This window comes from Zea mays, chromosome 3 (genome assembly GCF_902167145.1).
Source record: "Zea mays cultivar B73 chromosome 3, Zm-B73-REFERENCE-NAM-5.0, whole genome shotgun sequence".
In the NCBI taxonomy this organism is placed as follows: Eukaryota; Viridiplantae; Streptophyta; class Magnoliopsida; order Poales; family Poaceae; genus Zea; species Zea mays.
This window is the reverse complement of record NC_050098.1, coordinates 135,532,661-135,604,749: the sequence shown is the minus strand read 5'-3', so window position 1 is coordinate 135,604,749 and position 72,089 is coordinate 135,532,661. Positions and strand designations below refer to the sequence as shown.

Sequence of the window (72,089 nt, the reverse complement as noted above, 5' to 3'; positions counted from 1 at the left end):
GATTGGGCCCACGGTGTCACATGACCGAGGATCCAGGAGTGCGGTGCGCCCAGAGGAGAAGTCACAACGGGAGGAAGAAGACACTACTGACAGATGGGGCCCACATGGTAGCCACTAGGGACGCGCGGCAGGAAGGGGATGTGGGCTGCATGGGTGCACGGTAATGGGCCTGGTGAGAGGATTCAGCCCAAACGCCTAGGAGTAGTCCTCTTACTTCCTTTTTTTTAAAAAAATATTTTCTGTTTTCTTTTGTGTTTTAGTTTTCAACTTGCTATCAAACTTCACACTTAAATGCACGAACAGAGGTCCGACATGGGAAGCTAATATTTTAAATGTATTTATTAATTACTTTATTAATTTATTAGGCAATGTTTTACGTATGAACTATATATTACTCTTTATAGGAAATAGTATTTTGACTGTGTGATAGAAGTGTAAGTTTCTTCAAAAGTGATTATCCATCAATCATTTAGTTTGAAGGAACTTAACACATACCTTTCACCAAGGTTTAATTTAGTTCACGCCACACACAAATAATTTATATTAAGATAATACTCTTTCAAATGTATGGTCCAACTAAAGGCACATTCGAAAATTCATTGTTTTACTACTTATTTTTTTTATCTTGCTATTTTTCTCTTACACCGATTTTTTGGGCTTTACAAATCCTACCCCCCTTAACAGAAATCTCGTCCTCGAGATTTGTTAGAAGAAGGGATACAAATGAATTGGTTTGTGATTTTAGCTTTTAATTTTTTTATTAGATCAAGAATGAAGGGTATTTTCTTTCATAATCATTGGTGGGTAATTAGGAGAGCATGGGTATACGTAGGTACAATAATATATTATGTAGGATAAAATGTGGGTAGGTCAGGGCAAGAATAGCTCGGGGCAAGACAGTTTATGGTGAGAAAGGACTCCTTGTTGGGTGGTAATGCACCTGAAGATCGAGTTCGACTTCCTCTCCTTCCTTGATGAGGTTGATCTTTTCCTTCTTGAGCTTTGGTGTCTCCTTCCGAGTTTGGGACAAGAGGTTTAGTAGATGGCTATGAGATTTAGTCAGAATCTGGTTTGGTTGTTTTTCCTTCTGAATGATTTGGATAGGTTAAGTAATCTATTATGTAGGTCAAGTTGTTGGATATAGTCGAGTTGATCTAAGTCACCAATTTAGGCGAAGGTGAATTAGGAGTATGGCCTTATCTTTTGTACCAGTATTGACTAACTTGTTTAGGTAACTCCCTTAAGATTGGATCATATTAGATTAGATCACATTAGATTAGATGGGATCAAGATTAAATTGATATCACTAGTTTAGACTACATAAGATCTATTTAATTTATTTTGGATTAGATCCTGGTTGTTACTTTAGGATGAGATAAGTACAGTGGTTAGGGTAAGATGATTCCTTCAAGATAAGATGAATCTATTAAGATAAGAGAGAATCTTTTAAGATAAGATGGATCTATGAGTGTAGGGTAGAATCTTTTTAAGATGAGATGGATCTATTTGATATATTCTAGTGGGGAATATTCTTAGTTGATCTAGTTTATCTTATAAATATATCTAGTTTAATAGATCCATTTTAATAGGAATTATTCTGTGTTGTCTATTTTGTAAATATTTTTCCCTTATGTCTAGGTGTATATGTAGATGTAATTGTGTACATTACTCCACAAACCATCACACTCAATCAAAGATCCAAATCAGACAAGTATCATAAGAACAAGTATTCAAGCATATAGATACAAAAAATAGTTTTGTTTTTGTTCCTGATATTAGGTCTCCTAGTCCTAAAAATGACTTACGGGATTTCAAAGTGTGAAATCCACATTTGTCTTTAGAAGTGAAAAGGTAAGAACAATCAGAGTAAAGCGGAAATAGATAAGAAAAGATTAAGAAAAGTTTAGAAAAGAATCAGAGTAGCGAAGGTAAGTAGACAATGGTTGTCCAGTTCTATCTAGGTTACGTCCTACAGTCAACATTCCTCTGATACCACTTCTATCACACCCGGGTTTTGGGACACCAAGACCCGAGTGCGAACATAATCACCAGGTGTGCTGGGACCAAGTCTCACACATATGATGAATCATGGCACAGGATCGAATGTCACAACTTTACTATATAATAGGAGTTCTATACAAAATACATAAATAATTACATTATAAGGAGACAACGGTCCAGCAACCCAAAGTTGACTAGGAGACGATGGCCTAGACCTCTCACAAACTCGTCATAGCATCCTCCAAGCGCCTCATCCTGTGGTACCTGTTCTTGACCTGTGGGGGGGTGACATAGCAAAAGTGAGCTCACATACGTTCATAGCTCAACAAGTTGTGGGGTATAATGTGCATGAACTCGCCAAAGGTCGGAGCTCACGTGAAGTGTAAGGCTTACCAAAGAGGATGGTTGAAGCTGAGCATTGCTTTTAAAGTTGGTCAAAATTTTATTAGCAATTACTAAGTATAAGTAAATACCAACCCAATTAAGTAGTAGAACAAAAGTAACAACCTCACCTGCGATGCAATGCATATGACAAATTAAATTTAAGTTCCATAATTTAATCATGTGAGTGTCCGAGCTGCTCATGACCGTGAACACGGCTAGTATACCAGTTTTACACTCTGCAGAGGTTGCACATCTTTACCCACAAGTCATGTTACCCATCTGCCAAGAGATGGCCAATCCCATACACCTCTACCGAGGAGGCGAGGCAGGGTAACACTACGAGGCCTTTACAAAGTTCCACTAGCTTCAGAAAACCCGCTACAGTTTATAGGAAGCTCCAGTGCAGGAATCCCTCGCCTGACCGCCATCGCAGCAAAATCAACCGAGGAACTCCCTACACTGACCACTCCCCTACTGCCCTTGCCCCTTTCGGGTAAGGTAGTCTTCCACTAGCTTTCCTAGTTAGTTAGCCAAGGGCGTCCATTAAACCCTTGTGGTAGCACTATTTTCCCGGGTGGTTCTCCATGTTCCCATTAACATAATGATCTTAACATGAACAGTAAATAATAAACAGATAATAAAAATATAATTGTGAACAATGTGTATCTTCATACCCAAAACCACATAAAGCAATAGCATGTACTACCCAAAAAGTTCAGTGGTAATCAAGGTATAAAGATAGTCAAATCTAGGGTAACCTATTGGGTCCCATCAAAATTAATCTATGCAGATCATTATGATTAATAAGAACATGACTGGGTAAAAAGAAGTGATAAAGGGCACAACTTGCCTGGCACTTGAGATTCCAGGTACCAACTTGCTTCATCAGATGACACGTGTCCTCACTGCTAAACGTAGCAATACAGGCAAACATGATATAGGCAAAATTAACATCACACCAAACATAAGAATAAACTGCGTAATAATATTCTACACGTCGCTATGAGATCGTAGGAACTAGAATCAATAAATTTGGTTCTACGGTTATCAAAATATGAATTTCCAAAGTTATTGCGTACCTACAATAGCATAACTCATGTGAATAATTTTAGTTCATGTTTCATGGCCAAACAAATTTACTAAGTGGTAAACAATATTAAAACAAAATTAATGTCTCCGGAATGGCCAAACAAAAAATCATTTTCTGAATTGTTTTATTGCCTTTATTCTCTGATTGGACTGGGGACACTATTCTACAAAAGACCAGGGGCTGATCCGCTCTAATCTTCCTATACCCGGGGATGGCGAGCTGATTCATAGGAAGTCGAAGGGCTCTTTAGCAAAGTTGACGAGGCCAAAAGGGTATTAAGGGATATCGACCGCCAGATCAGAACCAACGGCCAAGATCAAATCGCCATGACTCCGAACGGGTACGCGATAACAATCGTCCGATCAGATCAAACGGTTAGGAGCGCCCCACGCCTTGATCTAATCTGCGATCGCATATCATGCCATCGACGGTCCAGAACGAATCAGGCCGACGCGATACCTTATTTCTAATCTCATCTGTTCAAATGGGATCGAACGACCAGGGTGTTTTCTCCCTTCCTTGCACAACGACGCGCGGCGGCGCCGCCCAGAACCATGGCGGAGCTTCGTCGGTGAAGCAGGCACCCCACGTTCTGGTGTTCTACATCTCAAGCAGACAGGCGCTAGACGAAGTGCAGAGGGAAGCAAATCAACGACATATGAGCAGAACAGCGATGGTGGCGTAGGGAGTCCTTACTGCGGCAAAGCGCGGCGGCTTTCTTCCTCAACGACGAGGAATTCACGATACCACGGTCGATGAAGCCACACAGAAAAACCAGGATTATGTGCAGGAGGCCCAGTAGAATAGCCCTGACCGCATGCCAATCCTAGAGCCGCGCCGCTGGTGAGATGCCCATGCGGCGGCCAGGATCTTCTCTCGCCCCGCTCCGCTCTGTACTGGTGTCCCCATCAAATCCCGGCACGGCATGGGGGGTCCAAGGGGGCGGCTCGGCCTTTATAGCACGGCGATGGATCGGATTCCGAAATCAGCGCCGATTTAGGGGGGGGTCGGTTGGAGGAGCACGAGGTGCGCGCGACCCGCGGAATCCGTGCTGCCGGTCTGGTGTCCGGAGGTTGAAGGGAGCACTGACGCGGGGGACCTACATGTCAGCGCAATAGCGACCGAGTTGGAGGGGAGGCGCGATTGGGCCCATGGTGTCACATGACCGAGGATCCAGGAGTGCGGTGCGCCCAGAGGAGAAGTCACAACAGGAGGAAGAAGACACTACTGACAGATGGGGCCCACATGGTTGAGAGCACCTAGAGGGGGGGGGGGGGTGAATTGGTGATCCTGTAACACTTGAAACTTAAGCCACAAAAACTTGATTAAATGTTAGCACAATAATCGCCAAGTGGCTAGAGAGGAGTATCAACAAAACACAATAACCACAAGAGATCAATTACAGAGATGGCACAGTGGTTTATCCCGTGGTTCGGCCAAGACCAACGCTTGCCTACTCCACGTTGTGGCGTCCCAACGGACGAGGGTTGCAATCAACCCCTCTCAAGCGGTCCAAAGACCCACTTGAATACCACGGTGTTTTGCTTGCTTTACTATATCTCGTTTGCGAGGAATCTCCACACTTTGGAGCCTCTCGCCCTTACAAAGATGTTCACAGAGAAGCACGGAGTAAGGGAGGAATTAGCAACTCACACAAGACACAAAGATGACAGCAAATACGCACACACAAGACCCAGACTTAAGCTCAAAAGACTAGCACACTAGAACGGAGCTCAAATCACTAGAATGTCGAACAAGTGCGCAAGAATGGAGTGTGAGTGATCAAGAGTGCTCAAGGAATGCTTGGTATTCTTCTCCATGCACCTAGGGGTCCCTTTTATAGCCCCAAGGTAGCTAGGAGCCGTTGAGAGCAATCCGGGAAGGCAATTCTTGCCTTCTGTCGCCTGGCGCACCGGACAGTCCGGTGCACCACCGGACACTGTCCGGTGCGGATTTCCTTCCTTATTTGGCGAAGCCGACCGTTGACAGCCTTGGAGCCGTTGGTGCACCGGACACTGTCCGGTGCACACCGGACAGTCCGGTGCCCCCTCCCGACCGTTGGCTCGGCCACATGTCTCGCGCAGATCGCGCAGCCGACCGTTGGCCCGGCCGACCGTTGGCTCACCGGACAGTCCGGTGCACACCGGACAGTCCGGTGAATTATAGCCGTACGCCGTTAATTCATTCCCGAGAGCGGCAAGTTCGCCTGAGCCAGCCTAGCGCACCGGACACTGTCCGGTGCATCACCGGACAGTCCGGTGCACCCAGACTGCGCTGACCTTGGCTGAGCTTAGCCATTTCTGCTCCAATTCAATCTTTCCTGTTTCGAGCACTTAGACACAATACATTAGTCCATAAAACAATGTACTAAGTCTAGAAACATACCTTTTGACATGATTTGCACTTTGTCCACCACTTTGCATAGATTAACACAAAAGCACTTGTGTTGGCACTCAATCACCAAAATACTTAGAAATGGCCCAAGGGCACATTTCCCTTTCAATCTCCCCCTTTTTGGTGATTTATGCCAACACAACATAAAGCAACTAGACCAAGTGCAATATCACTGCAAATGAGAACTCAAAATTGTTTTGATTCATATTTGGCATATATGGATCACTCTTTGCCACCACTTGGTTTGTTTTTGCAAATCAAACTCAAATTTCTATCTCTAAGTCAAACACACATGTTAAGACCTGACGAGAGTCATTCCAAGAGAAATTGATTCAAGATTTCAAAAACTCCCCTTTTTCCCATAATCAACACTTCTCCCCACAAGAAACCAACTTTTGAGAAGAACAAGAGAGACAATAAAAGAGTTTTGACGAACCAAAGGCTCTATTCTACTATTTTCAAAATCTCTCAAGTGGTAGCTGATCCATTTGTTTGTTGCTTTGGCCTTTATTTTCTCCCCCTTTGGCATCAAGCACCAAAACGGGATCAATCTTGGCCCTTTAACCCCATTGCCTCGCCAAAATCTTCAACTAAGAGTAAAAGGCAATAAGATCATAAAGATGAACTTGGAATAAGTTACCCTCTCATCGGAGTGCAGTGGAAGTCTTGCATGGTCCAAATCCACCTTTTCCCTTTCAATCTTCCTTCAAGACTAAATCAAGCAAACTCAAGCACATGGTTAGTCTCAAAGGGTCAAGTTGTAACACATCTCCCCCTAAATATGTGCATCACTTTGCAACGGACTTGTGAGGTCCGGAGAGTGCTTGTACAACTTGAGCACCATAAGTAAGCAACAAAATGCATAAGGAACATGATCAAAGGCATAAACACATGCATGCTATAAATCAATCCAAGTTCCGCGAATCTAAGACATTTAGCTCACTACGCAACTTGCAAAAGGTCTGCTCATCTAAAGGCTTGGTAAAGATATTGGCTAGCTGGTTCTCGGAGCTAACATGAAACACTTTGATATCTCCCTTTTGCTGGTGGTCTCTCAAAAAGTGATGCCGGATGTCTATGTGCTTTGTGCGGCTGTGCTCAACAGGATTATCCGTCATGCGGATAGCACTCTCATTATCACATAGGGGTGGGACTTTGCTCAAATTGTAGCCAAAGTCCCTGAGGGTTTGCCTCATCCAAAGTAGTTGCGCGCAACACTGTCCTGTGGCAACGTACTCGGCCTCAGCGGTGGATAGGGCAACGGAGGTTTGTTTCTTAGAACTCCATGACACCAGGGACCTTCCTAAGAATTGGCACGTCCCCGATGTACTCTTCCTATCGACCTTACATCCAGCATAGTCGAAATCCGAATATCCAATCAAGTCAAAGGTAGACCCCTTTGGATACCAGATCCCGAAGCAAGGCGTAGCGACTAAATATCTAAGAATTCGCTTCACAGCCACTAAGTGACACTCCCTTGGATCGGATTGAAATCTAGCACACATGCATACGCTAAGCATAATATCCGGTCTACTAGCATGTAAATAAAGCAAAGAACCTATCATTGACCGGTATGCCTTTTGATCAACGGACTTACCTCCTTTGTTGAGGTCGGTGTGTCCGTTGGTTCCCATCGGCGTCTTTGCGGGCTTGGCGTCCTTCATCCCAAACCGCTTTAGCAAGTCTTGCGTGTACTTCGTTTGGGAGATGAAGGTGCCATCCTTGAGTTGCTTCACTTGGAACCCATGGAAGTAGTTCAACTCGCCCATCATCGACATCTCGAATTTCTGCGTCATCACCCTGCTAAACTCTTCACAAGACTTTTGATTAGTAGAACCAAATATTATATCATCGACATAAATTTGGCACACAAAAAGATCACCATCGCAAGTCTTAGTGAAAAGAGTTGGATCGACTTTTCCAACCTTGAAAGCATTAGCAATTAAAAAGTCTCTAAGGCATTCATACCATGCTCTTGGGGTTTGCTTAAGTCCATAGAGCGCCTTAGAGAGCTTACACACGTGGTTGAGGTACCGTTCATCCTCGAAGCCAGGGGGTTGCTCCACGTACACCTCCTCCTTGATTGGCCCGTTGAGGAAAGCGCTCTTCACATCCATTTGGAACAACCTGAAAGAATGGTGAGCGGCATATGCTAGCAAAATACGAATGGACTCTAGCCTAGCCACAGGAGCAAAAGTCTCCTCAAAGTCCAAACCTGCGACTTAGGCATGACCTTTTGCCACAAGTCGTGCCTTGTTCCTTGTCACCACCCCGTGCTCGTCTTGTTTGTTGCGGAACACTCACTTGGTTCCCACAACATTTTGCTTGGGACGAGGCACCAGTGTCCAAACTTCATTTCTTTTGAAGTTGTTGAGCTCCTCCTGCATGGCCAACACCCAGTCCGGATCTAGCAAGGCCTCTTCTACCCTGAAAGGCTCAATAGAAGAGACAAAGGAGTAATGCTCACAAAAATTAACTAATCGAGATCGAGTAGTTACTCCCTTGCTAATATCACCCAAAATTTGGTCGACGGGATGATCCCTTTGAATCATTGCTCGAACTTGGGTTGGAGGTGCCTGAGGTGCTTCTTCCTCTTCAACTTGAACATCCTATGCTCCCTCTTGATCATGCGCCTCTACTTGAGGTACCTGTTTGTCATCTTGGGTTGGGGGATGCACCATTGTTGAGGAAGAAGGTTGATCTTGCTCCAAATGTTCCTGTGGTCGCACATCGCCAATTGCCATGGTGCGCATAGCGGCCGTTGGAACGTCTTCTTCATCTACATCATCAAGATCAACAACTTGCTCTCTTGGAGAGCCATTAGTCTCATAAAATACAACGTCGCTAGAGACTTCAACCAAACCCGATGATTTGTTGAAGACCCTATACGCCTTTGTATTTGAGTCATAACCTAATAAAAACCCTTCTACAGCTTTGGGAGCAAATTTAGAAGTTCTACCTTTCTTCACAAGGATATAACACTTGCTCCCAAATACACGAAAATAAGACACATTGGGTTTGTTACCAGTTAGCAGCTCATATGACGTCTTCTTGAGGAGGCGGTGAAGGTAGACCCTGTTGATGGCGTGGCAAGCCGTGTTCACGGCTTCCGACCAAAATCGCTCGGGGGTCTTGACCTCTCCAAGCATCGTCCTTGCCATATCTATGAGCGTCCTGTTCTTCCTCTCTACCACACCATTTTGTTGTGGTGTGTAGGGAGCGGAGAACTCGTGCTTGATCCCTTCCTCCTCAAGGAACTCCTCCACTTGAAGGTTCTTAAACTCGGACCCGTTGTCGCTCCTTATCTTTTTCACCTTGAGCTCAAACTCATTTTGAGCTCTTGAGAAAGCGCTTGAGGGTCCTGTCACACCCGGGTTTTAGGGGTCCAAAACCCGGGCGCAAACATAATCACCAGGTGTGCTGGGACCAAGTCTCACACATATGATGAATCATGGCACAGGATCGAATGTCACATCTTTACTACATAACAGGAGTTCTATACAAAATAAATAAGTAATTACATTATAAGGAGACAACGGTCCAGCAACCCAAAGTTGACTGGGAGACGACGACCTAGATCTCTCACGAACTCATCGCAGCATCCTCCAAGCGCTTCATCCTGTGGTACCTGTTCTTGACCTGTGGGGGGGTGTGAGACAGCAAGAGTGAGCTCACATACGTTCATCGCTCAACAAGTTGTGGGGAATAATGTGCATGAACTCGCCAAAGGTGGGAGCTCACGTGAAGTGTAAGGCTTACCAAAGAGGATGGTTAGAGCTGAGCATTGCTTTTAAAGTTGGTCAAAATTTTATTAGCAATTACTAAGTATAAGTAAATACCAACCCAATTAAGTAGTAGACACAAAAGTAACAACCTCACCTGCGATGCAATGCATATGACAAATTGAGTTTAAGTTCCATAATTTAATCATGTGAGTGTCCGAGCTGCTCATGACCGTGAGCACGGCTAGTATACCAGTTTTACACTCTGCAGAGGTTGCGCATCTTTACCCACAAGTCATGTTACCCATCTGCCAAGGGATCGTGACTTCCCATACACCTCTACCGAGGAGGCGAGGCAGGGTAACACTACGAGGCCTTTACAAAGTTCCACTAGCTTCAGAAAACCCGCTACAGTTTATAGGAAGCTCCAATGCAGGAATCCCTTGCAGGACCGCCATCGCAGCAAAATCCTCCCGAGGGCCTCCCTACACTGACCACTCCCCTACTGCCCTTGCCCCTTTCGGGTAAGGTAGTCTTCCACTAGCTTTCCTAATTAATCGGCCAAGGGCGTCCCATTAAACCCTTGTGGTAGCACTGTTTTCCCGGGTGGTTCTCCATGTTCCAATTAACATAATGATCTTATCATGAACAGTACATAACAATTGATAATAAAAGTGTAATCATGAATAATGTATCTCCATACCCAAAACCACATATAGCACTAGCAAGTACTACCCAGAAAGTTTAGTGGTAAACAAGGTATAAAGATAAACAAACTAGGGTATCCTATTGGGACCCATCAAAATTAACCTATGCAGATCATTATGATTAATTAGAACATGTGTGGGTAAAAAGAAGTGATCAAGGGCACAACTTGCCTGGCACTTGAGATTCCAGGTACCAACTTGCTCTTCAGATAACACGTGTCCTCGCTCTAGTCGTAGCAATACAAACAAACATTGTATAGGCAAAATTAACATTACACCAAGCATGTAAATAAAATACACAGTAATAATCTAGACATTAAAATAAGATCACAGGAACTGGAATCATTAAATTTGGGGTTATAGATTTTAAGTTATGGATTTTCTAATGTTTTATGTGCTTAATACAAGATTAAGTGAAAGAAAAATTTTAATGTGTTTGTCATGTCAGAACAGAGGCACTAATGGGTAGACAATATTATTACAAAAATTTAGGAACTGGAATGAGTTAATTCTGAGTTAGAATGAATTAAATATGAATTAAACAAGTTTATGAATTTATTTTTGTACTAAAAATCAATTTCCCTATTTATTTCTCTGGTTTTATAATTCCCTGGAGTGGGCGTCAATTTCTGGTAAGCGCAGGGGCCAACGTGCAAGTATTCTTAAGACTCTGAGCGCCACTGGTGAGGACGGCGGGTTAATTTCAATTAACTACAGGGTCTCTTATGCAAAATGGCCTGCCCGAAGGGGTATCGTTGCTTTTCGGCCGTCCGATCAGAAACGAACGGCCCAGATTTGCTCTGATAAAAATCCGAACCGGTACGTAATCTTAACCGTTGGATCATAGATCCACGGATCAAAACCCCACACGCCCACATCTAATCCCAACCGCTTACTAGAGGATCGACGGTCCGGATCGGATCTCCGAGCCGCCATCTACCGCATCTATCTTTGGCCCACGATCGAGATCCCACGGTCAAGATCGCCCCCACCCTTCGTCATGGATCCGATGGCTCACGAGCTTCTTCTCCACGCGAATACCAGGTCCGGCAGCACCGTTCCCCCCCTACGGCGGACGCCATAGCCAGACCACCCATTCACCGCTCCCGGGCATGAAATTCTAATCTGAGGTACGCTACGCGCAGATAAGATGTAGGAGAATAGGATGAAGGCTCCATACCGGGGTTCGCAGGCAACGGAGGAGGCGGTCCACGACAGCGTGCGGATCCAGGCCGAGCACCACACCGGTGAGGAATCGCCAAGCGTCGGAGACCCCATCTCACCCCAGTTGACCACGATCTTCTTCGCGGGAACCAGACGGGGCTCCCAGACCCGTTCCCGGATCCAAACGGTGGCACACCACGGCCCCACCCGTGGCGGCAGTGTTTTTATCTTATGCGGCTCCATCAATGGCTACGGGAGCGCTGGTTCTTATATGCCCAAGAGCCCCGACCGAGTTATGGACTCCGATGAAGCTCGCCCGGAGATCCCGCGAGACCGGTTGGATATGCCCAAGGGAAAGGGCAAGGCGTCTGCACTAATCCTGCGTTGAACGCATGCGCTCCCGAGATCTCCTCGGTTTGTTGCGGTGGAGACCAGGTCGACGAAGGAGGCGGGTCTGCCAACACGGTCCCACACGACGGTGAAACAACAGTCGTGGCCGAGCAGGGGAAGGAAACAGCGGTTGGTGGGCTAGCTGCGTGGAGTTTGGAGATGGGCCGAGCAGAGAAGAAGCGGCCCAGGCGCTATCCTTCTCCTTTTTTTTATTTTCTGATTTTCCCCTTTTTTTTTCCTATTTCAAACCTCAATTTGATTTCAATTCTTGTGGCGAATTTGTACTCGAATTTTGAATGTATGGTTTGAACATATTATTTGGATTATATTCATTTTGTTTACAAATTTATTTTATATTCTATGGTCTTTTCTCCCTTCCTTCCCTATTTTCAACCCAAGTCTAAATTTAGGTTTTACTTCAAATCCTCTTCTCATTATTATTATATTTTAATTCATATTATTGCTATTCCTATTATCATTACCACTGTAGACAAATGCACAAACCAATAAACACCAGCATGATGCATGATTTAATTGTATTTATATTCTTATTAATCATTTATTTTCAAATGAAGTGTTCACATGTGATGATAAATGGGAAAAAAACACATATAAAGGAAAGGAAATTCTCCTTTTATTTCTTTTACAAAATGGGTATTACAAATCCTACCCCCTTAAAAATAATCTCGTCCTCGAGATTTGTAAGAGGATGTAGTAGAAATTGTTTGTAGGTTATGGGTTAGTTTCTAATTGATTTTAATACCAAAATTCTTCTTTTTTTTGTATATATCGCAAATTATCAGGTGATTTGGAAAGCATGGGTATATATGGGTATAGCCACTTTATTATGCAGGATAAAAGATATCTTTAAAGCATTTATAGGTTTGGGTAAGAAAGAGTAGGATAAGAAAAGACTCCATCCAAGATTGTGGCTCTTGATTCTGCTGGCGATTCAACTTGATCTTTGAAGACTTGAGTTGGTGCTTATCCTTTCTTGATGACATTGATCCTCTTCGGTCTTCGTTCTTGAAGTTGTTATCCGAATTAGGGATATGTGGTTAAGGCAGTTTCGTAGGTAAACAAAATAGGTTAGTAGGTGGTTATGAGTTAAATAAGTTTAAGCACATTTTGCTTCTAGGTCGGGTTAGGTAGGTTAGAATCTCCTGCTAGTTTAAAATCGAGGGGTTTTGCAACTATCGAATGGTTAAGGTAGTTGCATATGGCCAAGTTGGTCTGTCGTTCTTAATTTAGTGCAGGGTGAACTAAGTTAAGACATGTTCTATAGGAGTAAAGTCTAATCTATTTCATCAGTATTGTCTAACATGTTTGATAAGTCACCTTAGATTAGATCAGATCTAGGTTAGATTGGTGTGACTAGCTTGAACTAGATAAGATCTAATTAATTTGGATTGGATCATGATTGTTACTCCGAGGTGAGATAAGCAAAGTGGTTAGGATAAGATAAGATAGATTCTTTTAAGATGAGATGAATCTATTAAGGTAAGAGAATATCTTTTATGAATCTAGATATATTTTAATGGAGGATATTCTTAGTTGTCTAGTTATTTTATAAATATATTTTTTTATACCTATGTGTATATGCAGATGCAATTGTGGATATTACTCCACAACTCATCACACTCAATCAAAGATCCAAATCAAACAAGTATCATAAGAACAAACATTCAAGTTCATAGATATCTATAAAAATAGTTTTTTTTGTTCCTAAGATTAGGTCTCCTATTCTTAAAAGTCACTTTAGGCACCGGATTTCAAAGTGTGAAATCCACATTTGTCTTTAGAAAGAAAAGGTAAGAATAATCAGAGTAAAGCGGAAATAGATGAGAAAAGATTAAGAAAAGTTTAGAAAAGAATCAGAGTAGCAAAGGTAAGTAAATATTGGTTGTCCAGTTCTATCTAGGTTTCGTCCTACAGTCAACATTCCTCTGATACCACTTCTGTCACACCCGGGTTTTAGGGGTCCAAAACCCGGGCGCAAACATAATCACCAGGTGTGCTGGGACCAAGTCTCACACATATGATGAATCATGGCACAGGATCGAATGTCACATCTTTACTACATAACAGGAGTTCTATACAAAATAAATAAGTAATTACATTATAAGGAGACAACGGTCCAGCAACCCAAAGTTGACTGGGAGACGACGGCCTAGATCTCTCACGAACTCATCGCAGCATCCTCCAAGCGCTTCATCCTGTGGTACCTGTTCATGACCTGTGGGGGGGTGTGAGACAGCAAGAGTGAGCTCACATACGTTCATCGCTCAACAAGTTGTGGGGAATAATGTGCATGAACTCGCCAAAGGTGGGAGCTCACGTGAAGTGTAAGGCTTACCAAAGAGGATGGTTAGAGCTGAGCATTGCTTTTAAAGTTGGTCAAAATTTTATTAGCAATTACTAAGTATAAGTAAATACCAACCCAATTAAGTAGTAGACACAAAAGTAACAACCTCACCTGCGATGCAATGCATATGACAAATTGAGTTTAAGTTCCATAATTTAATCATGTGAGTGTCCGAGCTGCTCATGACCGTGAGCACGGCTAGTATACCAGTTTTACACTCTGCAGAGGTTGCACATCTTTACCCACAAGTCATGTTACCCATCTGCCAAGGGATCGCGACTTCCCATACACCTCTACCGAGGAGGCGAGGCAGGGTAACACTACGAGGCCTTTACAAAGTTCCACTAGCTTCAGAAAACCCGCTACAGTTTATAGGAAGCTCCAATGCAGGAATCCCTTGCAGGACCGCCATCGCAGCAAAATCCTCCCGAGGGCCTCCCTACACTGACCACTCCCCTACTGCCCTTGCCCCTTTCGGGTAAGGTAGTCTTCCACTAGCTTTCCTAATTAATCGGCCAAGGGCGTCCCATTAAACCCTTGTGGTAGCACTGTTTTCCCGGGTGGTTCTCCATGTTCCAATTAACATAATGATCTTATCATGAACAGTACATAACAATTGATAATAAAAGTGTAATCATGAATAATGTATCTCCATACCCAAAACCACATATAGCACTAGCAAGTACTACCCAGAAAGTTTAGTGGTAAACAAGGTATAAAGATAAACAAACTAGGGTATCCTATTGGGACCCATCAAAATTAACCTATGCAGATCATTATGATTAATTAGAACATGAGTGGGTAAAAAGAAGTGATCAAGGGCACAACTTGCCTGGCACTTGAGATTCCAGGTACCAACTTGCTCTTCAGATAACACGTGTCCTCGCTCTAGTCGTAGCAATACAAACAAACATTGTATAGGCAAAATTAACATTACACCAAGCATGTAAATAAAATACACAGTAATAATCTAGACATTAAAATAAGATCACAGGAACTGGAATCATTAAATTTGGGGTTATAGATTTTAAGTTATGGATTTTCTAATGTTTTATGTGCTTAATACAAGATTAAGTGAAAGAAAAATTTTAATGTGTTTGTCATGTCAGAACAGAGGCACTAATGGGTAGACAATATTATTACAAAAATTTAGGAACTGGAATGAGTTAATTCTGAGTTAGAATGAATTAAATATGAATTAAACAAGTTTATGAATTTATTTTTGTACTAAAAATCAATTTCCCTATTTATTTCTCTGGTTTTATAATTCCCTGGAGTGGGCGTCAATTTCTGGTAAGCGCAGGGGCCAACGTGCAAGTATTCTTAAGACTCTGAGCGCCACTGGTGAGGACGGCGGGTTAATTTCAATTAACTACAGGGTCTCTTATGCAAAATGGCCTGCCCGAAGGGGTATCGTTGCTTTTCGGCCGTCCGATCAGAAACGAACGGCCCAGATTTGCTCTGATAAAAATCCGAACCGGTACGTAATCTTAACCGTTGGATCATAGATCCACGGATCAAAACCCCACACGCCCACATCTAATCCCAACCGCTTACTAGAGGATCGACGGTCCGGATCGGATCTCCGAGCCGCCATCTACCGCATCTATCTTTGGCCCACGATCGAGATCCCACGGTCAAGATCGCCCCCACCCTTCGTCATGGATCCGATGGCTCACGAGCTTCTTCTCCACGCGAATACCAGGTCCGGCAGCACCGTTCCCCCCCTACGGCGGACGCCATAGCCAGACCACCCATTCACCGCTCCCGGGCACGAAATTCTAATCTGAGGTACGCTACGCGCAGATAAGATGTAGGAGAATAGGATGAAGGCTCCATACCGGGGTTCGCAGGCAACGGAGGAGGCGGTCCACGACAGCGTGCGGATCCAGGCCGAGCACCACACCGGTGAGGAATCGCCAAGCGTCGGAGACCCCATCTCACCCCAGTTGACCACGATCTTCTTCGCGGGAACCAGACGGGGCTCCCAGACCCGTTCCCGGATCCAAACGGTGGCACACCACGGCCCCACCCGTGGCGGCAGTGTTTTTATCTTATGCGGCTCCATCAATGGCTACGGGAGCGCTGGTTCTTATATGCCCAAGAGCCCCGACCGAGTTATGGACTCCGATGAAGCTCGCCCGGAGATCCCGCGAGACCGGTTGGATATGCCCAAGGGAAAGGGCAAGGCGTCTGCACTAATCCCGCGTTGAACGCATGCGCTCCTGAGATCTCCTCGGTTTGTTGCGGTGGAGACCAGGTCGACGAAGGAGGCGGGTCTGCCAACACGGTCCCACACGGCGGTGAAACAACAGTCGTGGCCGAGCAGGGGAAGGAAACAGCGGTTGGTGGGCTAGCTGCGTGGAGTTTGGAGATGGGCCGAGCAGAGAAGAAGCGGCCCAGGCGCTATCCTTCTCCTTTTTTTATTTTCTGATTTTTCCCCCTTTTTTTTCCTATTTCAAACCTCAATTTGATTTCAATTCTTGTGGCGAATTTGTACTCGAATTTTGAATGTATGGTTTGAACATATTATTTGGATTAAATTCATTTTGTTTACAAATTTATTTTATATTCTATGGTCTTTTCTCCCTTCCTTCCCTATTTTCAACCCAAGTCTAAATTTAGGTTTTACTTCAAATCCTCTTCTCATTATTATTATATTTTAATTCATATTATTGCTATTCCTATTATCATTACCACTGTAGACAAATGCACAAACCAATAAACACCAGCATGATGCATGATTTAATTGTATTTATATTCTTATTAATCATTTATTTTCAAATGAAGTGTTCACATGTGATGATAAATGGGAAAAAAACACATATAAAGGAAAGGAAATTCTCCTTTTATTTCTTTTACAAAATGGGTATTACAGGTCCCTTGGGTTTCAGATTTATCCTGCAAAAAGAATACCCAAGTGAAGCGGGAAAAATCATCAACTATAACAAGACCATACTTACTTCCTCCTATACTTAGATAGGCGACGGGTCCGAAGAGGTCCATATGAAGCATCTCCAAAGGTCTTGATGTGGTCATCACATTTTTGGTGTGATGAGAGCCTCCCACTTGTTTCCCTGCTTGACAAGCTGCACAAGGTCTATCTTTTTCGAAATGTACGTTATTTAGACCTATCACGTGTTCTCCCTTTAGAAGTTTGTGAAGGTTCTTCATCCCCACATGTGCTAAGCGACGATGCCACAGCCAGCCCATGCAAGTCTTAGCAATTAAGCATGCATCTAGACCGGCCTCTTCTTTTGCAAAATCAACCAAATAAAGTTTGCCGTCTAGTACACCCTTAAAAGCTAGTGAACCATCACACCTTCTAAAGACAGACACATCTACATTTGTGAATAGACAATTATATCCCATATTGCATAATTGACTAACAGATAACAAATTATATCCAAGCGACTCAACTAAAAACACATTGGAAATAGAGTGCTCGGATGAAATAGCAATTTTACCTAACCCTTTTACCTTGCCTTGGTTCCCATCACCGAATATTATTGAATCTTGGGAATCCTTGTTCTTGACATAGGAAGAGAACATCCTCTTTTCCCCCGTCATGTGGTTTGTGCATCCGCTGTCGATAATCCAGCTTGTACCCCCGGATGCATAAACTTGCAAGGCAAATTTAGGCTTGGGTCTTAGGTACCCAACTCTTGTTGGGTCCTACAAGGTTAGTCACAATTGTCTTAGGGACCCAAATGCAAGTTTTATCTCCCTTGCATCTTGCCCCTAACTTCCTAGCAATCACCTTCCTATCCTTTCTACAAATAGCAAATGAAGCATTGCAAGCATGATATATTGTAGAAGATTCATTAACTTTCCTAGGAGCATGAGCAATATTCTTTCTAGGCACATGATGAATAACATTTCTTCTAGACATATTTCTACTATGCATATAGGAAGAACTAGAAGCAAACATGGCATGAGAATCAAAAGCATCATAAGCATTACAACTCCTATAAGAATTTCTAGATTGTCTCCTATCATGGTATATAAAAGCATGGTTCTTTTTAGCACTACTAGTCATAGGGGCCTTCCCTTTCTCCTTGGCAGAGATGAGAGCCTTATGGCTTGTTAAGTTCTTGGCTTCCCTCTTGAAGCCAAGTCCATCCTTAATTGAGGGGTGTCTACCTATCGTGTAGGCATCCCTTGCAAATTTTAATTTATCAAATTCACTTTTGCTAGTCTTAAGTTGGGCATTAAGACTAGCTACTTCATCATTTAATTTAGAAATGCAATCTAGGTGTTCACTACAAGCATCGACATTAAAATCTTTACACCTAGTGCAAATTACAACATGTTCTATACAAGAGTTAGATTTATTTGCTACTTCTAGTTTAGCATTTAAATCATTGTTAATTTTCTTTAAGCTAGAGATAGCGTCATGACAGGTAGACAATTCACTAGAAAGCATTTCATTTCTTTTGACTTCTAGAGCAAGTGAATTTTGTGCACTAACAAATTTATCATGCTCTTCATATAAAAGGTCTTCTTGTTTCTCTAAGAGTCTATCCTTTTCATTAAAGGCATCAATCAATTCATTGATCTTATCTATTTTAGTTCTATCCAATCCCTTGAACAAACTAGAGTAATCTATTTCTTCATCACTAGACTCATCATCACTAGAAGAATCATAAGTAGTACTGTCTCGAGTACATACCTTCTTCTCCTTCGCCATGAGGCATGTGTGATGCTCGTTGGGGAAGAGAGATGACTTGTTGAAGGCAGTGGCGGCGAGTCCTTCATTTTCGGAGTCGGATGACGAACAATCCGAGTCCCACTCCTTGCCAAGGTGTGCCTCGCCCTTAGCCTTCTTGTATGCCTTCTTCTTCTCCCTCTTGAGCCCTTGTTCCTGGTCACTTTCATTATCAGGACAGTTAGCAATAAAATGACCAATCTTACCGCATTTGAAGCATGAACGCTTCCCCTTTGTCTTGGTCTTGCTTGGCTGTCCCTTGCGACCCTTTAGCGCCGTCTTGAAGCGCTTGATGATGAGGGTCATCTCTTCATCATTGAGCCCGGCCGCCTCAACTTGCGCCACCTTGCTAGGTAGTGCCTCCTTGCTCCTTGTTGCCTTGAGAGCAATGGGTTGAGTCTCCTGGATTGGACCGTTCAACGCGTCGTCCACGTATCTCGCCTCCTTGATCATCATTCGCCCACTCACGAATTTCCCAAGGACTTCTTCGGGCGACATCTTGGTGTACCTAGAATTTTCACGAATATTGTTCACCAAGTGTGGATCAAGTACAGTAAAGGACCTTAGCATTAGGCGGACGACGTCGTGATCCGTCCATCGTGTGCTTCCGTAGCTCCTTATTTTGTTGATAAGGGTCTTAAGCCGGTTGTATGTTTGGGTTGGCTCCTCGCCCCTTATCATCGCGAATCTTCCAAGCTCGCCCTCCACCAACTCCATCTTGGTGAGTAAGGTGACGTCGTTCCCCTCATGAGAGATCTTGAGGGTGTCCCAGATCTGCTTGGCATTGTCCAAGCCGCTCACATTATGGTACTCGTCCCTGCACAGAGAGGCTAACAACACAGTAGTAGCTTGTGCATTTCTATGAATCTGTTCATTGATAAACATAGGACTATCCGAGCTATCAAATTTCATTCCACTTTCCACAATCTCCCATATGCTTGGATGGAGAGAGAACAGGTAACTACGCATTTTGTGGCTCCAAAATCCGTAGTCCTCTCCATCAAAGTGAGGAGGTTTGCCAAGTGGAATGGAGAGCAAATGAGCATTTGTACTTTGCGAAATACAAGAGTAGTCAAAAGAAAAGTTCGAATTAACCGTCTTTCTTTTGTCGTAATCGTTGTCGTCGTTGTCCTTTTGGGAAGAAGTGGATTCATCACTGTCGTCATAGTAGACGATCTCCTTGATGCGCCTTGTCTTCTTCTTCTTCCCATCTTTGCGTTTGTGGCCCGAGCCTAAGTCAGTAGGCTTGTCATCCTTGGGCTCGTTGACGAAGGACTCCTTCTCCTTATCATTGATCACGATTCCTTTCCCCTTAGGATCCATCTCTTCGGGCGGTTAGTCCCTTTCTTGAAGAGAACGACTCTGATACCAATTGAGAGCACCTAGAGGGGGGGTGAATATGTGATCCTGTAAAACTTGAAACTTAAGCCACAAAAACTTGATTAAATGTTAGCACAATAATCGCCAAGTGGCTAGAGAGGAGTATCAACAAAACACAATAACCACAAGAGATCAATTACAGAGATGGCACAGTGGTTTATCCCGTGGTTCGGCCAAGACCAACCTTGCCTACTCCACGTTGTGGCGTCCCAACGGACGAGGGTTGCAATCAACCCCTCTCAAGTGGTCCAAAGACCCACTTGAATACCACGGTGTTTTGCTTGCTTTACTATATCCCGTTTGCGAGGAATCTCCACACTTTGGAGCCTCTCGCCCTTACAAAGATGTTCACAGAGAAGCACGGAGTAAGGGAGGAATTAGCAACTCACACAAGACACAAAGATCACAGCAAATACGCACACACAAGACCCAGACTTAAGCTCAAAAGACTAGCACACTAGAACGGAGCTCAAATCACTAGAATGTCGAACAAGTGCGCAAGAATGGAGTGTGAGTGATCAAGAGTGCTCAAGGAATGCTTGGTATTCTTCTCCATGCGCCTAGGGGTCCCTTTTATAGCCCCAAGGTAGCTAGGAGCCGTTGAGAGCAATCCGGGAAGGCAATTCTTGCCTTCTGTCGCCTGGCGCACCGGACAGTCCGCTGCACCACCGGACACTGTCCGGTGCGGATTTCCTTCCTTATTTGGCGAAGCCGACCGTTGACAGCCTTGGAGCCGTTGGCGCACCGGACACTGTCCGGTGCACACCGGACAGTCCGGTGCCCCCTCCCGACCGTTGGCTCGGCCACGTGTCTCGCGCAGATCGCGCAGCCGACCGTTGGCCCGGCCGACCGTTGGCTCACCGGACAGTCCGGTGCACACCGGACAGTCCGGTGAATTATAGCCGTACGCCGTTAATTCATTCCCGAGAGCGGCAAGCTCGCCTGAGCCAGCCTGGCGCACCGGACACTGTCCGGTGCACCACTGGACACTGTCCGGTGCACCACCGGACAGTCTGGTGCACCTAGACTGCGCTGACCTTGGCTGAGCTTAGCCATTTCTGCTCCAATTCAATCTTTCCTGTTTCCAGCACTTAGACACAATACATTAGTCCATAAAACAATGTACTAAGTCTAGAAACATACCTTTTGACATGATTTGCACTTTGTCCACCACTTTGCATAGATTAACACAAAAGCACTTGCGTTGGCACTCAATCACCAAAATACTTAGAAATGGCCCAAGGGCACATTTCCCTTTCAATGGTAGCCACTAGGGACACGCGACAGGAAGGGGATGTGGGCTGCATGGGTGCACGGTAATGGGCCTGGTGAGAGGATTCAGCCCAAACGCCTAGGAGTAGTCCTCTTACTTTATTTTTTTTTAAAAATATTTTCTGTTTTCTTTTGTGTTTTAGTTTTCAACTTGCTATCAAACTTCACACTTAAATGCACGAACAGAGGTCCGGCATGGGAAGCTAATATTTTAAATGTATTTGCTAATTACTTTATTAATTTATTAGGCAATGTTTTACGTATGAACTATATATTACTCTTTATAGGAAATAGTATTTTGACTATGTGATAGAAGTGTAAGTTTCTTCAAAAGTGATTATCCATCAAACATTTAGTTTGAAGGAACTTAACACATACCTTTCACCGAGGTTTAATTTAGTTCACGCCACACACAAAAATTTATATTAAGATAATACTCTTTCAAATGTATGGTCCAACTAAAGGCACATTCGAAAATTCATTGTTTTACTACTTATTTTTTTATCTTGCTATTTTTCTCTTACATCGATTTTTTGGGCTTTACAACGGCCCAGCCAGGCGCGCGGCCCAGCCGGCCAGCCCCCTCCCCTCGCGGCCCAGCCAGGCGTGCGGCTCGGCCAGGCGTGCGGCCCAGCCGACCAGCTCCCTCCCCCGCGGCCCAGCCGACGCGTGTGGCCCACCTAGCGTGCAGCCCAGCTCGCCCCCGCGGCACGCTCACCCGGCGGCCCAGCCGCCTTCCCCGCCCCCCACGCGCGGCGGTTAAGCCGCCGCCGCCACCCCCCCGTGGGACACACCCGTCAACCGCCTCCCCCCAAAACCCCTTTCTCTCTCTCCTCTAACCCCCCCCGCGCGACTCGTCTCCCCCACCCAACTCGCCCGGCGCTCAGAACCGCCGCCCGCCTGCGCCGTTGTTGCCCCCACGCGGTGAGCCCCGACTCCCTCCCCTTCCCCGTCTAACCCCCCTTCTTCTTCCCTGGCCCCTGCTCGTTGCGTCCGTGGCCCGGCGCGCCCCGGCCCCGGCGACCCCGCCCCGTCCCGGCGCGGCCGGCCATGGCGCGGCTTCGGTGCGGCCGTGGCGCTCGCGCCCGCCCCGGTGTCTCCCTGCCGTGCGCGGCGGCGCTCGGTCCGGCGCTGCCCGCGACCCCGGCGTCCCGCCCCGCCCCAGCGCGCGGCCCCGTCCCGGCACGCTCCCCTACCCTGGCGCGCTCGCCCCGCCCTGTCCCGGCGTGGCGCAGCGGCCCTGGCCGGCCCGCCCCTACCCGCGACGACCTCCCCTGGCTCGCTTGCCCCTCCCCGCGAGCGTCCGCGGCGACGCGGCCCCGCTGCTCGCACGGTCCGGCACGTCCCCGGCTTGGCAAGGTCGGCCCCCAGCGTGGCCCCGCTGCCTGCTCACGACGCGTAGCGCGGCGCGTGCGCGGCTCGGCCCCGCCATGTGCGCGGCTCGTTCGCGACGCATCAGCACGGCCTTGAGCGCGCGCGTGCTCGCGTGGTGCGCGCGGTGCTTTGGTGCGGCTCATCGTGTCCTCGGCGCGACGCGTAGCGTCCTGTCGCGGGTGATGTGCTCGTGTACCCCTAAACGTGCCTGTCTACCCCTAGCCACCTGTCTACCCCTCCCCGTGTATTTTATGCGCATTGGTCACGTTGTTCATATTAATGAAATGGAAACTCAACTCAGAAATTGATTACGTTAGTTACCTCATGTAGTTAATCATTAACTTTGTTTAATGTCGACCAATTGGACATGGCTATAACTCTAGTAGTGTATGTGATTAATACTTGTTAGTATAACTAGATAGAACTAGATGAAGTAATGATTAATTATACACCTACCCGTAATACGCTTCGATTATAGCTTTAACCACTGCGAGACCTTCCTTCTTCTCTTTCTAGCAGTTGCGAATGCAAAACCGTATGTCATATCTTATGCATATTCAGTTTATCTGCTCTCTTGTATGCTGTATTGTTTATTTCCTAATTCAAATGGATGGATGTATGTTTGCGCTCGCATAGAGAACGGTCTGGTTGAGGAGTCCGAAGAACTCGCAGGAGAAGCCCTTGAGTAGCAGCTGGTTGGTGGAGGCAAGTGTCCGTTGACCCATCTATGTCCTACTAATTCCTATAATTCACTTCCCGCATTTACACAGTTTATACTTAAGGATTGACTAGCTTTTATTATCTATGTCCTTGCTTACCTATTTGGGTTGGATTATTCTGGTATAGCTTCATGCTAGTGCTTAACACTAATCAACGAACATGATGAGATTTATCAATGATACACTGTTTCCCTTCTTTATCATGATGTTATACTTGTGGCATTTAAGGGGGCTCGAGCGGTTTCTCGAGTGCCTCTCCGTAAGGACCTGTTCGTTGGATGATCGCCCGGGAAAATAGTGCAACCATGAGGGTGGAGTGGGACGCCCTTAGCTGAATAATTAGAGGAACTGGGGTGTAGTTCGCTTCGCCGTCGTGCCGTTAATGGGGCTCGGTGTATGCGGCTCGCTCTGCCAAAGTTGGTTCGCCCCTTGGGGAGGAGTGTGGTGCATTTAGGAAACCTAACGGGCGGCTACAGCCCCGAGGAATCTTTGTAAAGGCTACATAGTGATACCCTACTGGATCACCTTGGTAGTGATCAATGGAGAGTCATGATCTCCAGGTAGAAAGGGAATCACGGCTTGTGGGTAAAGTGCGCAACCTCTGCAGAGTGTTTGAAACTGATATATCAGCCGTGCTCGCGGTTATGAGCAGCCAAGGGAGCTCCATTGATTAGTGGTACTTAATCAGAGATGTTTGGATTACAGGTGGTGGAGAGAATGATGGTTTTGGTATTGACTATGGTAATGGTAAGCGGTATTCTTTCCGTTTGGAAAGGGTATGTTTGGGTTAATAACATGGGTTAATACTAAAACTTGGCTCTCTCTACTAGTAATAATAATCTGACCATCTAAAAGCAACTGCTTGACTTACCCCCACGTAAAGCTAGTCCACTACAGCCAAACAGGACACTTGCTGAGTATGTTGATGTGTACTCACCCTTGCTCTACACACCAAACCCCCCCTTCCCAGGTTGTCCGCATTGCAACCACTGCTCAGGAGAAGATGAAGCCGTGGAAGGAGACTTCTAGGAGTTCCAAGATTACGACGAGTTCTAGGCGTGGGTTAGCGGCAACCCCCAGTCGGCTGCCTGTGAAGGCCGCGTGTATCTACGTTTCATTTTCGCACTTTGATTATTGTAAATACTATGTGGATGTCTCAGACATATGATGTAATCGACTATTATTTCCCTTTTATATTATGATTTGAGCATTGTGTGATGATGTCCAGTTATGTAACTGCTGTGTACGTGAATTGCTGATCCTGGCACGTACATGGTTCACATTCGGTTTGCCTTCTAAAACCGGATGTGACATAGGTGGTATCAAAGTCGTGCTGACTGTAGGACCGCTAACCTAGAGTAGAATGGTCGTTCTAAAGGATTACAGACCCCTATTATCACCTTGACTTTGATATCCCTTCAAAAGTTGGTCATATCGACCAAACCTATGTTCTACTATATACTACACCTTGCTAAAAATCTTTTGTTTATTCTATTTCCTCATTTATTTATGGTCTACTTGCTGGTCACATTAGTTCGATTCTCACTCTTATGCTTACGGTGTCTTTTGTAGATGGCTCGTCTTAGACACACCGCACAGAAGTCCATCATCCCCTTCTTACCCTCTCGTCTCGCTGAGCGTCCGCTTTGCCGTCCAGTGACTGGTCAGTCTAGCCACTTGGAGAGGCTGCACCACCGCCTGCACGAGGAGCAGGAGCGTCAACGACAGGAGCAGGAGCAGCTAGGCTCTTCTTTCTCGCTCCAGCAGGAGATAGAGTCTGTGAAGAGCTGCTCCCCCATGCGGATTTGTGTGTTGTGTGTGTTGCTCTCCTAGCCTTACTCTTGTGCCTTCTTTATGATCTTTATTGTAAGGGCGAGAGGCTCCAACTTGTGGAGATTCCTCACAAACGGGAGAAAGACTATAAGGAAGAAAGTCGTGGTATTCAAGTTGATCATCGGATCACTTGAAAGGGGTTGAGTGCAACCCTCGTTCATTGGAACGCCACAACGTGGAAGTAGGCAAGTGTTACTTGGCCGAACCATGGGATAAAATCGCGTGTCTCTTGTGATTGTTTTCTCTGTGATTGTTTTGTCCACAAGGACTCGCCTCAAAACTACTTAGTGCAACTAACACTTCTATAACTAAGTTTTGTGGCTATTTAGTGTTTAATTTTATAGGATCACCTATTCACCCCCCCTCTAGGTGCTCTCAATTGGTATCAGAGTCGTACTCTTCACTTAAGGGACTAACCGCCCGAAGAGATGGATCCTAAGGGAAAGGGGATGGTGGTCAACGACAAGGAAAAGGAGTCCATCTTCAACGAGCCAAGAGAAGACAAGCCTAAAACCAGGGGGGCTCTTAAGCAAAACTCACACGCGAAGGGGTACGGGGTAATCTCGGCCATCAGATCAGAGATCAGCGGCCCAGATTAGATCACGCGGGCGCGTAGACGCGGCTGACAATCAGGGCCAGGGCATCAGCAGGCCAGGGTGGGCTGACCAGCCGGGCCCAGAGGCAGAGACGCGGGGAGGGGGAAGGGAGAGAGGCAGTTGGATCCAGATTAGAAGTCTGGGATTAGATCTACTCGGGTTAAGTCTAAACCATCCGATCTCGGATGAACGACCGATATCTAATGGCCAGGGGCTGACTTGGGCGCGGTGGAGCCGCTCGGTCCCGCGGCGAGAGTTCGCCGGAGACGAGGAGGCTGGCCACGACGGGGCACCGAAGGCTCGGGGTTTAGCCTGGGCGCGAACAGGGTGGTCTGGTGGGTTCAGCCATGGCCTTCACGCCGGTGCAAGGGCACCAGAGGGCGCAGACCACGGCAAGGCGGGCTAACGGCAGCGCTGGATTGCTCTGGCAAGCAATCGCGTGAGCAACAGAGCGGGGATGACCAAATTAAGGGCACGGGTGAGTTGCTCACCTTGAGTGCGAACTCTGGAGCGCGTGGAGGACAGCGAAGGTGCGGTGGAACCTTGGGTCGATGGCGGCGGGGCTCCGGCTACGCAAAAACTTCTCCGGTGAGCGTGGACCCAACGCAGCAGGGAGGGAGAGGGCATACCGAAGGGTGTCCCGAGCAGTTGACAGAAAGGCGGAGCTCACCGTGGCACTGGACGAGGCACGGGCGCGACGACGGCCATGGAACATGCAGTGGTCGTCGGCGGGCGGTGGCGGAGCTCTCTGCTCGCATGGGCAAAGCGAGAGAGAGGGCGAGAGGGTTTGGCAGAGGGCGCAAATGAGAGAGGGGAGGTGGGCGAGCAGGGCACGAGGCTCAAAAGGGGCGCGGGCGCACGGACGTGGCCGGAGAACGCGCGGACGTGGGTGCGTCCACGACGAGGAGATCGTGGACGGGAGGTTGAGGACGGCGGGACAGAGAGAGAAGAGTGGGCGCACGCGAGGGAACTAGCGCCGACAGGTCGGCCCCATGGTGCAACGAGAGAGAGAGAGGGAGGGGAGTGAGCGCGCTGGTTGGCGCCGACAGGCGGGACCCGCGTGTCAGGCACCGAGGGCGCGCAGACGCGGGCGCGGGCGCGGGGTTGGGCTTAGTGGGCCGACTTGGGCAGAATTGGGTTTTCCTTTTTCCAGGAATTTTCTAATTGCTTTTCTATTTATTTTCTCTAGGGTTTTCAATTAAAATTCAAATCAAGTTTCAAATTCAAACCAAATCACATATATGCAACAATTCAAAGAATATTTAGGCTCAATATGATGCAACATTCCATGACTCATATGTTTTGGGCAAAATAAAATAAATAATCCTTCACTAATTCAACTAACGCTAATTAAAAGAAGAAGAGAGGGAGAAAACTAGAGAGAGTGAAACTAGAGTGAGATAGATAAGAGTAACACCTGAATTTGGATGATCATAAGAAAGAAATTTTATACCCTCAAATTCAGGGTGTTATATATATGTGTGTGTGTATGTCAAAGCTATTTGTCGTCTAGGGTGAAACTTCACCCACTCAGTATTTTTAGTAATTACTGAACAATAGTCAGTAATTATCGAATAATTACTAAGTGGGTGAAGCTTCACCCTAGATGACAAATAACACACACACACACACACAAATACATATATATATAGGCTGCTAGCATTATTTGTCACCTAGGGTGAAGCTTCACCTAGTCCAGTCTTGCCCCACCCCGCGTCGTTGCGCGCCACCTCGTCCCAGCACACATCCAACTCTGCGCACCCACCGACCCCACCAACACGCACTCTGCCCCTCGTGAGCTGGTCGGCCCGAGACCGGCCCCCCTACCATCCGCGTGTTTGATCCAACTCGTCAGTTATTCATATTCGTCATTAACAACTAAATGTTTTGTTACTAATAACTGAACGTTTTTTTCAATAACTTTAGAACATTTCATCAGTAATTATTAAATGTTTCGTCAGTAATTACCAAACATTTCGTCACTACTTAAGTGATAAATTACTGAATGTTACATCAGTAATTGTTCTTCTTGCACTAACAAATATTGTGCCTACTGATAATTTCTAAAATTAAGCGATTGATGACCGAAAGAGCACAACATTAATAATTACTAAATATTTCATCAGTAACTATTGAATGTTTTATTAGTAATTATCGAATGTTTCTTCATTGTTGAAGTGATAAAATTACTGAAAGTTTTGTTAGTAATTATTCTTTTTACACTACCAATCACTATGCTTGTTGATAATTATTAAAATTGAGCGATAAATGACTAAAAGAGCACAACATTAATAAATACTAGAAGTTTCGTTAGTAATTATCAAATATTTCTTCACCGCTGAAGTGATAAATTACTGAATGTTTCATTCGTAATTGTTTTTTGCATTAACAATTATTGTGCTTGCTGATAATTGTTGAAATTAGGCGATGAATGACTGAAAGAGCACAAATTACTGAAAGATGACATGGCGCGTTGGTGGGCGCGGGGGGGGGGGGGGGGGGGGGGGGGGTTGGCTGGTTCGCTTGTTAGTTGGGTCTAGGTGAAGGTTCACCCTAGGTGATATATATAGTTGATGGTTACTTTTTTGATTCTTAAGAGAAACGAAAAACAAGGCAACACAAATGAATTAATTCTTTCTTCTCTCTTTGATTAATGCTCTTTAAATAGATTAATTAAAGGGAGAAGGTAAAAAAGATAAACGATGGCGGGAAGTATTAGGACACATAAGTGTGACACGACATTTCATTTCAAACCTACCACTTTAATTCGTTCTGCACCTTCGACTTTACAAGGGAGAGCATAACGATAGTGTAATACAACCTCGGAGGTGGAGAAATTAGGTTTCTCCTAGTTTCAAAACTGGGGTTTATGCATGACATTGTTCCCCTATTTATAGTGGCAAGGTACAACTTCGCATGAAATTACAAACATGCACATATATCCTATATACATGAACTATAAATCTTGTAGGGGTAAGTTGTCTTTTCCTTTTTTTTGTGCTGGCCAAGCTTCTAGATTCTTCTCGCTCACTTTTGCTTCGTGCATCGGTACCACGAAATCGAAGCTCTCTCCTTCGGTCCATGTCGATGCCATGGAACTAAAGCTTCGTTTATGCTTTACACGCTGCTTCATTATCCTTTTAGAGTATTTGAAACACATTTGAATGATAACATAACGTTTTGGGGACCTTCAACAATAGAGGCCCCAACAGTGGTGAAGCTTCAACTAGCGCGTCCTACCAAGCGAACCAGCTAGCCCACCAAACTGTTACAGGTCCGCAATCCACTAACGGGCCGCATGTCTAATAACGGGTCCGCAAGACGTGCATACATCATTAGCCTCATGGACCCGCGACTCTCCTGCGAGTCGCTCGCACCCACCCGCACGCAACATCATCTTTCACTCATTCACCGCTCAATTTCAGTAATTATCATTAGGTATTGTAATTGTTAGTGCAAAATGATTAATTACTAAGTAAAAAATTTAGTATCTTATTTAGTCATTACTGGAAACGTTCAATAATTGTAATTGTATTCAATCATTTTTAGAAACATTCAGTAACTACTAAGACATCTTAGTTACGGATGAATGATAACATTTTGAGTAAAAAGACAACACAAACACAATAATTGTTAAACAACATTATTGGTAATTATCACTTTGATAGTGCAAAAAAACAACAATTATTCAGTCATTAATTAATTTATTAGATCTTTAGTAATTTCTCTGATGAATCTCATGTGTTTAAATCACTGATGGAATCTAAATAATTCTATTGAGTCAATGTTTTTGGAAAAGTCTAGTACATCTAAGTTACGGATAAACGACAATATTTTTCAATAAAAAGACAACACAAGTACAATAATTATTAAATAGAATTGTTATAATTATCTGTTCAGCAGTGCAGAAGGAAACCATAATGATTCAATCATTACTTAATTATTTATTTAATTATTCAGTAATTTATTAGAACTTTAGTAATTTACGCAAGAGAGTGGATCCATCTCGCGCGCGGGTCTCAGGACGGTCATGCTATCATTTCACCATCCCCAAATCCCTTGTTGTTGTCTTGAGTTACCTCCTCCACCTTCATCTTATGGTCCTCCAATTCCTTGAACAAGACTATTTCTTCCTTCCCAGCATGAAATGGCTGCATATCTTTCTCCTCCGGCAATGCACCTAACTCCATCACCAACCTCTCAACCTCCATCCGAAGCTTACCATTCTGAGCCTCCACCTTACCATAAGCATCCTCCAACTCCCGGTTCTTCGCCAGAGCTGCCCCGAGCCCCGACTCCAAAGCTTCCACCCTGGCATCAAGCTCCGCCTTCTGCGCCGCCATGACCTTGAGCTCCTCCACCTTACCCCTGATCTGCTTCTTCGCTTCCTGTTGGTACGCGTCGGCCGCTTCCATGAGCGCCAGAACCGCCTTCCTCGCGACCTCCAGCTCCTCCGCCTTCTCCTTCATCTGCTTCCTCGCCGCTTGTTGGTAGGTGTCGGCGGTGTTCATCAGCGCCAGGCCCGCCTTCCTCGTGTCGGCCAGTTCCTCTGCCTTGGCCCTGATTTGCTTCTGGGCTTCCTCTTGGTACCTGTCGGCGGCAACCATGAACAGCAGGCCGGCCTTCCTCGTGTCCTCCCTTTGCTTCGCCAGGTCCCCGGACAGTCCGGTGTTCCTCTGCTCCAGCTCTCGCACCTTGTGCTGCAGCGTGAAGACCTGGGTGGAGGACACCTGAGCGTCCCTCGTCTTCTCCGCTAGTTGCCTCTCCAGCGCACGCTTCTCGTTCTCCAGCCGCCGCTTCTCGTTCTCTAGCCGGCGTGCTCTGTGATACTGTTCAACGTACTCTGCAATGTATGTTTTGGAAGGGGGTAATTAGTGGAGGGAGATGCATATGCATATATATAGCTAGGGAGATGGGATTGATTTGATGAATTGGAAGAAATAAAAGTAGGGCTGACGGCATGGCGCACCTGACCAATAATAGCCACCATAATACGGCAGCATGCTGCAGAGAACTGCAGTGCACTTGCTTGGTGCAAGATGCAGACGACGCCGCTGCCCCAGATAAAAGACGATGCATATATATATGGGATTAAGGGATCGGAAGAATGAAAAGAAAAGAGAGAAGTAAAGGATGGAGTGTGAGTGAGGAAGGCTGATGGTGGATTAAGCGGGAGGATGCGATGCATGGAGTGTTGATGAGGGAATGAAGAAGTAGAGGGAAGGTAGGTATGTGCTGCCAAATTAAAGAGTGGGGCCCATTGATTGGCCCAACCAGGCTCCCGAGATGCAAGATTCTATCGTTTGGTCGTCTGTGTCGGACCTGACTCGTCTGATGCAAAAAAAAAATAGTGCTAGTTTTTTTAAGTATAAGAGACAGTTAAGAGACTGCATGATACAACACTAAACCCCTAAATAATAAATATAGTCAAGACATACTATGTATAAAGAGTCGTGTAGAGACGGGTTATTCGCAAATCATATATAGATCACACTGCCAACCACGCTATAGTACGTACTATCGATCACGATCGACCATAGTCAGTTTTTATGTACCATAACGCTCTATTACACATCATTTACCTTATATCCACCTTTCCCGACAACGCGCCTCCACGATCATGGCCACCATAGCAACACTGCCCATACCCCGTAGTATTGGCCACTCGCACCCCCTCTAACTAGTTCTGTGCCCTTGGTTTCTCATGCGTCGACCCTGTGTTGTAGGGCACAATCGTGACCGTGGTGTCTAGCACGCCTATCTGTGAAACCATCGGGAGAAAGAAGTCATGTGCATTTTTGCATTTATGTATTATAGCCCTTAACATATGGGTTAGATGTAAGTGAGATAAGCATGGATGTGGAGAGCTCTACCAAACAGCTCTTATATAGTCAGTGTTAGTCTAGGTATTTTGAATAAGTTAAAAACTAAGGACCATGATACCTAAAAGGGGGTGAATTAGACAATCTATTTTTTTTCTCTGGACTAATGTCTCTAGTTTTTGATTAGTCATATGCAATAAATAAATTATCATATATGCAATTATGGTTTTAAGAAAGTGTTGTGTCTCTACCATAAAAGAGTTATGTAATATAGGCTCCAAACCTATCCACTAGCCTAGAAACTAAGTTGAGAAGGTAAAGCACACAACCAAGGTACATAATATAAATGTGGAAGCTTAAATACGATACAAATACAACATTTTGTTGGTGAATTCGATATTTTACGGAGGTGTCAAGAAACATGCAAGCTTTTCCCTAAGACCGTGTCTAGCAGGTTTCCCATATGGTCATCCAAAATACTATTTTACACTGTAGACTGCACTGTTCACAGAGTAGAGTTTAAAATAGGAGATGAGATAAGAGATAGGATGGTAAGCTGTTGAAGATAGTTTAATCCTTATTGGAGCCCATATAAGGAAAGCCCAAGTGAAGACCAAGGTTTCAGTCAAGTAACTCTGTGGATAGCTACAATCCTTCCCCACATGCAAATAGGCTATTGTGTGCCCTCTCCTATGCGCAAATTAAAGAGTGAGGGAGTAGGGTCAGGGCCTCATCCTATGTGTCTGCTCCAAGACATCTCCCACGAGATTTTTGCCGTCACTCACAGATGAACCCCTTCAGACTACTGTAGTTTTTATCGACCACCACATCAGCTATAGACTCTACTACCAACCATGCTATATATCGTACTATCGATCACAATCAACCATAGTTAGATTTTATCTACCATATCGTTCTAGTGCATAGCATTTACCGTCATCTTATAGCCACCTTCCCCAGTACCGTGTCTGTCGATGTTTGGTACTAACGGCACACTACAGGTCGTACCATGTAGTGCTTTTGGGAAAACGACAACGTCGATCGCAACTCGATGGTTCGTGCGAAGCATGTCAGAACACAAAGAGTTATACATGTTGGTTACTTGTTTTTGATTGCTGTAAACCATACAACAAGGCAACATAATTGTTAAACGTTAAGGATCTTCATCCTTCAAAACATTATCTCCCTTCGGATATAATGAATCTTGGACGAAGCTCATGAAGAATGCATCTTCATCATTCATAAAAATAAAAAATAAAAGTAAAGATGGAAATATAGTTACAGATGTAACTATATTTTATTCATTCATTTCGTATCAACTATTTAAACAATATTAAGATTTGTGTCATATTTTAATAAACTGATATATAATGTGCATTACATTAATACCTTCGGCTTACTCGGAGGTAAAAGCGTAAATGCAGCTCCAATTCAGCATGGACAATATGGGGTACTGTTCATCTATTTATAGGCTCGGGACGTATCCCAACTAAAAGTACATTTATGACCTTGATACATACATATTATCCTAATACAAGCATCAGGAACTAATTAGTCTTTTTCTCTTCGGCTCAACACCATGCTTGACCTTTGTAACCACCTTGAGACGAAGCTGCCATCCTTCGGTGCTTCACGCATACTTGTGGTAGCTTCGACATTTAGTCTCGTTGCTTATAGGCAATTTTTCCGTCTCGAGGACCTTCGGCAGAGAAGGAGACCCCCAACTATACATGTTTGGGCCGCTTCAGCGCGTAATACCCTATGTGCGATGAGTTTTGGTGGATGTATTGTTTGTAGGTTGAGGATTACAAAGGATGAAGATGATCCGGTGTGAGAGTCTACTGTCTTCGTAGGGCTTCCCTCCCAGCCTTATATCCAACTAAGGAGGGATCACCCCACACAATCTCGGAGCACGATTCCTATCTACCGACTTCTTCTAGAAGATCTCCACGTATTTTGGCGCTTAGTTGGTCTTTGTGAGCCCTGCGCGTACTGTAACGCCCTGAATTTGGGGGTATAATTTTTTTTTCTAATATCCACCAAATTCAGGTATTACCCTCTACGTTATTTGTTTTCTTCTCTTTTTTTCTAAATAGTGGGAGAGTTATGTTGTTACACATATATACATAGGTTTTTAGTGTAGTAAGATGAAACCCTAAAAGAACCCTTGACTATTGCATAGCATGCCAATACCTTTTATTGTATGTTGAATTGTGGTGGTTGTGCATCCATTCAAACTCAAGAAGTATATATTTATGGGTGATGATTGTGTTTTGAAGTCCATTTATATAACCTACACCTAAATTCAAATAGTGAAAAGAAAAAGAAATAAAAGAAAACAAAAAAGAATACAGCCCAATGACCCCCTCCTTTTCCCCTAGCTGGCCCAGCCGCGCAAGCGGCCCACCAGGCCATCCACTCTCTGCGCCACTCCTTGTCGGCCCACCCCGCGGCCCCCAACGCGCGAAGCCACCCTGCTCTCCCTCCACCCGCGGCCGGCCCAGTGGCGTGCGCACTCCGTCCGCGGCACAGTGGCGTGCTCACTCCGTTCGCGGCCCAGCTGGCTTACCCCACCATGGCTCACGTGCGCAGCCACGTGCTCGCCCAAGCCCCAGCGCTGCGCTTCGCCTTGCCCGCGGCCCACAAGCTCCATGCCATGACGCGTGCCCGTGAGCTGGCCCACGTGCGCCTGCTCGCTCGCACCTCGCGCCCGCATGGACATGCGTCGCCGTGCTCCGTCCCTGGCAGGTGTGAGAGCACCTAGAGGGGGGGTGAATAGGTGATCCTGCGAAACTTAAACTTATAGCCACAAAAACTTGTTAAGTGTTAGCACAATAATCGCCAAGTGGCTAGAGAGGAGTCTCAACAAAACACAATACCACAAGAGATCAATCACAGAGATGACACAGTGGTTTATCCCGTGGTTCGGCCAAGACCAACGCTTGCCTACTCCACGTTGTGGCGTCCCAACGGACGAGGGTTGCAATCAACCCCTCTCAAGCGGTCCAAAGACCAACTTGAATACCACGTTGTTTTGCTTTGCCTTTCAATATCCCGTTTGCGAGGAATCTCCACAACTTGGAGCCTCTCGCCCTTACACTTGAGATTCACAAAGAAATACGGAGTAAGGGAGGAACTAGCAACGCACACAAGACTCAAAATCAGAGCAACAGCACGCACACAAGTCGCAACAAGAGCTCGCAACACAACTCAATGAGTTCACAACTCAACAAGAGCTCTAGATGCTATCACAATGAACCAAATGCTCGGAATCGATGTCTTGGTGCTTAGGAATGTTGTAGGAATACTTGGTATCCTCCTCCATGCGCCTAGGGGTCCCTTTTATAGCCCCAAGGCAGCTAGGAGCCATTGAGAGCAAATCTGGAAGGCTGATCTTGCCTTTTGTCGACTGGTGCACCGGACAGTCCGGTGCACACCGGACACTGTCCGGTGCACACCGGACACTGTCCGGTGCCCGATTTCTTTCCTTGAACGGCGCAGCCGACCGTTGGCCGCCAGAGAGCCGTTGGCGCACCGGACATGTCCGGTGCACACCGGACAGTCCGGTGCCCCCTTCTAGCCGTTGGCTCGGCCACGTGTCCCGCGCAGATCGCGCGGCCGACCGTTGGCCCGGCCGACCGTTGGCTCACCGGACAGTCCGGTGTACACCGGACAGTCCGGTGTACACCGGACAGTCCGGTGAATTATAGCCGTACGTCGCCGGTAAATTCCCGAGAGCGGCCAGTTCGCCCGAGTCAGTCTGGCGCACCGGACACTGTCCGGTGCACCACCGGACAGTCCGGTGCTCCAGACCGAACAGCCTTTTGGCTGTACACAGCCAACTTTTCTCTGACTTGATTTCTCCTGTTTCAAGCACTTAGACACAATACATTAGTCTTCAAAACAATGTACTAAGGCTTAGAAACATACCTTTACTCTTGATTTGCACTTTGTCCATCCATGGGTATAGATTCACATTTAAGCACTTGTGTTGGCACTCAATCACCAAAATACTTAGAAATGGCCCAAGGGCACATTTCCCTTTCAATCTCCCCCTTTTTGGTGATTTATGCCAACACAACATAAAGCAACTAGAACAAGTGCAATATCACTTCAAATAAAACTCAAATTTATTTTGATTCAATTTTGGCATATATGGATCATCCTTTGCCACCACTTGGTTTGTTTTTGCAAATAAAAACTCAAATTTCTATCTCTAAGTCAAACACACATGTTAAGTCATAAAGAGAGTCATTTCAGGAGTATTTGATTCAGGATTCCAAAAACTCCCCCTTTTTCCCATAATCAACATTTCTCCCCACAAGAAGCCAACTTTTGACAAGAGAGACAATAAAAGAGTTTTGACAAAACAAAAAACTCTATTCTACTATTTTCAAAATCTCTCAAGTGGTAGTTGATCCATTTATCACTTTGGCCTTTATTTTCTCCCCTTTTGGCATCAAGCACCAAAACAGGATCAATCTTGGCCTTTTAACCCCATTGCCTCACCAAAATCTTCAATTAAGAGCAAATAGGCAATAAGAGTTAAAAGATGAACTTGAAAAAGTTACTCTTTTCATCGGAGTGAAGTCTTGCATGGTCCAAGTCCACCTTTTCCCTTTTAATTCTCCTTCGAGACTAAAACAAGCAAACTCAAGCATATGGTTAGTCTCAAAGGGTCAAGTTGTAACACATCTCCCCCTAAAACTGTGCATCACTTTGCAACGGACTTGTGAGGTCCAGGGAGTGTTTGTACAACTTGAGCACCATACTAAACAACAAAATGCAAAAAAAAAGAACATGATCAAAAGCATAAATACATGTATGCTACAATTCAATCCAAGTTCCGCGAATCTAAGACATTTAGCTCACTACGCAGCCTGCAAAAGGTCTTCTCATCTAGAGGCTTGGTAAAGATATCGGCTAGCTGGTTCTCGGTGCTAACATGAAACACTTCGATATCTCCCTTTTGCTGGTGGTCTCTCAAAAAGTGATGCCGGATGTCAATGTGCTTTGTGCGGCTGTGTTCAACAGGATTTTCCGCCATGCGGATAGCACTCTCATTGTCACATAGGAGTGGGACTTTGCTCAGTTTGTAGCCAAGGTCCCGAAGGGTTTGCCTCATCCAAAGTAGTTGCGCGCAACACTGCCCTGCGGCAACATACTCGGCCTCAGCGGTGGATAGGGCAACGGAGGTTTGTTTCTTAGAGTTCCACGACACCAGGGACCTTCCTAAGAATTGGCACGTCCCTGATGTACTCTTCCTATCGACCTTACATCCAGCATAGTCGGAATCTGAGTATCCAACCAAGTCAAAGGTAGACCCCTTTGGATACCAGAGCCCGAAGCAAGGCGTAGCAACCAAATATCTAAGAATTCGCTTCACCGCCACTAAGTGACACTCCTTAGGATCGGATTGAAATCTAGCACACATGCATACGCTAAGCATAATATCCGGTCTACTAGCACATAAATAAAGTAAAGACCCTATCATTGACCGGTATGCTTTTTGATCAACGGACTTACCTCCTTTGTTGAGGTCGGTGTGTCCGTCGGTCCCCATCGGAGTCTTTGCGGGCTTGGCATCCTTCATCCCAAACCGCTTCAGCAAGTCTTGCGTGTACTTTGTTTGGGAGATGAAGGTGCCGTCCTTGAGTTGCTTCACTTGAAACCCAAGGAAGTAGTTCAACTCGCCCATCATCGACATCTCGAATTTCTGCATCATAACCCTGCTAAACTCTTCACAAGACTTTTGGTTAGTAGAACGAAATATTATGTCATCGACATAAATTTGGCACACAAAAAGATCACCGTCGCAAGTCTTAGTAAAAAGAGTTGGATCGGCTTTCCCAACCTTGAAAGCATTAGCAATTAAGAAGTCTCTAAGGCATTCATACCATGCTCTTGGGGCTTGCTTAAGTCCATAGAGCACCTTAGAGAGCTTACACACGTGGTCGGGGTACCGTTCATCCTCGAAGCCAGGGGGTTGCTCCACGTACACCTCCTCCTTGATTGGCCCATTGAGGAAAGTGCTCTTCACATCCATTTGGTACAACCTGAAAGAATGGTGAGCGGCATATGCTAGCAAGATACGAATTGATTCTAGCCTAGCCACAGGAACAAACGTCTCCTCAAAGTCCAAACCTGCGACTTGGGCATAACCTTTTGCCACAATTCGAGCCTTGTTCCTCGTCACCACCCCGTGCTCGTCCTGTTTGTTGCGGAACACCCACTTGGTTCCCACAACATTTTGCTTGGGACGAGGCACCAGTGTCCAAACTTCATTGCGCTTGAAGTTGTTGAGTTCCTCCTGCATGGCCAATACCCAATCCGGATCTAGCAAGGCCTCCTCTACCCTGAAAGGCTCAATAGAAGAGACAAAGGAGTAATGCTCACAAAAATTAACTAATCGAGATCGAGTAGTTACTCCCTTGCTAATGTCACCCAAAATTTGGTCGACGGGATGATCCCTTTGAATCACCGCTCGAACTTGGGTTGGAGGTGCCGGTTGCGCTTCTTCCTCCATCACGTGATCATCTTGTGCTCCCCCTTGATCACACGCCTCCTTTTGATGAACCTGTTCATCGTCTTGAGTTGGGAGATGTACCGTTGTTGAGGAAGAAGGTTGATCTCGTTCATCTTGTTCCTGTGGCCGCACTTCTCCAATCACCATGGTTCGTATAGCGGCCGTCGGAACATCTTCTTCATCTACATCATCACAATCAACAACTTGCTCTCTTGGAGAGCCATTAGTCTCATCAAATACAACGTCGCTAGAGACTTCAACCAAACCCGATGATTTGTTGAAGACTCTATACGCCTTTGTATTTGAGTCATAACCTAACAAAAACCCTTCCACAGCTTTGGGAGCAAATTTAGAATTTCTACCCTTCTTCACTAGAATGTAGCACCTGCTCCCAAATACACGAAAGTAAGATACATTAGGTTTGTTACCGGTTAGTAGCTCATACGAAGTCTTCTTGAGGAGGCGATGAAGGTAGACCCTATTGATGGCGTGGCAAGCCGTGTTCACGGCTTCCGACCAAAAACGCTCGGGGGTCTTGAATTCTCCAAGCATCATCCTCGCCATATCGATTAGCGTCCTATTCTTCCTCTCTACCACACCATTTTGCTGTGGTGTGTAGGGAGCGGAGAACTCATGCTTGATCCCTTCCTCCTCAAGGAACTCCTCCACTTGAAGGTTCTTGAACTCGGACCCGTTGTCGCTCCTTATCTTCTTCACCTTGAGCTCAAACTCATTTTGAGCTCTCCTGAGGAAGCGCTTGAGGGTCCCTTGGGTTTCAGACTTATCCTGCAAAAATAACACCCAAGTGAAGCGGGAAAAGTCATCAACAATAACTAAACCATACTTACTTCTTCCTATGCTTAGATAGGCGACGGGTCCGAAGAGGTCCATATGTAGCAGCTCCAGGGGTCTTGATGTGGTCATCACATTCTTGCTGTGATGCGCTCCTCCCACCTGTTTACCTGCCTGACAAGCTGTACAAGGTCTATCTTTTTCGAATTGTACGTTAGTCAAACCTATCACGTGTTCTCCCTTTAGAAGCTTGTGAAGGTTCTTCATCCCCACATGTGCTAAGCGGCGATGCCACAGCCAGCCCATGCTAGTCTTAGCAATTAAGCATGCATCTAGACCGGCCTCTTCTTTTGCAAAATCAACTAAGTAAAGCTTGTCGTCTAATACACCCTTAAAGGCTAGTGAACCATCACTTCTTCTAAAGACAAACACATCTACATTTGTAAAAAGACAATTATATCCCATATTGCATAGTTGACTAACAGATAGCAAATTGTAACCAAGAGACTCAACTAAAAACACATTGGAGATAGAGTGCTCATTAGAAATTGCAATTTTACCTAGCCCTTTTACCTTGCCTTGATTCCCATCACCGAATATAATTGAATCTTGGGAATCCTTATTCTTGACGTAGGAGGTGAACATCTTCTTCTCCCCCGTCATATGGTTTGTGCATCCGCTGTCGATAATCCAGCTTGAACCCCCGGATGCATAAACCTGCAAGGCAAATTTAGGCTTGGGTCTTAGGTACCCAACTCATGTTGGGTCCTACAAGGTTAGTGCAAATATCCTTAGGGACCCAAATGCAAGTTTTGTCTCCCTTGCATTTTGCCCCTAACTTCCTAGCAACTATTTTCTTATCCTTTCTACAGATAGCAAAGGAAGCATTTAAAACATGATAAATTGTAGAGGGTTCATTCATTACTTTCCTAGGAACATTAACAACATTTCTCCTAGGCATATTATGAACAACATTTCTCCTACCAACATTTCTATCATGCACATAAGAAGAACTAGAAGCAAACATGTCATGAGAATCAAAAGCATCATATGCGTTACATCTCCTATAAGCATTTCTAGATTGTCTCCTATCATGGTACATAAAGGCATGGTTCTTTTGTACACTACTAGCCATAGGGGCCTTCCCTTTCTCCTTGGCGAAGATGGGAGCCTTATGGCTTGTCAAGTTCTTGGCTTCCTTCTTGTATCCAAGTCCATCCTTAATTGAGGGGTGTCTACCAATTGTATAGGCATCCCTTGCAAATTTTAGCTTATCAAAATTACTCTTGCTAGTCTTAAGTTGAGCATTAAGACTAGCCAATTCATCATTAAGTTTGGCAATTGAAACTAGGTGTTCACTACAAGCATCAATGTCAAAATCTTTACACCTATTGCAAGTTTCAACAATTTCTACACAAGATGTTGATTTACTAGCTATTTCTAACTTAGCATTCAAATCATCATTAACACTTTTTAATTTAGAGATGGATTCATGACAAGTAGATAATTCACTAGAGAGCATTTCATTCCTTTTTAATTTCTAGAGCAAGAGAATTTTATGCACTAACAAATTTATCATGCTCCTCATATAAAAGATCCTCTTGTTTTTCTAGTAATCTATTCTTGTCATTCAAAGCATCAATCAACTCATTAATCTTATTAATTTTAGATCTATCTAATCCCTTGAATAAGCATGAGTAATCTATCTCATCATCATCACTAGACTCATCCTCACTTGAAAAAGCATAAGTACTAGTATCATGAGTGCTTACTTTCTTCTCCCTTGCCATGAGGCAAGTGTGACGCTCGTTGGGGAAGAGGGATGACTTGTTGAAGGCGGTGGCGGCGAGTCCTTCATTATCGGAGTCGGAGGAGGAGCAATCCGAATCCCACTCCTTTCCGATATGTGCCTCGCCCTTGGCCTTCTTGTAATGCTTCTTCTTCTCCCTTTTGTTCACCTTTTCCTGGTCACTTTCATTATCGGGACAGTTAGCAATGAAATGACCAATCTTACCACATTTGAAGCACGGGCGCTTCTCCTTTGTCTTGGTCTTGCTTGGTTGTCCCTTGCGACCTTTAAGCGTCGTCTTGAAGCGCTTAATGATGAGGGCCATCTCCTCATTATTTAGCCCGGCCGCCTCAACTTGCGCCACCTTGCTCGGTAGCGCCTCCTTGCTCCTCGTTGCCTTGAGAGCAATGAGTTGAGGCTCATGAATAGGACCGTTCAACGCGTCGTCCACATATCTTGCCTCCTTGATCATCATTCGCCCGCTTACGAACTTCCCCAGAACTTCTTCGGGCGACATCTTGGTGTACCTAGGATTTTCACGAATATTGTTCACCAAATGAGGATCAAGAACGGTAAAGGACCTTAGCATTAGGCGGACGACGTCGTGATCCGTCCATCGCGTGCTTCCGTAGCTCCTTATTTTGTTGATAAGGGTCTTGAGCCGGTTGTATGTTTGAGTTGGCTCCTCGCCCCTTATCACTGCGAACCGTCCAAGCTCGCCCTCCACCAACTCCATCTTGGTGAGCAAGGTGACATCATTCCCCTCATGAGAGATCTTGAGGGTGTCCCAGATCTGCTTGGCATTGTCCAAGCCGCTCACCTTATGGTACTCGTCCCTGCACAAAGAGGCTAGCAACACAGTAGTAGCTTGTGCATTTTTATGAATCTGTTCATTAATAAACATGGGACTATCTGTACTATCAAAGTGCATTCCACTTTCTACAATCTCCCATATGCTAGGATGGAGAGAGAACAAGTGACTACGCATTTTGTGACTCCAAAATCCGTAGTCCTCTCCATCAAAATGAGGAGGCTTACCAAGTGGAATAGATAATAAATGAGCATTAGTACTTTGAGGAATACGAGAGTAATCAAAAGAAAAGTTCGAATTGACCGGTTTCTTTCTCTCGTATTCGTTGTGGTCGTCGTCCTTTTGGGAGGAAGTAGACTCATCGCTGTCGTAGTAGACGATCTCCTTGATGCGTCTTGTCTTCTTCTTCTTCCCATCTTTGCGTCTGTGGCCCGAGCCCGAGTCGTTGGAATTGTCATCCCTTGGCTCGTTGACGAAGGACTCCTTCTCCTTGTCGTTGATCACGATTCCCTTCCCTTTAGGATCCATCTCTTCGGGCGGTTAGTCCCTTTGTGAAGAGAACGGCTCTGATACCAATTGAGAGCACCTAGAGGGGGGGTGAATAGGTGATCCTGCGAAACTTAAACTTATAGCCACAAAAACTTGTTAAGTGTTAGCACAATAATCGCCAAGTGGCTAGAGAGGAGTCTCAACAAAACACAATACCACAAGAGATCAATCACAGAGATGACACATTGGTTTATCCCGTGGTTCGGCCAAGACCAACGCTTGTCTACTCCATGTTGTGGCGTCCCAACGGACGAGGGTTGCAATCAACCCCTCTCAAGCGGTCCAAAGACCAACTTGAATACCACGGTGTTTTGCTTTGCCTTTCAATATCCCGTTTGCAAGGAATCTCCACAACTTGGAGCCTCTCGCCCTTACACTTGAGATTCACAAAGAAATATGGAGTAAGGGAGGAACTAGCAACGCACACAAGACTCAAAATCAGAGCAACAGCACGCACACAAGTCGCAACAAGAGCTCGCAACACAACTCAATGAGTTCACAACTCAACAAGAGCTCTAGATGCTATCACAATGAACCAAATGCTCGGAATCGATGTCTTGGTGCTTAGGAATGTTGTAGGAATACTTGGTATCCTCCTCCATGCGCCTAGGGGTCCCTTTTATAGCCCCAAGGCAGCTAGGAGCCGTTGAGAGCAAATCTGGAAGGCTGATCTTGCCTTCTGTCGACTGGTGCACCGGACAGTCCGGTGCCCGATTTCTTTCCTTGAACGACGCAGCCGACCGTTGGCCGCCAGAGAGCCGTTGGCGCACCGGACATGTCCGGTGCACATCGGACAGTCCGGTGCCCCCTTCTAGCCGTTGGCTCGGCCACGTGTCCCGCGCAGATCGCGCGGCCGACCGTTGGCCCGGCCGACCGTTGGCTCACCGGACAGTCCGGTGTACACCGGACAGTCCGGTGAATTATAGTCATACGTCGCCGGTAAATTCCCGAGAGCGGCCAGTTCGCCCGAGTCAGTCTGGCGCACCGGACACTGTCCGGTGCACCACCGGACAGTCCGGTGCTCCAGACCGAACAGCCTTTTGGCTGTACACAGCCAACTTTTCTCTGACTCGATTTCTCCTGTTTCAAGCACTTAGACACAATACATTAGTCTTCAAAACAATGTACTAAGGCTTAGAAACATACCTTTACTCTTGATTTGCACTTTGTCCATCCATGGGTATAGATTCACATTTAAGCACTTGTGTTGGCACTCAATCACCAAAATACTTAGAAATGGCCTAAGGGCACATTTCCCTTTCAAGGTGTGCCCCCACCGATCAGCTCGACCTTCTTCCCCAACCGCCTCCACCCACGGCGCGAGAAGCACAGCTATGAGTCCTCTCCCTCTGCTCCCTCCCTCACGCGTCCGTCCCCCCTGCCCCCACGATCTACGCCCCACTTTCGGCTGTTCTCGTGAGTGCTGTCAATAGGGAACACACTCGCGCCCTCTCCTCTTCTTCACTCGCTCTCTACCATCGAAACAGTAAAGCACTGGCGTCGTCGTTTACCAAAATTCGTCGAGCTCGCTCCATCTTCATCCAATTGGTTGCGCGGTCATCTTCCCCAAGTCCTTCTGCATCTTCCCGTGCTCTCACTTTTTAGGATTGGTGACCTCTACATCCCTGGTCACACGCAATTGTGACCTCCGTTCGCCGGCCATGGTGGACTGTCCGCAGAACTCCCTTGTCCGGTCGTTTTGCTGACCTAGCCGAGTTCACCATCCTCTCCTCTTTGTCCTCATGTCTCAAGTTCTTCGAACCGTGGATCGCATGTCGTTTTCCACGTTCTTCTGCAAGGTGTCGTCATCGGCCATGGTGCCCGGCCCCAGCACAGTGGCGCGACTCGCCTGACATGGCTGGCACGACCCTCGCGCGTGCGTTGGCGCGACCCGCTGCTCGTGGTTAGTGCGGTTGGACCGACCATGGCGTGGCCAGGCTAGTGCCTCAGCGCGGCCCGTGCGTGTGTGCCTCGGCGTGGCCTGCGCAGCCCCGACTCGGTTTTTGCGTGGCCCAACGCAGCAGCGGACTCACCGTTCTTGTGCCTCGCCGCGAGCTCGTCTGCCCATCTGTCGTTGTTGCGAGGTGAGTATCGTCTGCGCGTTAGTAACTTTGTTTCACCATGTCGCACGTTTTAAATAATTAATTATATTTTTGTTTAACTAACGTTAATTGATTAGACTTTTAAACTAAACTAATTTATATTTATTAACTTGTGCCTTATCAATGCACGTCGACGATATTAATATTAACTCAAACGTTTTGCCCTAATGTTCGTTTAATATGAATGCGGCGTTTATTTAATTTATCTCGCGTATCACATACGCGGTTTTGCACGTGGTTACGTGATGTTCCGCGTGTTGTTCGCGCTCGTTGTTTACGTTGTTTCGCGCAGTCGCGCGAGTTATTAAATCCGTTACGACCCCTTCATAACAATATCGTCAACATGTTAATAATATTATTTCATCGTGTCACAAGTCTATATTATTTAATTAGCTATTAATTCGATACTTGTTAAAATGATCTTCTAATTAAAACCGTTTTATAGTTTTTAACTCGCGCTTTTATAAATAAATGTTAACTTAATTAATACCAATTTAAATGTTTTTTTCTTTAATTCATGTCGAGTATAATCACGTTATCGGTTAGCGAGTATCGTGTGTTGTCGCGCACATTATTTCGCATATCAATCGTGCGCCGTTTGCGCGTTATCGTGCCGTTCGCGCGCATAGTCGCGTTGACTCGTGTGTGTCGCGCACTGTCGTGCGCATTGTTTTGCGTGTGTCGCGCGTGCTATTCACGCGCATTGTTGCATGTCGTGTGCGTGCGTCGTCGCGTGACGATCACGTGTGTCGCGCGGCGTCTGCGCGTGATAATAAATTGTTTTTCGCTTATAAACACTCATGTTAACGATGTTAATACGTCATATCATATATTTTAGATAATTAACTTAAGGTTTGCTCGACTAATATTTATTAGATTAATATTCTAACCAGATTAAATGTGTAGTGTTCCACTTAGGCTTTTATAATAAATATTTAACATTTGTTTAGTATAAACGTGTCACCTATTTAGTTTTCTTACCTGTCGCGCGTGATGTTCCGCACGTGGTGGCGTTCTCGTTCGCTGGTCGCGCGCGTTGTTTCGTATGTCGTCAGTGTGCTATGTCGCGCGTGTCCGCGCGTCATTTGCATGCTGTCGTGTTGGGTTCGCCGTCATCACGTTGTCTACGCGTGCCACGCGTGGTGCGCGCGCTAGGTCGCGTGCGGTCGTGCTGTTTCACGCGTTACGTATTTCATCTCGCTCCACTAATTCGTCCCGCTTAGAGTCGCTGATGTTATTTAAATAACTTATTTAACTAAGAATTGTTAGTGTGGTCAGCTAAGTAAAACTATGCGATAGCTCTAGTTTCATTTTAAATAAATATTGATTAATATAATCAGATCAAACTAAATGTTATGATTAATACTCGTTTAGTGTAGACGCGGTAACTTCTCTACCGTAGCCTTGACCTCGCGTTTCTTTTTCCTCGCGTGACCGTAGTAACACACTCTATTTCGTTTTGCATGTTTTATTATGTTTGTATTTGTATGGTGTAATGTTCTTATGCATATATGTGTTTGCTTGCTTGTGTGTGTTCATCTTCGCTTCGCATTGCGATTAGAGTGCGATCCATCTCCAAGCTTCAAGGAATCGACGGTCAAGCTTCGACAACCAAGTGATCAAGCTCTCTGAGTTCTATGAGGCTGAAGATCCTGAGCATCTGTTTGGTGAAGGCAAGTGTCATCTGACCTATTATGTCCTACTTAATCTATAATTCACTGTCCCGCATTACATTATTGAAACTTAAGGATTGACTAGTCTGTATTTACCTTATCCTTGTTTACCTTTTTGGGTTAACCATGGTTAGCTTATGCTATTGCTTTAACTTAATCAATGAACATGATGTGATTATTTATGATACGATGATGTTATACCGATGATGATATTGTGATACTCTAGGGGCCTCAGGCCATTTTCCTGAGTAACTCTCCGTAAGGACCTGTTCATGGAGTGACCACCCGAGATAACAGTGCAGCCATGAGGGTGGAATGAGACGCCCTTAGCTAATTAATTAGATGAACCTGGGGGTGTAGTTGGCTTTGCCGGAGGGTCGTCAATGGGGGCCGGGGCATAGTGCTCGCTCTGCCAAGGGGGGGATGCAGAGGTTCATTCGATTTGGTTTTGTGAGTCACCCACCTTGGGAGGTGTACTGCGTTTGTACGACTGGCGAAACCTTACGAGCAGCTATGCACCAGGGGTGTCTTTGTAAAGGCTACGTAGTGATACCCTGTCAGGACACCTAGGTAGTGGTCAATGGGGAGTAGCTCTCTCTGGGCAGAAAGGGAATCACGACTCGTGGGTAAAGTGTGCGACCTCTGAAGAGGATTAGAAACTGATATATCAGTCGTGCTCACGGTTATGAGCGGCCTTGGGATCCTCTTTGATTAGAGATACAGATGATTAGAGATACAGATGATCTGAGATACAATGATTATATTGATGGTTTTGGTTCGATGATGATAATGATGTTCCTCGATGAGGAAATGTTTCACATGTTGGTTATATGATAAAACTTGGATTCCACTAATAATAAATATCTGAACAACTAAAAGCAACTGCTTTGACCCTAACCCCAAATAAAGCTACTCCACTTTAGCCAAACGGGACATTTGCTGAGTACGTTGATGTGCACTCACCCCTGCTTTCACAAAACACCAGGTTGCCTTTGGTGCAATCTATGCTCAGGTAAAGAAGAAGGCATCGAGGCAGATCTCCAGGAGTTCCAGGACTTCGACGAGTTCGAGGATTAGGCTAGCGACCTCCCCCAGTCAGCTGTCTGTGGTGGGTTTATTTTTACGTTGGCTACGTTTCGATTCTGTGTACTTTGATTTATATTATGTAAATGACTCTAGTCTTTAATATTATTACTTATTCTTTATTGTATTCGAAGCATTGTGCTATGATGAGTCATTTATGTAATCGTTGTGTACGTGAATTTCTGATCCTGCCATGTACATGGTTCGCATTCGGTTTACCTTCTAAAACCGGGTGTGACACGTACCCTGCATGCGCGGAACACGACCTTGGGAACCTTTGTGCCCACCTTTGCGTCTCCTTCGGTCGTCTTCGATTGCACCCGAGCGAGGCCCACTTGGTGCCTTACGGGCGACCCATTGGAGGCCTCATAGGCGGCCCACAAAGCATAACAGTGCCATGATGACCTAGGAGATATCTATCCCCCATAGTGCCTCCGCGGCCATGGCCACTATACGAACACTACCCATACCCCATTGTACTGGACACTCACGCGTCACCTCTGACCAGCCGCATGCCCATCCTCAGCCCTACGCTTGGTTCCCCCCCCCCACACGCGTTGACCCTACATTGCAGGGAACGACCATGACTGTGGTACCTAGCGTGTCTGAGTGTTGGAGTGAAAATAATCGAGATATATCTTATTCCATTCTGCTCCAATTTCTACATTAGGATGTTCGAATTAATATTCACGAATATCTTGAAAGTTTTCGTTTTTTTGACAAATGTGTAAATAGGACAAAAATGATATCAAAGTTTTTTGACCGTTTTCGTTTTTCCCATTTTAAGTCAGAATATTCCATTTTTATCTGCATATAATATTCCATTTTTGATAATGCACAAATCATAGACAACTATGCCATATCGCAACACTAACTTATAATTGATTGTTTTCTTTGGTAGACATATGTATATTATAATTTATGGCTTTCATACAATTTTATTTTTATACTCTATGCGACAGTGTTTCCATTTTTTATGTCTCATTTTGATTTGTTCCATCTGTTGTAGTATGTTTTTGTCATCCTTCTAGTCCCATTTCTATCCCATTTTTTGATGGTCATGTTTCCTATTATGTTTTTGAAATAAAATGTGAAAATAAAAATAGGAGAGGGATTATCCTGACCAGTCATGTTCGTGTTCATCCCTACCTAGGTGTGAAACTATCAGGAGGAAGAAGTCATGTGCATTTTTGCATTGTAGCCCTTGACATGTGGGTTGGATGTAAGTGAGATAAATATGGATGTGGAGAGCTATATCAAACATGCTCTTATATAGTTAGTGTTAGTCTAAGTAGTAAATTTGAATCAATTGAAAACTATTGGCTTTAAAGGGACCATGATACCTAAGAGGGGGTGAATTAGGCAATATAATTTCTCTCTAAACTATTATCTCTACTTTTTGCTTACTCATATACAATTAATAAATTAACTTATGTGCAAATATGGTTTAAGTAAGTCTTGTTATCTCTAGCATAAAAGAGTTATACAACTTAGGTTCCAGACCTATCCACTAGCCTAAAATAAGTTGGAAAGGAAGAGCACACATCCAAGGTACACAATGTAAATGTGGAAGCTTATGTAAAATAGAGATATAATGAATCTGATATTTTTTATCGAGGTATCAAGAAACACAAAAGCTTCTCCCTAATCCTTATTGGAGCCTGATGCAAGGGAAGCCCAAGTGAAGACCAAGCTTTTGATTGAGTAACACTGTGGATAGCCACAATCCTTCCCCGTGTGCAAATAGTGTCTCTGGTGTGGCCTCTCCCGAATGTTGTCCATCATATTCACTATCAAGTTTTTGGCCAAAACATCGTAGATCTCATTCTCTCTAGTACATAGTGGTGGTCACACCATAAACGTGGTTGGTGTGATCTCACAGGACTATAAACCCCTCTAGTACAACTATTATAATGGTGTGTGCAAGCAACAAGGAGTAAGAGGTGTCTAATCCTCACTTCTAACATTAGGGAAAATATCCTCTAGTATGTAGTGACGATTACACCACAAATTAAGTTGGTGTGATCTCGCAAGACTATCCCCTTTGGTACAACCATTACAATGGTACGCGCAAGCACCAACGGGTAATAGGTCTCTAATACTCACTTCTGACGCTAGGGAATAAACTTATAGAAATCACTATTGTAGCGGCGTAACTAACCAAAGCACTTTGCATAACACATACGCTAATCACCAAGTGATCTTTGAGCACTTGGGTGCTAGAGCTACTAGGAATGAGTCTCAACTCACTTGCAAAGTTTTGTAGCTCCCACACTATTCAAATGGCCGATTGGGGTGGTATATATAGCATCCAAGTCCAAAACTAGATGTTGAAAGTGAAGCAGAGTTTTTGAGCACTCATGGGATACTCCAGTGATTGCATCGAACATGTTGGTGCATGTCCATATCAACAACCGATTGGAATTAGATGTTGCTAGCCTTCTGGGTATAGGCATCTACTGCTTTGCTGGTGTTATACTGGACACTTACGTTGTGTCATAGAATTTCCCAAATTTCTTTGAGACCTATCTGAGTACCTTATCCAATTGGATACGTGGTGCAAACATGATAGGTATGATACATTGTAGGTTCCCTAAAACATGTTGTGATATTCTCTAGATGTCGTATCTAGTGCCCCATCTAATGCACACCTACATGTCTAGTGTACTCTTTTTCAATAGTCCTTCTTAGGTACAACACTACTCATATTCGTTAATCTGCTGGTGCTTCTCTAGACACATCTGATGCTAGTAAGTGATATGTTTTTATTCATTTCTTCATGTGTCTTTGTCTAAGCTTCTTCCATCTTATGTCTTGGACCCGTTCATACTCTTGTAGATCTTCAATCATGTCTTATAGTGTCTTGCTCAAAGTGTTGATCATCCAAATTAGCACTAATCTTATGTCCAAGTCCACTCGCGCATCCTTTGAACAATATCTAAAACACTAACAAATAATGTTCGTGTAATGGTTATGTTGATCATAAAACACCAAAACTCAACCACCAATGGGCCTTAGTCCATTTTTCTTACAATCTCCCGTTTTTGGTGATTGATGACAACAAAACCAAGGCAAGAAAATAATTAAATACCAAAGAGTAAACTACAATATACTTACTAGGATGCAATGCAAGCTTCTATGATACTAAAAAGATACCATATGATAAAATGTTTTAGATGAAAACTATATTGCCCTTGCTAGATGTATCCATAGTGTGGTATGATGGACTTAAGCCCCCGTAACTCCATAATAGACTTACTCCCTTTCTTGGACCATTTCCCAAAACAAGGTAACCTTCTCCCCATTTTTAAATTTCCATTTATATTTCTTTCCCCTTTACAATCTCCCCTTATCCAAATACATCTTCCACAAAATATCACTTATAAGTTAGATATCAATCATCATAAAAGAATTGAATATTTTATGGTTTTGGTATTTGATATGGTTGGTGTTGCTTTGGTCCTATAACTTCTTACCCTTTGAAATCAAACACCAAAAAGGAAGACATTAAAGCACTAGGGAGGGGAAATTTTGTGATTCTATAAACTTATCCCCCCTTTTGATATAAAACTTCTACTTTTTGACATGGAAACTTGATCACAATTGACTCTCGTATTATATAGACTAGGCACCCCCTATATGTATGCATATATATGATAAAATAGTAACCCTTATGCATAGTTGTGTGGGAGTTTTAAAACAAGATCAAATTTAAATCTATATAATGCATAGAGAATGCAGATAAAATATGCTTAATAGATCTTGATATCAATTGGAAATTTACATTTTTGACATCGGTCTAGAGATAGCAGATGTAGAACTTCATTTGAATTTGATACCAAAGTGCATGATACCATTTGTAGCTGGAATATGTTGATTTTCTCTTTGAACTTCATTTTCCTTTCATTTATACTACTACACACATGACAACCTATGTGAAAGGTGTTAGTCTCAAAGAAACTAACTTATAGAGCGACCTCCACCTAAAGTGTGCATACAAGTTTTGAATACTTGTAGGAGACATACACTCAGACTTTTAAGATTTAAACACCATTTAATAGGGAAATATAATGGGAGTGTGAGCATTCCTTCTTGGTGATATTAGTAATATGCCATTTATAGTTTGGACTTTGCCACATAGTAGTTAAATCATATGATACTACTACCAGATACCACTTGAAAAGGTTTGAAAAAGTTATTTGATTGAAAGGAACATGCACTCCTAAGAGTGGGTGAATTAGGACTTCTACTTTTATCGCTCTAAACTAGGTCTCTAATTTTAACTCCTAAACAAAACCTATGCAGATAACCAAACAAGCTAGTGCAACTAAGGTTTTATCGAAGTTTTGCTATCTCTACGGCAAAACATGGTTATGCAACCAAGGTTATAGTCCTACCAACTAGCCTATAATCTAAGCTAGGAAAGGTAAAGCACACAACCAAAGAAAGTAATATAAATGTGGAAGCTTAATTGAGATAGGGATTACAAACTCCCATTGACGCAACGTTATTTTTAATAAGGTATCGAGAACTGTGCATGGTTCTTACTAATCCTTCTTCTCCTTGAGCGTCACTACTACTTAGGCCTTGATTGAAAAGATGGCAATCAATCAAAGGTGGAAAGAAGAAAGGGCAAACGCATGTACCTGAAGGGTTCATCAACTTGAGAGCAATGGACGTCCTACTAAACATACTAGAAGAGGCGCCTGCAAAGGAAGCACAATCCCTCAAGTCCTTAGACACCCATATGACGTGTGAGGTTTGTGGGAACACATGTCACTCAGAGAATAACTGTCCTAAGACTCACCTGAAGGAGGCGAGCTTTGTCAACACTAGAGGACTTCAATAATGGGTAACGTCCTCAGTACTAAGGTGGTAAGTCCACCCAGGACCCTCCAAATCCTAATAGTCCATGGAAGCAGTAGGAGAATATATACAGACAGAAGAAGGAGAATGATGTAAGTGATGAGCAACGACCACCGCGGAAGGAAGGGATGCATAGGGTATCACCTTGTATTTTTCACAAAACCTCGATGCTCCCATTTCCTCAACGGTAGAGAAAGGCAACTAAAGATGAGCAGTTTGATAAGTTTGTTGAGGTAATCCATAAGTTATAAGTAAATATACAATTTTTATATGTGATGCAGGTACCAACATATGTGAAGTACCTGAAGGACATCCTAACCAACAAGAAACCATCTTACGAAGGACTATAACATAGTTATACTCAACAAACTTCCTTAGAAGCCAAAGGAACCAGGGAGTCCCACCATTCGAGTCCCAATAGGAGCCTAATGTTTCGACTAGGCGCTATGTGACCTCGAAGCAAAGTGTTGGTGTGATGCCTAATACTCAATATGTAGCTCGACATGAATACCTTCTTACTCGTGAGCAACCAATTTTGAATACTATCAATGCAAACATTGAGGTTGGTGCTAGATAGATCCACATCAATAGCAAATTGGAGTTGTTCACTTTCCGACCAAGAGTCGAACATTGCATCCAAGTGGAAACCATCAGATGCCAAGCTCCATGTTGCACTCCGAAGCCTAAGATCAAAATGACACCACCAGAGCCAGAAACGGACAACATCGTAGCTTCAGTAAATAAGTTGTTGGTCCTTGTTCTTGGATGCTATACACCAAGAACAAAGCAACACAATTGTTAACGATTAGAGACCTTCGTCCTTCGAAGCATTATCTCCCTTGGAATATAATGATCTTCAGACGAAGGTTGTGAAGGGCATACCTTCATCATTTTAGCAAGCAAAGATGTAAACAGAGACATATGAAACACAAAAAGAATATAAACAATAATTCCAAATCATTAGATTATTTATATTCTTATTTTATAAACATGAATAAACATCAGTAGTATATATATTACATTTGTACCTTCGGCTCGACAGAAGGTGGAAGAGCGAAAGTGATGTAAGAGTGATTACAACCCAGCGTGAATAGTACGGTGCTACTGTTCATCTATTTATAGGCACAGGACGCAGTCTGGACAAAATTACATTCATATCCCTAATATTTACTGTTAGCCATAAGGCAAGCTATCGAGGACTAAGCAGTCTTTTCCCCTTTAGGTCGGTTTCATCTTCCACCATCGTCCTTGCGCTAAGCCGAAGCTTCTCCAGCCACAGTTTCGGAGCTAGTTCATCCTTCCTCCAGACCGCACCTTTATACCATGCACACCTTCATCTCAAAGCCAAAGCCTCCTGAGACAGTATGTTATACTGGAAAACATGTTAGTTAAGTTTTTGAGGACCTTCGGAAGAGGAAGACCCCCAACAGTATCCCCTCGCGGTGTTAATTTGTTTTTGCATTTAACAAATTCAGACTATGACGTGAACGAAGGCCTTTAGCCAAAGGTCCGAAAAAACACCTTCCCTTCGCTAGAATAGCGAAAGTCAATGACATGTAGGGCCCGCCAAGTTGCAATGCACTTGGCATATAAATAGGAACCCGCAGCGATAGCATTTGCTGCGCCATCTCAATCGTTTGTGCTATTTTTCAAGCTTGGATTTTCTTGCTGTCAGATTTCGCTTGATTTGTGAGCTTCGGTATTTTAACAAGCGCTCACCAAATGGCTAAAGAGAATAAAGTTATTGATCCTGCTCTAGCTGGTTTTTACGAAGCTATGGAGAATACAAACATAGATAAGATTACAAATGAAATGCTAGCTGGCTTGTCTGAAGATTCTGACGATAGCGAAGGCTTTGATGTGGAAAGTGAAGACGAAGATGCCAAAAATCGGCCCTTTATACCATGCACACCTTCATCTCAAAGCCGAAGCCTCCTGAGACAGTATGTTATACTGGAAAACATGTTAGTTAAGTTTTTTAGGACCTTCGAAAGAGAAAGGCCCCCAACAAAAGTCTTTGGTCACATGCTACCATCAACACAAAAGGGAGAAGGTGAAATGCCATAAGGAAGAAGCACATGAGAAGCAAGCCAACAGAGTTCCCTCTACTTCAGGAAGCAAGAGGAAAAGATCGTGATGAAGTCGGCTCCAAGTCCAAGATCACACCAAAAGGTTGGCGTTTGTAAGTATACCCCGAATGCCCAAAACTCCACTTCTATAGCTTAGATCCTATCGCCACGACACCAAAAATACTTGCTTGCTTCAAATATATATATATATATAAACTAAAAATGATACAATTTAAATTTAAATAAAATAATGATGATAATACAAAATTAAAATGTGTAATCTAAAAAACAACAAAGATTCTTGCTTAATAGAAATGATGAATAGATGCTCTATTATTTTTTGTGTGTATTGTATATAGCTTGATACTCTCCTAAAAAATTAAACTTATTGGCGTAAGTAGTGATCATACCTTAATATTTAACCTGGTGGGAGCAAGTGATTTTAAACCAAGTCTAAGTTGTTGTGAGGGTGCGATATGATCAAAGTTTGGGTCTAACCCGTCCTGATCTTCGTAAAGTAAATTCTTGAAGTTTTCATTTTGAAAACATAAAAACGATGAAGTTGCTCAATGGTTTAAAACATCTATCTAGAGACAAATGCTTACATATTGAACCTCTACATATGCTTCCTATAGTTGTGTTGAGTTTTGTCAAATTTTGAGTCCTTATGAGGTAGTGACACTTCAAGTATCGATCAAAATTTCCTCATTGAGGCTATAGAGGGGGAGTGAATTGCACGCAAATGCCAAAAAGTTAGGGTTAATAATGTAGAGTGGAGTAGGGCATGGGGATCTTTTATCAGGACATAGCAAGCCTTACCTGCCAGTGGGTTAGCACTAGGCCTACCTGAAAGGGAAATCGGGTTAACCATTTCCAATAATTAATTTTGGTGGTTGATGATCAACACAAACATGTGGACTAACTAGTTTGTCTAGATATCATATATTACAGGTGCAAAAGGATCAACACAAACTAAGAAAGAAATCAAGTTAGGGACCCAATTAAAACTGGAGCAAAGGACTTAGAGTGTGCTGGTTTTGGCGCACCGGACACTGTCTGGTGGGCCAGGGCCGTACAACTTCAAACATGCCACTCTCGGGAATCCAGGGGCGCGCTCCACTATAATTCACCGGACTGTCCGGTGAGCCAGCAGAGCAACGACTCCCTGCGCGCCAACGGTCGACTGTGCAGAATGAGCAGTGATGAACAGTGCCGTGCAGAGGTCAGAGCACAGAAGTTAGAGGGCACCGGACTGTCCGGTGCAGCAAGACGACAAAGGCTCCAACGGTCGACCAGCTTCGAACCCTAACGGTTGCGCTGGCGTGGCGCGCACCGGACAGTGCACTGTGGCTGTCCGGTGGCGCACCGGACTGTCCGGTGCGCCCATCGCCAGCAGAAATCAGCCAACAGCTAGAAGTGGTTGGGAGGCTATAAATACCCCCAACCACCTCATTCACTCCCATCCAAGCCTTCTGAATTCTACATTCATTGCAAGAGCAAAAGCCCAACACTCCAAGACACAATCAAAGCAATCAATCCACTCAAAGCCCCAAAATCAACTCTAGTGCATTAGGGCTTGTGAGAGGATCACTTGTGTTCTTTTGTTGCTCTTGTCGCTTGGATTGGCCTTTTCTTTTTCCCTTCTATTTTTCAAGTGACTTGTAATCGAAGCAAGAGACACCTAAGTGTGTGGTGGTTCTTGTGGGGTCTAAGTGACCCAAGAGATTAAGGAAAAGGATCACTCGGTCTAAGTGACCGTTTGAGAGAGGGAAAGGGTTGAAATAGACCCGGTCTTTGTGACCTCCTCAACGGGACTAGGTTCTTCGGAACCGAACCTTGGTAAAACAAATCACCATGTTCACTCGCTTCGATTCTCATTTGATTTGTTTTCCCTCTCTAACGTTTCCTGGCTAGTATTGATTTGAGTTGGCTCCCATACGTCATCCGCATTCTTTGAGTAACTTTAGTAAGAGAAACATTCTTTTGACTTGAATTTATTTCTAACACTAACCCCGGCCTTAGTGTGTGTTTAAAGTTGATAAATTCCAGGTTTCGCCTATTCACCCCCCTCTAGGCGACTTTCAATTGGTATTAAAGGTAGTGCTTCATTAAGAGCCTAACCAACTCGAAGTGATGTCTGGAGATCACGCTAAGAGGGAGATCATGACCGACGACAAACCCACGGGCTCGGGGAGGACTCTATCAAGGGAGTCCGGCAACAAGCTAAAGGAGGAATCCTCTTCCTCCATAAAGTCACATCGGAGAGGTGACAAGAAGAAGAAGATCATGAAAAAAGTGGTCTACTACGAGACCGACTCTTCGTCACCCTCCACGTTCGGCACCGAGTCATCTACTACTTCTAAGCGCCTTGAGCGCAAGAAGTATAGTAAGATGCCCCTATGCTATCCCCGTATTTCAAAGCGCGCTCCATTACTTTCTGTACCCCTAGGCAAACCACCATATTTTGATGGTGAAGATTATTGTATGTGGAGTGATAAAATGAGGCACCATCTAACCTCACTCCACGAAAGTATTTGGGATATTGTTGAGTTTGGAGCGCAGGTACCAAGGGTGGGCGACAAGGACTACGACGAGGACGAAGCCGCCCAAATTAGGCACTTCAACTCTCAAGAAACTTCTATACTCCTTGCCTCCTTATGTCGAGAGGAGTATAATAAGGTGCAAGGGTTGAAGAACGCCAAAGAAATTTGGGACGTCCTCAAAACCACGCATGAAGGGGACGAGGTCACAAAGATCACCAAGCGGGATACGATCAAGGGCGAGCTTGGTCGATTCGTCCTTTACAAAGGAGAAGAGCCACAAGCGATGTACAATCGGCTCAAGACCATGGTGAACCAAGTGCGCAACCTCGGGAGAACCAAGTGGGATGACCATGAGATGGTCAAGGTTATTCTTAGATCACTTGATTTTTGTAATCCTACTCAAGTGCAACTAATACGTGGAGACCCTAAATATAAACATATGTCTCCCGAGGAGGTTATTGGCAAGTTTGTGAGCTTTGAACTTATGATCAAAGACTCCAAACATATTGTCAACTTGGAGCAAGGTGCCACCTCCATACCCGAGGTGCAACCCGTTGCATTCAAGGCAACGGAAGAAAAGAAGGAGGAGTCTACACCAAGTAGGCTTCCAATCGACGCCTCCAAGCTCGACAACGAGGAGATGGCGCTCATCATCAAGAGCTTTTGCCAAATCCTTAAGCAAAGGAGGGGGAAGGATTACAAGCCCCGCTCCAAAAGGGTGTGCTACCGATGTGGTAAGTCCGGTCATTTCATAGCTAAATGTCCAATTTCTAGTGAAAGTGATAGGGACGAAGACAAGAAGGGGAAGAAGAAGGAGAAGAAGAGATACTACAAGAAGAAGGGCGCCGATGCACACATGTGCCGGGAATGGGACTCCGACGAGAGCTCCACCGACTCCTCCGACGAGGACGCCGCCAACATCGTCGTCAACAAAGGCCTCCTCTTCCCCAACGTCGGCCACAAGTGTCTCATGGCTAAGTATGGCAAGAAGAAAAAGGTACACTATAGAGCCAACCCCAAATATACTACATCTAGTGATGAGGGTAGCTCTAGCGATAATCAGGATGATTTACTCTCTCTTTTTGCCAACCTTAGCATGGAACAAAAGAAAAAATTAAATGAATTAATTGAGACCATTATTGAGAAGGATGATCTCTTGGAATGCCAAGAGGACTTGCTCGTTGAAGAAAATAAAAAATTGTTAAGTTGAAAAATGCTTATGCTCAGGAAGTAGAAAAATATAAAAACTTATCTAAGCAGCTTAGCATTTGTCATGATTCAATTTCTTGTCTTAGAACTGAGAATGGTAATTTAGTTTCTGAAAGGGAAATGTGCCCTTGGACCAATTTCTAAGTATTTTGGTGATTTAGTGTCCAACACAAGTGCCTAAGTGTAAAAAGGTGGACAAAGCACAAATCAAGGATAAAGGTATGTTTCTCAAACTTAGTACATTATTTTATGGACTAATGTATTGTGTCTAAGTGCTGGAAACAGAAAAAATCGAGTTGGAGAAGAGATGGTCAAGTTCAGCCAAAGTCTGCTCAGTCTGGTTTCACCGGACTGTCCGGTGGTGCACCGGACAGTGTCCGGTGCGCCAGGCTGGCTCGAGCGAAGTGGCCGCTCTCGGGAATTCACTGGCGACGTACGGCTATAATTCACCGGACTGTCCGGTGAGCCAACGGTCGGCAGGGCCAACGGTCGGCCGCGCGATCTACGCGGGACACGTGGCCAGACCAACGGCTAGAAGGTGGCACCGGTCTGTCCGGTGTGCACCGGACATGTCCGGTGCGCCAACGGCTCTCTGGCTGCCAACGGTCGACTGCGCCGTTTATGGAAGGAAATCGGGCACCGGACAGTGTCCGGTGTGCACCGGACTGTCCGGTGCGCCAGTCGACAGAAGGCAAGATCAGCCTTCCTAGATTGCTCTCAACGGCTCCTAGCTGCCTTGGGGCTATAAAAGGGACCCCTAGGCGCATGGAGGAGAACACCAAGCATTCCTACAACATTCCTAAGCACCAAGACATCGATTTTGCGCATTCGTTTCATTGTGATAGCATATAGAGCTCTAGAGGAGTTGTGAACTCATTGAGTTGTGTTGCGAGCTCTTGTTGCGACTTGTGTGCGTATTGACACTCTGATTCTTGTGTCTTGTGTGCGTTGCTAATCCCTCCCTTGCTCCGTGTTCTTTGTGAATTTCAAGTTTAAGGGCGAGAGGCTCCAAGTTGTGGAGATTCCTCGCAAACGGGATTGAGAAAAAGCAAGCAAAACACCGTGGTATTCAAGTGGGTCTTTGGACCGCTTGAGAGGGGTTGATTGCAACCCTCGTCCGTTGGGACGCCACAACGTGGAGTAGGCAAGTGTTGGTCTTGGCCGAACCACGAGATAACCACCGTGCCATCTCTGTGATTGATCTTGTTGGTTATTGTGTTTTGTTGAAGATTCCTCTCTAGCCACTTGGCGGTTATTGTGCTAACACTTAACCAAGTTTTTGTGGCCTAAGTTTTAAGTGTTACAGGATCACCTATTCAGCCCCCCCTCTAGGTGCTCTCAATTGGTATCGGAGCCGTTCTCTTCACAGAGGGACTAACCGCCCGAAGAGATGGATCCTAAGGGGAAGGGTATCGTGATCAACGATAAAGAGAAGGAATCCTTCGTCAACGAGTCGAAGGACGACAAGCCTACCGACTCCGGCTCGGGCCATAGACGGAAGGAAGGGAAGAAGAAGAAGACGAGGCGCATCAAGGAGATCGTCTACTACGACGACAGCGATGAGTCTACTTCCTCCCAAAAGGACGACAACCACAACGACTACGAGAGAAGGAAACCGGTCAATTCGAACTTTTCTTTTGACTACTCTCGTATTCCTCAAAGTGCAAATGCTCATTTATTATCTATTCCACTTGGTAAACCTCCTCATTTTGATGGAGAGGACTACGGATTTTGGAGCCACAAAATGCGTAGTCACCTATTCTCTCTCCATCCTAGTATATGGGAGATTGTAGAGAGTGGAATGCACTTTGATAGTTCGGATAGTCCCATGTTCATTAATGAGCAAATTCATAAGAATGCACAAGCTACTACTGTTCTTCTAGCTTCATTGTGCAGGGATGAATATCACAAAGTGAGCGACTTGGATAACGCCAAGCAGATCTGGGACACCCTCAAGATTTCTCATGAGGGGAACGACGTCACCTTGCTCACCAAAATGGAGTTGGTGGAGGGCGAGCTTGGACGGTTCGCGATGATAAGGGGCGAGGAGCCAACTCAAACATACAACCGGCTCAAGACCCTTATCAACAAAATAAGGAGCTACGGAAGCACGCGATGGACGGACCACGACGTCGTCCGACTGATGCTAAGGTCCTTTACCGTTCTTGATCCTCATTTGGTGAATAATATTCGTGAGAATCCCAGGTACACCAAAATGTCGCCCGAAGAAGTCCTTGGAAAATTTGTGAGCGGGCGGATGATGATCAAGGAGGCAAGGTACGTGGACGACGCTTTGAATGGTCCGATCAACGAGCCGCAACCCTTTGCTCTCAAGGCAACAAGAAGCAAGGAGGCGCTACCTAGCAAGGTGGCACAAATCGAGGCGGCTGGACTTAATGATGAAGAGATGGCCCTCATCATCAAGAGATTCAAGACGGCGCTTAAAGGTCGCAAGGGACAGCCAAGCAAGACCAAAGTCAAAGGGAAGCGCTCATGCTTCAAATGCGGTAAGCTTGGTCATTTTATTGCTAACTGTCCCGACAATGATAGTGATCAGGATCAAGGGAACAAGAGGGAGAAGAAGAAAAACTATAAGAAGGCAAAGGGCGAGGCTCATCTTGGCAAGGAGTGGGATTCGGATTGCTCCTCGTCTGACTCCGACAATGAAGGACTCGCCGCCACCGCCTTCAACAAATCATCCCTCTTCCCCAACGAACGTCACACATGCCTTATGGCAAGGGAGAAGAAGGTATGTACTCAAGACTCTACTTATGCTTCTTCAAGTGAGGATGAATCTAGTGATGAGGATGAAATAGATTATTCATGTCTATTTAAGGGCCTAGATAGAACCAAGGTAGATAAAATTAATGAATTAATTGATGCCTTGAATGATAAGAATAGGCTTCTAGAAAAACAAGAAGATTTATTGTATGAAGAACATGACAAATTTATAGAAGCACAAAAATCTCATGCTTTAGAAGTCAAAAGAAATGAAATGCTTTCATGTGAATTATCTTCGTGCCATGAGACAATTTCTAGCTTAAGGAACATTAATGATGATTTGAATGCTAAGTTGAAAATAGTTAGTAAATCAACAACTTGTGTAGAAAATGTTATTATTTGCAATAGATGTAAAGATTTTGATATTGATGCTTGTAGTGAACACATAGCTTCTATTGCAAAGTTAAACGATGAATTGGCTAGTCTCAATGCCCAACTTAAGACTAGCAAAAGTAATTTCGATAAACTAAAATTTGCAAGGGATGCCTACATGATTGGTAGACACCCCTCCATTAAGGATGGACTTGGCTTCAAGAGGGAAGCCAAGGACTTAACAAGCCATAAGGCTCCCATCTCCACCAAGGAGAAAGGGAAGGCCCCTATGGCAAGTAGCACTAAAAAGAACCATGCTTTTATGTACAACAATAGAAGACAGTCTCATAGGAGTTGCAATGCTTTTGATTCACATGACTCGTATGCTATGTTTGCTCCTAGTTCTTCCTATATGCATGGTAGAGATATGCCTAGGAAAAATGTTCATCATGTGCCTAGGAAGAATATTGTTCATGTTCCTAGAAGAGTTATGAATGGTCCCTCTACAATTTATCATGCTTTAAATGCTTCCTTTGCTATTTGTAGAAAGGATAGGAAGATAGTGGCTAGGAAATTAGGGGCAAAATGCAAGGGTGATAAAACTTGCATTTGGGTCCCTAAGGAAATTGTGACTAACCTTGTAGGACCCAACAAGAGTTGGGTACCTAAGACCCAAGCCTAAATTTGCCTTGCAGGTTTATGCATCCGGGGGCTCAAGCTGGATTATCGACAGCGGATGCACAAACCATATGACGGGGGAGAAGAAGATGTTCACCTCCTACGTCAAGAATAAGGATTCCCAAGATTCAATCATATTCGGTGATGGGAACCAAGGCAAGGTGAAAGGTTTAGGCAAGATTGCAATATCTAATGAGCACTCTATCTCTAATGTGTTTTTAGTTGAGTCTCTTGGATATAATTTACTATCTGTCAGTCAATTATGTAATATGGGATATAATTGTTTATTTACAAATGTAGATGTGTCTGTCTTTAGAAGATGTGATGGTTCACTAGCTTTTAAGGGTGTACTAGACGGCAAACTTTACTTAGTTGATTTTGCAAAAGAAGAGGTCGGTCTAGATGCATGCTTAATGGCTAAGACTTGCATGGGCTGGTTGTGGCATCGCCGCTTAGCACATGTGGGGATTAAGAACCTCCACAAGCTTCTAAAGGGAGAACACGTGATAGGTCTAACCAATGTTCATTTCGAAAAAGATAGACCTTGTGCAGCTTGTCAAGCAGGTAAACAAGTGGGAGGAGTACATCACAGCAAGAATGTGATGACCACGTCAAGACCTCTGGAGCTGCTGCATATGGACCTCTTCGGACCCGTCGCCTATCTGAGCATAGGAGGAAGTAAGTATGGTCTAGTTATTGTTGATGACTTTTCCCGCTTCACTTGGGTGTTCTTTTTGCAGGATAAGTCTGAAACCCAAGGGACCCTCAAGCGCTTCCTAAGGAGAGCTCAAAATGAGTTTGAGCTCAAGGTGAAGAAGATAAGGAGTGACAACGGGTCCGAATTCAAGAATCTTCAAGTGGAGGAGTTCATTGAGGAGGAGGGGATCAAGCACGAGTTCTCCGCTCCATACACACCTCAGCAAAATGGTGTGGTAGAGAGGAAGAATAGGACGCTCATTGATATGGCAAGGACTATGCTTGGAGAGTTCAAGACCCCCGAGTGTTTTTGGTCGGAAGCCGTGAACACGGCTTGCCACGCCATCAACAGGGTCTATCTTCACCGCCTCCTCAAGAAGACCTCATACGAACTGCTAACTGGTAACAAACCCAATGTATCGTACTTTCGTGTATTTGGGAGTAAATGCTACATTCTAGTAAAGAAGGGTAGGAATTCCAAATTTGCTCCCAAAGCTGTAGAAGGGTTTTTATTAGGTTATGATTCAAATACAAAAGCGTATAGGGTCTTCAACAAATCATCGGGTTTGGTTGAAGTCTCTAGCGACGTTGTATTTGATGAGACTAATGGCTCTCCAAGAGAGCAAGTTGTTGATCTTGATGATGTAGATGAAGAAGACGTTCCAACGGCCGCGATACGCACCATGGCGATTGGAGATGTACGGCCTCAGGAACAATTGGAGCAAGATCAACCGTCTTCCTCAACTATGGTGCGTCCCCCAACCCAAGATGACGAACAGGTACCTCAAGTGGAGGCGCATGATCAAGGGGGAGCACAGGATGTTCAAGTTGAAGAGGAAGAAGCACCTCAGGCACCTCTAACCCAAGTTCGAGCGATGATCCAAAGGGATCATCCCGTCGACCAAATATTGGGTGATATCAGCAAGGGAGTAACTACTCGCTCGAGATTAGTTAATTTTTGTGAGAATTACTCATTTGTCTCTTCTATTGAGCCTTTCAGGGTAGAAGAGGCCTTGCTAGATCCGGACTGGGTGTTGGCCATGCAGGAGGAACTCAACAATTTCAAGCGCAATGAAGTTTGGACACTGGTGCCTCGTCCCAAGCAAAACGTTGTGGGAACCAAGTGGGTGTTCCGCAACAAACAGGATGAGCACGGGGTGGTGACGAGGAACAAGGCTCGACTTGTGGCAAAAGGTTATGCCCAAGTCGCAGGTTTGGACTTTGAGGAGACATTTGCTCCTGTGGCTAGGCTAGAATAATCAATTCGTATCCTGCTAGCATATGCCGCTCACCATTCTTTCAGGTTGTACCAAATGGATGTGAAGAGCGCTTTCCTCAACGGGCCGATCAAAGAGGAGGTGTACGTGGAGCAACCCCCTGGTTTCGAGGATGAACGGTACCCCGACCACGTGTGTAAGCTCTCTAAGGCGCTCTATGGACTTAAGCAAGCCCCAAGAGCATGGTATGAATGCCTTAGAGACTTTTTAATTGCTAATGCTTTCAAGGTCGGGAAAGCCGATCCAACTCTTTTTACTAAGACTTGCAATGGTGATCTTTTTGTGTGCCAAATTTATGTCGATGACATAATATTTGGTTCTACTAATCAAAAGTCTTGTGAAGAGTTTAGCAGGGTGATGACGCAGAAATTCGAGATGTCGATGATGGGCGAGTTGAACTACTTCCTTGGGTTCCAAGTGAAGCAACTCAAGGACGACACCTTCATCTCCCAAACGAAGTACACACAAGATTTGTTAAAGCGGTTTGGGATGAAGGACGCCAAGCCCGCAAAGACGCCGATGGGAACTGACGGACACACCGACCTCAACAAAGGAGGTAAGTCCGTTGATCAAAAAGCATACCGGTCCATGATAGGTTCGTTGCTTTATTTGTGTGCTAGTAGACCGGATATTATGCTTAGCGTATGCATGTGTGCTAGATTTCAATCCGATCCTAAGGAATGTCACTTAGTGGCCGTGAAGCGAATTCTTAGATATTTAGTCGCTACGCCTTGCTTCGGGATCTGGTATCCAAAGGGGTCTAACTTTGACTTGATTGGGTACTCGGATTCCGACTATGCTGGATGTAAGGTCGATAGGAAGAGTACATCGGGGACGTGCCAATTCTTAGGAAGGTCCCTGGTGTCATGGAACTCTAAGAAACAAACCTCCGTTGCCCTATCCACCGCTGAGGCCGAGTACGTTGCCGCAGGACAGTGTTGCGCGCAACTACTTTGGATGAGGCAAACCCTCCGGGACTTTGGCTACAATCTGAGCAAAGTCCCACTCCTATGTGACAATGAGAGTGCTATCCGAATAGCGGAAAATCCTGTTGAGCACAGCCGCACAAAGCACATTGACATCCGGCATCACTTTTTGAGAGACCACCAGCAAAAAGGGGGATATCGAAGTGTTTCATGTTAGCACCGAGAACCAGCTAGCCGATATCTTTACCAAGCCTCTAGATGAGAAGACCTTTTGCAGGCTGCGTAGTGAGCTCAATATCTTAGATTCGCGGAACTTGGATTGAATTGTAGCATACATGTGTTTATGCCTTTGATCATGTTCATTCTGCATTTTGCTGCTTATTGTGGTGCTCAAGTTGTACAAACACTCCCTGGACCTCACAAGTCCCTTTTGCAAGTGATGCACATAGTTAGGGGGAGCTGTGCTACAACTTGACCCTTTGAGACTAACCATGTACTTGAGTTTGGTTGTTTTAGTCTTCAAGGAGGATTGAAAGGGAAAAGGTGGACTTGGACCATGCAAGACTTCCACTGCACTCCGATGAAAAGAGTAACTTTTCCAAGTTCATCTTTATACTCTTATTGCCCAATTGCTCTTATTTGAAGATTTTGGTGAGGCAATGGGGTTAAAGGGCCAAGATTGACTCCGTTTTGGTGCTTGATGCCAAAGGGGGAGAAAATAAAGGTCAAAGCGATAAATGGATCAGCTACCACTTGAGAGATTTTGAAAATAGTAGAATAGAGCTTTTGGTTTGTCAAAACTCGTTTATTGTCTCTCTTGTCAAAAGTTGGCTTCTTGTGGGGAGAAGTATTGATTATGGGAAAAAGGGGAGTTTTTGAAATCTTGAATCAATTTCTCTTGGAATGACTCTCTTTATGTCTTAACATGTGTGTTTGACTTAGAGATAGAAATTTGAATTTGATTTGCAAAAACAAACCAAGTGGTGGCAAAGAGTGATCCATATATGTCAAATTTGAATCAAAACCACTTTGAGTTCTTAGTTGAATTGATTTTGTACTTGTTCTACTTGCTTTATGTTGTGTTGGCATAAATCACCAAAAAGGGGGAGATTGAAAGGGAAATGTGCCCTTGGACCAATTTCTAAGTATTTTGGTGATTTAGTGTCCAACACAAGTGCCTAAGTGTAAAAAGGTGGACAAAGCACAAATCAAGGATAAAGGTATGTTTCTCAAACTTAGTACATTATTTTATGGACTAATGTATTGTGTCTAAGTGCTGGAAACAGAAAAAATCGAGTTGGAGAAGAGATGGTCAAGTTCAGCCAAAGTCTGCTCAGTCTGGTTTCACCGGACTGTCCGGTGGTGCACCGGACAGTGTCCGGTGCGCCAGGCTGGCTCGAGCGAAGTGGCCGCTCTCGGGAATTCATCGGCGACGTACGGCTATAATTCACCGGACTGTCCGGTGTGCACCGGACTGTCCGGTGAGCCAACGGTCGGCAGGGCCAAAGGTCGGCCGCGCGATCTGCGCGGGACACGTGGCCAGACCAACGGCTAGAAGGGGGCACCGGTCTGTCCGGTGTGCACCGGACATGTCCGGTGCGCCAACGGCTCTCTGGCTGCCAACGGTCGACTGCGCCGTTTATGGAAGGAAATCGGGCACCGGACAGTGTCCGGTGTGCACCGGACTGTCCGGTGCGCCAGTCGACAGAAGGCAAGATCAGCCTTCCTAGATTGCTCTCAACGGCTCCTAGCTGCCTTGGGGCTATAAAAGGGACCCCTAGGCGCATGGAGGAGAACACCAAGCATTCCTACAACATTCCTAAGCACCAAGACATCGATTTTGCGCATTCGTTTCATTGTGATAGCATATAGAGCTCTAGTGGAGTTGTGAACTCATTGAGTTGTGTTGCGAGCTCTTGTTGCGACTTGTGTGCGTATTGACACTCTGATTCTTGTGTCTTGTGTGCATTGCTAATCCCTCCCTTGCTCCGTGTTCTTTGTGAATTTCAAGTGTAAGGGCGAGAGGCTCCAAGTTGTGGAGATTCCTCGCAAACGGGATTGAGAAAAAGCAAGCAAAACACCGTGGTATTCAAGTGGGTCTTTGGACCGCTTGAGAGGGGTTGATTGCAACCCTCGTCCGTTGGGACGCCACAACGTGGAGTAGGCAAGCGTTGGTCTTGGCCGAACCACGGGATAACCACTGTGCCATCTCTGTGATTGATCTTGTTGGTTATTGTGTTTTGTTGAAGATTCCTCTCTAGCCACTTGGCGGTTATTGTGCTAACACTTAACCAAGTTTTTGTGGCCTAAGTTTTAAGTGTTACAGGATCACCTATTCACCCCCCCCCCCTCTAGGTGCTCTCAGTTTCTAAGATTGAAAATTGAATGTTTGCAATGATTCTATTTTCTGTCTTAGAAATGAAAATGCCATGTTAAATGCTAAGATAGAAGAATTGAATGCTTGCAAATCCTGTACATCTACTGTTGAACATGTTGCTATTTGTACTAGATGTAGAGATGTTAATGTTGAAGCTATTGATGATCACAATGCCATGACTAAACAACAAAATGATGACATAGTTAAATTAACTGCTAAAATTACTGAGCATGAGCTAGAAAATGAAAAGTTTAAATTTGCTAGAAGCATGCTCTATAATGGGAGACGCCCTGGCATTAAGGATGGCATTAGGTTCCAACAAGGGAACCAAAGCAATGTCAAGCTTAATGCCCCTAAGAAATTGTCTAATTTTGTTAAGGGTAAGGCTCCCATGGTTTAGGATAGTGAAGGCTACATTTTATATCCTGCAAAATATCCTGAGCACAAAATTAGGAAAATTCATGCTAGGAAACCTCATTCTGTTTCTCATCATGCATTTATGTATAAAAATGAGGCTTCTAGTTCTAGGCATACCACTCATGTAAAAATGCCTAAAAATAAAATTCCTGTTGCATCAAATGAGCATAATTTTTTAAAACTTTTGATGCTTCCTATATTTTAACTAACAAATCAGGAAAAATAGTTGCCAAATATGTTGGGGGCAAACACAAGAGTCCAAAGACTTGTGTTTGGGTACCCAAGGTGCTTGTTTCCAATGTGAAAGGACCCAAGACCGTTTATGTACCTAAGAACAAGGCCTAAATTTGTTTTGTAGGTTTATGCATCCGGTGGTTCAAGTTGGATAATCGATAGCGGGTGCACAAACCACATGACAGGGGAGAAAAGAATGTTCTCCTCCTATGAGAAAATGAAGATCCCCAAAGAGCTATCACATTCGGGATGGAAATCAAGGCTTGGTCAAAGGTTTGGGTAAAATAGCTATATCCCCTGACCATTCTATTTCCAATGTTTTTCTTGTAGACTCATTAGATTACAATTTGCTTTCTGTTTCACAATTATGCAAAATGGGCTACAACTGTCTATTTACTGATGTAGGTGTTACTGTCTTTAGAAGAAGTGATGATTCAATAGCATTTAAGGGAGTGTTAGATGGTCAGCTATATTTAGTTGATTTTAATGATAACCAAGCTGAACTAGACACTTGCTTAATTGCTAAGACTAACATGGGTTGGCTCTGGCATCGTCGACTTGCTCATGTTGGGATGAAGAATCTTCGTAAGCTTCTAAAGGGAGAGCACATTTTAGGACTAACAAATGTTCATTTTGAGAAAGACAGGATTTGTAGCGCATGCCAAGCAGGAAAGCAGGTTGGAGTCTATCATCCACACAAGAACATAATGACGACGGACAGGCCACTCGAGCTACTCCACATGGACCTATTCGGTCCGATCACTTACATAAGCATCAACGGGAGTAAGTATTGTCTATTTATTGTGGATGATTATTCTCGCTTCACTTGGGTATTCTTTTTGCAGGAAAAATCTCAAACCCAAGAGACCCTAAAGAGATTCTTAAGACAGGCTCAAAATGAGTTCGGATTAAGGATCAAAAAGATAAGAAGCGATAATGGGACGGAGTTCAAGAACTCTCAAATTGAAGGTTTTCTTGAGGAGGAGGGTATCAAGCATGAGTTCTCTTCTCCCTACACACCTCAACAAAATGGTGTAGTAGAAAGGAAAAATATAACTCTACTAGATATGTCAAGGACCATGCTTGATGAGTACAAGACACCAGACCGGTTTTGGGCCGAGGCGATTAACATCGCCTGCTACTCCATCAACCGGCTATATCTTCACCGAATTCTCAAGAAAACATTGTATGAACTCCTCACTGGTAAAAACCCCAATGTTTCATATTTTAGAGTCGTTGGGAGCAAATGCTTTATTCTTATTAAGAGAGGTAGAAAATCTAAATTTGCTCCTAAAGTGGTAGCAGGCTTTTTACTTGGTTATGACTCAAACACAAGGGAATATAGAGTCTTCAACAAATCCACTGGATTAGTTGAGGTTTCTTGTGACATTGTGTTTGATGAGATTAATGGTTCCCACGTGGAGCAAGTTGATCTTGATGAATTAGATTATGAAGAGGCTCAGTGCGTCGCGCTGAGGAACATGTCCATTGGGGATGTGTGTCCTAAGGAATCCGAAGAGCTTCGACAAGCACAAGATCAACTATCATCTTCAATACAAGCATCTCCACCATCACAAAATGAAGATCAGGCTCAAGAAGATGAAGAAGAAGATCAAGAATATGAGCCACCTCAAGAGGAGGACAATGATCAAGGGGGAGATGAAGATGATCAAGATAAGGAAGATGATCAAGAAATTAGGGATCAAAGACCGCCACACCCAAGAGTCCATCAAGCAATTCAAAGAGATCACCCCGTCAACTCCATTATTGGTGACATTCACAAGGGGTAATCACTAGATCTCGAGTTGCTCATTTTTGTGAACATTACTCTTTTGTATCTTCTATTGAGCCATACAGGATAGAGCATGCACTAAGAGATCTGGATTGGGTGGTGGCAATGCAAGAGGAGCTCAACAATTTCACAAGGAATGAGGTATGTCATTTGGTTCCACGTCCTAATCAAAATGTTGTAGGTACCAAGTGGGTATTCAGCAACAAGCAAGACGAGCATGGTGTGGTGACAAGGAACAAAGCCTGACTTGTATCCAAAGGTTATTCACAAGTCGAAGGTTTGGACTTTGATGAAACTTATGCACCCGTAGCTAGGCTTGAATCAATTCGTATATTACTTGCCTATGATACTTACCATGGCTTCAAGCTTTATCAAATGGACATGAAGAGTGCCTTCCTCAATGGCCCTATCAAGGAAGAGGTCTACGTTGAGCAACCTCCCGGCTTAGAAGATAGTGAGTACCCTAACCATGTGTATAAACTCTCAAAGGTGCTTTATGGGCTCAAGCAAGCTCCAAGAGCATGGTATGAATGCCTGCGAGATTTTCTTATCACTAATGGCTTCAAAGTCAGAAAAGTAGATCCTACTCTCTTCACTAAAACTGTTGCAAAGGACTTGTTTATATGCCAAATTTATGTTGATGATATTATATTTGGGTCTACTAACAAGTCAACTTGTGAAGAGTTTAGTAGGATCATGATACAGAAATTTGAGATGTCTATGATGGGGGAGTTGAAGTATTTCCTTGGATTTCAAATCAAACAACTCCAAGAGGGCACCTTCATCAGCCAAACCAAGTACATTCAAGATATACTTTAGAAGTTTGGGATGAAGAATGGCAAACCCATCAAGACACCCATGGGAACCAATGGGCATCTCGACCTCGACACGGGAGGTAAATCCGTAGATCAAAAGGTATACCGGTCGATGATAGGTTCTCTACTCTACTTATGTGCATCTCGATCGAATATTATGCTTTATGTATGCATGTGTGCAAGGTTCCAGGCAAATCCTAAGGAAGCTCACCTTAGGGCCGTGAAACGAATCATGCGATATTTAGTTTACACTCCTAAGTTTAGGCTTTGGTACCCCAGGGGATCTACATTTGACTTAATTGGATATTCTGATGCCGATTATGCAGGGTGTAAAATTGGTAGAAAGAGCACATCAGGGACTTGTCAGTTTCTGGGGAGATCCCTGGTGTCATGGGCTTCAAAGAAACAAAACTCCGCAGCTCTTTCCACCGTCGAAGCCGAGTACATTGTCGCAGGCCATTGTTGTGCGCAATTACTTTGGATGAGGCAAACCCTTAGGGACTATGGCTACAAATTAAGCAAAGTCCCTCTCCTATGTGATAATGAGAGTGCAATCTTCATGGCAGATAATCCCGTTGAACACAGCCGCACTAAACACATAGATATTCGGTATCATTTTCTGAGAGATCATCAACAAAAGGGGGATATCAAAATTGCTTATGTTAATACCCACAACCAATTAGCCGATATCTTTACCAAGCCACTAGATGAGAAAACTTTTAGCAAACTTAGGAATGAGCTAAATATACTTGATTCTCAGAATTTTGATTGAAACATTGCACACATAGCTTATTTATATACATTTGATCATGTCTCTTTCATTTGGTACAAATGCATATTTCTTATTCTTCTTGTGCCAAGGCTAAGACTAATGTGCTTTCAAGTATATATCTATGATTAGTCTTAGATTGAAAGGGAAATGGAGTATTCGGCAAAGACAAGGCTTCCACTCCAAACTCTGACGGTATCGTTTACCCTTTGCCGTTACCCCACAAACTCTCAATTGGTATGACCTTTCACTCATATTTATTTCACCATTTGGAAGAAAATACAAAAGGGCTCCCAACGTCTTCGTTTTTGGCGATTAATGCCAAAGGGGGAGAAAGCATTAAGCCCAAAGCAAAAGGACCGCAACACCACCATTTTAAAAATTTTAGTGTATTTTTCAAATTGAATTTTCAAGTGGTATGAATTTTTCAATCGGCATGAATTTACAATTGGTCTTTCAATTGGTATCTTTAAAAGTCAATTTTCAAATTGGTATCTATTTCAAAAATCCTCTTGAAAGCTAAGGGGAGAATTCATTTAGGGGGAGCTTTTATTTAGTCAAAGGAAAAGCATTTGAAACAAGGGGAGAAATTTCAAATCTGAAAAATGCTTATTGCGATCATATTCTTATACCTTTGTCTATTTGCAAAAGAATTTGAAAGTATTTTCCAAAAAAATTGCAAAAAAAACAAGTGGTGCACATGTGGTCCAAAATGTTATAAAAAGAAAAAGCAATCCATGCATTCTTAGTGATACTTTCAATTGGTTTAACTCCAAGTAACCTATGCACTTTCATCATAAATGCAAACTAGTTACATTTCTACACTTTATATTTGTTTTGGTTTGTGTTGGCATCAATCACCAAAAAGGGGGAGATTGAAAGGGAAATCGGGTTAACCATTTCCAATAATTAATTTTGGTAGTTGATGATCAACACAAACATGTGGACTAACTAGTTTGTCTAGATATCATATATTACATGTGCATAAGGTTCAACACAAACCAAGAAAGAAATCAAATTAGGGACCCAATTAAAAATGGAGCAAAGGACTTAGAGTGTGCTGGTTTTGGCGCACCGGACAG

At 44.4% G+C, this 72,089-nt stretch overlaps 1 protein-coding gene across 1 annotated transcript; it reads right to left on the bottom strand.

The window, feature by feature from the left end:
• Window positions 1–29,913: 29,913 nt before the first annotated feature.
• Window positions 29,914–31,245, bottom strand: LOC103650590 (putative uncharacterized protein MYH16). The gene is made up of 2 exons (XM_008676158.3): window positions 31,069–31,245; window positions 29,914–30,942 (listed from the first exon to the last, which is right to left on the bottom strand). The coding sequence occupies exons 1-2, from the start codon at window positions 31,100–31,102 to the stop codon at window positions 30,128–30,130; spliced, it is 849 nt and encodes a 282-aa protein (XP_008674380.1). The 5' UTR covers window positions 31,103–31,245; the 3' UTR covers window positions 29,914–30,127.
• Window positions 31,246–72,089: the final 40,844 nt, after the last annotated feature.

Bases quoted from the DNA above. Each gene is read 5' to 3' on its own strand.
- LOC103650590 (XM_008676158.3), bottom strand. From the start codon at position 31,102: ATGCTGCCGTATTATGGTGGCTATTATTGGTCAG. The intron at 30,943-31,068 runs GTGCGCCATGCC...CATACATTGCAG, and splicing joins TGGTGGCTATTATTGGTCAG to AGTACGTTGAACAGTATCAC.